General features: G+C 44.2%; 2 protein-coding genes across 5 annotated transcripts; both read left to right on the top strand.

Annotated features, from left to right (window-relative positions):
* Positions 1-28,606: 28,606 nt before the first annotated feature.
* Srsf1 (serine and arginine rich splicing factor 1) lies at positions 28,607-34,889 on the top strand. 3 transcript variants are annotated; one of them, XR_005285013.1, is made up of 6 exons: positions 28,607-28,952; positions 29,393-29,577; positions 29,961-30,133; positions 30,334-31,013; positions 31,883-32,238; positions 33,992-34,889. XR_005285013.1 is itself a non-coding variant. In XM_038325880.1 (4 exons), exons 1-4 carry the CDS (start codon positions 28,759-28,761, stop codon positions 30,526-30,528), a joined length of 747 nt encoding a protein of 248 aa, XP_038181808.1. In that variant the 5' UTR covers positions 28,607-28,758; the 3' UTR covers positions 30,529-31,690. The 3 variants fall into 3 exon arrangements, 1 of the variants encoding a protein (XP_038181808.1); XR_005285012.2 differs by lacking the exon at positions 33,992-34,889 and having other exon boundaries at positions 31,883-32,397; XM_038325880.1 differs by lacking the exons at positions 31,883-32,238; positions 33,992-34,889 and having other exon boundaries at positions 30,334-31,690.
* Positions 34,890-49,709: 14,820 nt separating this feature from the next.
* On the top strand, positions 49,710-65,841 carry Vezf1 (vascular endothelial zinc finger 1). 2 transcript variants are annotated; one of them, XM_038327295.2, is made up of 6 exons: positions 49,710-49,870; positions 54,144-54,838; positions 55,538-55,601; positions 57,168-57,351; positions 59,395-59,553; positions 62,526-65,841. In XM_038327295.2, exons 1-6 carry the CDS (start codon positions 49,838-49,840, stop codon positions 62,951-62,953), a joined length of 1,563 nt encoding a protein of 520 aa, XP_038183223.1. In that variant the 5' UTR covers positions 49,710-49,837; the 3' UTR covers positions 62,954-65,841. The 2 variants fall into 2 exon arrangements, with proteins under 2 accessions (XP_038183223.1, XP_038183222.1); XM_038327294.2 differs by having other exon boundaries at positions 57,150-57,351.
* The last annotated feature ends 4,967 nt before the right edge of the window (positions 65,842-70,808 follow it).

Here is a 70,808-nt window from a genome sequence, read left to right as displayed (position 1 = left end):
GCAGTGCACAGCCGCTCGGTTCTCCTGCCAACTTGGCAGCTCGTTGCTGCTGTTACTATCAACACCTCTGAGGGAAAAGGGAGAGAAGTCGGCTCTGATCGCCTAGTGCACTGAGCAGCAAATTCATGTTCAGCCAGAGCACTCTAATGTCTCCCGAGCTCCGAAGACTCTCCGGTGGGACAAGAAAGGTGGGGTAAGAAAGTTGGGGTCTTCAGAAACAGATAGGGCTGAAGATCAGCCCTGGGTCGGATCCAAACAGTCCCCTTGCAGGACCACTGGACCCGGGCAAGGACACAAGACCCCTTCCCTCGCCTGCCCCCATCCGGGAGTGCCAGGGTGGGGTGCAGAAAGAGCTGCTGTAGGCTGCAGCTGGGGCCTCGGACGCAAAGGCGGTAAATGGTCTTGCTTTCACCTCAGCTCTTGCCACAATTCAAGGAACGTGGATGGCTTCAGTTCAAGAGATGGTGGATCAGGGTCTTGGGGTCTGAGTAGGAAAATGTTTTTCCGGTTGTTGTTTGTCATTTTGCTTTTGTTTTCCGACTGTGGTTTAGCAGTGTGTGGGCCAGGTCTTTTTCTTGCCTCATCCTTGGACTCCGGCTCCTCTAGCAGTTTAGACTGGGAGCCCGAGGGAAACATCCCAGGGTCAACTTTTCCCTTTACCCAACCCCCTCAGTGCCACTCAGGCCCAGCCCATAGATTTTCATAATGCTCCTGGTGCCCGTCTTCTGCTAGGACTCCGAGGGCACATCTGGCAAGAACAAAGAACATCTTAAAGGACACAAAGCAAAGCCCGCCCATAGGTCAGTAAACCACGTCTTGATAGGACCAAGGCTGGTCTCTGAGCAGCCTTTCCCGGGAGGAAGGCCTTTCCCGCCTTCTTCCTGCTAGCTAAGGTAATGCCTGTACTTCCTTGCCCAGAGCCTTTGGTGTCAGCCAGTGATTGGCCCAGGGGAAGCTCCTGCACCATATACCAGCAGGCTGCCCAATCCACCCCAGAATGTGATCCCGGTTCCTGGGCCAGTATCACCAGCCTGTTTGCTCGTCTATGACACACAGAGAATTTCAGGCACTTCAGTGGGCTACAGGCTACAGGGATGAAGACAGAAAGATGATGAAGACATGAAAACCCACTGGGTTGTGCTCTCTCTCTTCATTCTCTCCTCAGCCCTCTCCAGAAGCCCAGATGTGCAACTGATACGAAGATTATTTCCAGCCCCAGGAATCTGAAAATCCTCACCTTCCCACTAAGAACTACCCAGATCCCCAGAAAACTGTTAGACTATCCCAGGGCCCGGCTGCGGAATAGAGAACTCACTCAGCAGTCTGGGATGGAAATAAACCCTGGGAGGCGGCACCATTCCGGGCTGCACCTGTGAGCAGCCCCTCAGATGATGCCTTGTCAGCGTTTCCATGACAAATTCGTATTTCCGGATGCTTCTCTTCCAGCTTGAAGAGCATGCCTCTCAGCAAGGCTTGATGCTGAAAATGCATTCAGATTTTTTCCCCCAAAAAAGACTGCACACTCCATAAAATTTACATTCTCCTTATATGTGTTTGCTCTTTATTCTGAGAGTTTTGTAGCTTAACATTTGTTATGGGCTGCATGGAAACAGCTGAAATACACACGGGAAGTTGTAGGGATGCAGAGCTACTGGTGAATACACATAGCCACCACACCGTGTGGTAAGACTCTCCCTGCAAGACAGCTTCTGTACCCATTTGCTTGTCTCAAAGCCTGAAGTTCCAGTAGTGTTTTCTACTTTTGAAGGAGTCCCCAGCCCCAAGTGTCCACTGAAACAATGCACATACCTCCTACAGGCTGACTCAGGAAGGCCACCAGATGAGCAGAACGACTTTGAGGCATCTGGAAGGTCACTGGAAGGGCAGAAAGAGGCGTAAAATGGAAGATAGAAACTTTTGGACAGGTTCCCTATTTTATAGATTGGTAGGCTTACCTATAGGAGTATACTCAGACATACTTGTATGTGTGCTTACACACACAGAGACATACACAGGCTCACAGACAGAGACATGCACTTGCACAGAGAGGGGGGAGAGAAAGAGGCACACACAGGCACACAGAAAGAGACAGGCCACTGGAGCAAGCACACGGAGACACGCTCTTGCACACAGAGACAGAGATGTGCATGCATTTACACCACACACACACACACACACACACACACACACGGTCCTCTGCCCTCCACCTGCGCTGTCATGTTTACCATTCTTACAACTAAAAAGTTTCAGTAGATAAAAGTAACTTTAAAAGGAACTTCAATCATTTTATCTTTTTAAATTGTTTAGGTTAGGCTTCTCATGTAGCCCAGGCTGGCTTCAAACTGTGTGCAGCAGAGGATGACTTTGTGTTCTGTGTCTTCTACAACCACTTTCAGGTGCTAGCATTACACGAGTGGTCTACCACATCCAGCTTCGGGTTTTTTTGGGATTTTTTGTTTTTTGTTTTTGTCTTTTCTTTTATTTGGTTTTGGATTTTTTTTTTATGGTTTTGTGGGGGGCAGGGTTTCTCTGCGTGTACCCCTGACTGTCCTGAAACTCAATTTGTAGACCAGGCTAACCTTAAACTCACAGAGATCCACCTGCCTCTGCCTCCCAAGTGCTAAGATTAAAGGTATGTGCCCCCACTGCCTGGGCTCTGGCTTAGTTTTATATTTCTGTTTTTGCTTTTTTTAGATTGGTTAATTTGTTTAGTTTTATCTTTTGAAGTGACGGGGTCACGTGGCAGTGTATCCTTAAAGCCCCTTTCTCTCATCCTCTCAGAGCCATGGCTGTCCACACACCCAAAATGCTGTTCCAGCGCTTTAATGCCTCCACAAGGTCAAAACAGAAAACTCAGCCACGTCCCCAAGAAGACCAAGTCAGCAATCAGCAATCTCCAGCGATTCTGGGAGAGTCTTTCTCTATCCCAAATCTATATGCATTCCCGTTCCATTCCTGACCAGACTTGAGCACATGATCTTCTTGGGTTTGACACTTCGCTGGAAAGGAAGGAAACTTTGCCTTTAAGCCCGGTGTAAATACTGCTTCCTAAAAGACGCAAGTCAGTTCAATTGATTATTTCCATTATGGGCAAGATGCTGTGCTAAATAAACCCACTAGGTGATGTTTAATTTACCCTTGAGTATGAAGACACTGATTATCTAGGGAAGGAAGAAAAATTGCTGAGAACTGGGGAACGATGTGCCAGGAGTGGGCTGAGACCACAGATCTGTCAGTAAAGCGCTTCCGTGTAAGCATGAGGATCTGCGCTTGATCCTCGGCACCCACATACACAAAGCCTGGTGTGGTGGCCAGATGCTAGCAGTGCCAGAGCTGGAGACTTGGAGATGGTGAGTCCCCCTCCAAATCTGTCTTGACAACAAGCGAGGCAACTCCTGAGGTCAGTGTGGTCTTTGTGTTGTTTTGTGTTTCAAGGCAGGGTTTCCCTGTGAAGCTTTGGAGCCTGTCCTGGAACTCACTCTGTAGACCAGGCTGGCCTCGAACTCACAGAGATCTGCCTGCCCCTGCCTCCCAGGTGCTGGGATTAAAGGATTGCACCACCATCGCCCAACTGAGGTCAATGTCTTAATGTTACCCTCTGGCCTCTACATGCATTCAATACATCTAGCATGAGTACATCCCCGCTCCCCACTACCACCACAAGCACCCAAGCATATTCACACACAAGCCCAAAGGAAGAAAGACTTTGCTCATTCTGGGCCCTGGAAAGGCTCTGGCTTAGAGAAAACAAGCAGGAGGTGGAAGCGGATAAGGTCACATGGAGAATGGAGAGCAGCGGGAGAGGGCAGAGGATATGAGAATTCAATCTGAGGCACACTCTAACTCTCTGGGCGATGAAAGGGGGAGAAGAATCTTTAATCCCAGCACTCGAAGGTCAGCCTGTCGACAAAGTGAATTCCAGGACAGCCTAGGCTACACAGAGAAACCCTGCCTTGAAAAACAAAACAAACAACAACAACAAAAAAAAAAAACACAAAAAATAAAATAAATAAAAGAAAAGGAAGAAAGTGCATCTAGACCAGTCGTGAGGCAGGAGGATGACTCCAGAGTACTGGGAGCAACTAAAGAAAGTGGAGAAGACAAAAAGGTACAGAGTAATCAAGGACAAAATGCTACTGATAGGTCCAGCAAGAATGGAAAATTAGCTATCAAATCTGTCAACATGGAAGTCATTAGTGACCTTGGAAAACACGGTTTTGATGTCACAGTTGGGACAAAAGCCCTGCTTGGAGTGTAGAGAGAATAGGAAGTGAGGACGTAGAAATAGCATAGATACGTCTTTTCCTTTTTGGAGACATATCATTTAAAAATAGTTTTATGTGCGTGAGTGCTTTGCCTGTGTGTATGTCTGTATACTACAAACATGCCTAGTCTGCACAGAAGCTAGGAAAGGGCATCAGCTCCTCTGTAGAAGTAGAGTTATAGCTGATGACGTGCAGCCTTTTGTGTGCTGGGAATCAGGTCGTTTGGAAGAAACAGCCAATGACCTTAATAGGTGAGCCATCTCCCCAGCTACTATTTAAAGTTTTGTGGCGTGTGTGTGTGTGTGTGTGTGTGTGTGTGCACGCATGTGCACACGTGGGTGCAGGTGCTCATGGATCACAGGGACACCAGATCTTCTGAGAGCCACTGGATGTGAGTGCTGGGAATCAAACCCAGGCACTCTGCAAGAGATCCTACTGCGTTCTGAGTCATCTCTCCAGCACCACCAACCCAAGAATAAATTTGTTGTTTGTTTGTTTGTTTGAAATGGGGTCTCAATGTGTAGCCCCGACTGGCCTGGAACTCACAGAGATCCACCTGCCTCTGTCTCCCAAGTGCTGAGATTAAAGGTGAGCTTCACCATGCTCAGTGTGGATATTTTTAAACTCGGGTTGGTTGAGCGTGGTTAGCAGACAAACGGTGACGTGAATGAGGGGGAATGGAAGGTTTTTTTTTAAGATGAGCTTTTATATCTCATTAGTATGCTGATGAGAACAATCCCCCGAGAGAGAACATTTGATGATGCAGATGAGAGGATAATTGCCGGAGTGATGCCTTTAATAAGCAAGAGGGGAAGAGAATCCTGTACGAGGGGAGGGGCTGGCCACAGACAGACGTGCTAACGGTCCATTCATAGCACTTGGAGGGAAGACATCCTGTGTGGGTCTGCCCAAGGGAAGAAGGTATTTTGGGGGTTAGTAAGGACTATTTTCTGATCTTTTTTTTTTTTTGTTCTAAGTGGGAAGAAAATTATGTCATAAGCTGAAAGTAAGATGTGGGCAGAACTACACAGGGGCCTGGAAAGAGAGGATATGTCACGTAATCAACCATAAGGATGAAGAGCACTGGTCCAGCATGGTGATGTACCAGCTCTTTGGGGGGCAGAGGCAAGTGGTTCTTTGTGAATTCAAGACCAGCCTAGTAAGTTCCAGGACAGCCAGGGTTGTGTAGAGAACCTCAAAAAAACAAAAAATGAGAGAGAAACTGAGCCACCACACCTAGTTTATATGCAGGGCTGGTGTTAAAACCCAGGGCTCCATGCATACCCAAAAAGCACTCTAACCAATGAGCTACACCCAGTCCCTCAAGTACTGCTAGATGATAAAGATATAGTCTGAGAGATGTGTTATTAAGCAATTTAATCTGATGGGATTTCCCTATGATTATATGCTAGGAATGTCATTTTATTCTGTGCATGACTATAAAGTTGAATGAAATCATGGAGGCAGGACTCTGCTCTGATAGGAGTCATGTCCTCTGTGTGTGTATGCGATGTGTGTGTGTGGCTGTATGTGCCTTTATACACGAATGTGGAAGTCAGAGGATGATTTCCATGCCTTCCTCTATCACTCCTTTATCTTAGAGTTTTGTGTTTGGCTGCTTGGTTTGGGTATTTTTGTTTTGTTTTGGATTTTGTTGTTCTTGTTGATACTGTTGTTTGTTTGAAATAGGTGACTGTCCTGGAACTCACTCTGTAACCAGGTTGGCCTTGAACTCAGAGATCTACCTGCCTTTGCCTCCTGAGTGCTGGGATTAAATGAGTGCACCACCACTGCCTAGATGTTTGAGGGTTGGTTGTTTTTTTTGTTGTTGTTTTTTGTTTGTTTGTTTGTTTGTTTTGTTTTGTTTTTAGTGAGGGTGTCTCAGTGAATTGCTTAGTTTTGGCTAGGCTGGCTGCGGCTGGTAGAGCCAGAGGACTCTATTGCTACCTAAACCTCGACACAAGGTTACAGGATGTATATCCACACCCAGCTTTTATGTGGGTCCTAAGGATTTTGAACTCGGGTCCTCTTGCATTCACACTAAGTGTTCTTACTGAGCCACCTTCACAGTTCCAAGGAGTCATATCTCTCTCTCTCTCTCTCTCTCCTCTCTCTCTCTCTCTCTCTCTCTCTCTCTCTCTCTCTCTCTCTCTCTCTCTCTCCTCTCCCTCTCTTCTTCTATGTAGTCTCTAACTCGTGGAGATCTGCTGCCTCTGTCTCACAAGTGCCCCATTCCCTGTGAATCCTGCCCTTTAAGATGAGAGAGCTAAAGGCACCCTCTGTCCTCCTCCTCAGGAGGAAACACATGGGGAGAGAGTCCTTAGCAGAAATCAAAACTGACCAGAACTTTGATATCAACATCTGGCCTCAGAACTGCGAGAGAATGTGGGGGGGATAAACTTGTTGTTTTAGCCATCCAGCATGTGGTATTTAGCTGTGACAGCCCAGACAGACTAATACAAGTTTCAGAGAACACACAGACCTATTCTAAGGTCACACAAGGGCCCAGACTGTTATGGTTTTGGTCCCTGTCCCTTTAAGAGACAAGCCACGCCACTCCCTCCCCCTTCCGCTGAGGCAGGCTGATCTTCAGCTTCCGGCCTGAGCTTGCTCGCTTTTCCATCTTCCTCTCTCCCCACTTCTCTGCTTCCCCCTGTCTCTCTGTCTGTCTCTGTCTCTGTCTCTCTCTCTCTTCCTCCTTCCGCCTTCATAACCCCCTGAATAAATCTTCAACCTCACTCACTCTGTAAGTCATGTCTACCCATGTCTCTGTCTTCTGCCCGCCCGCCATGTGTCTCCCTGCCCTGGGACCAGCCACTGCTCGGGGGACCGGCAGCCATCTAGATCTGCCTGGGACTGGCTGCTCCCAGAGCCCACTGCCTGCCACCAACATGGGCCGCCACCACTGCTCAGGCCACCGCTCTAAGACCGGCAGCCTTCTCTGCCTGGACTGGCTGCTCGCAGGGCCCTGCTGTCTGCCGCCACATGGCTGCTAACACCATTTGGGACTTTATAGCATTTGCTGCTTTGCCTACAGCTGCCGCCTGGGACTCTGTAGCATTCTTTAAGAACAACACAGACTATATATGAATGTTGGTTTTCCTTTGCCTTTGTTTTTTTTAATACGTGGTCTGAACTCTTAGACCAGGCTGGTCTTGAACTTTCAATCACCCGCTTCAGCGTCCAGTGCTAGGACACAGTACGTGACATTATAGCCAGCTTACATCAGAGTCTATTGTGATGGCACAAAGAGAAGCCAAGGACTGGGAGGGTGGTCTTCTGCATCTGAGGGAACACACGAATGCTGGGAATGGTGTGCACTCTCTGTCTCAGTGATTAAGGTGGCTTCTTAGGATCAACAACAACAACAAAACAGGAAATACTCTGAGTTTTAAGAGTATTGTCAGCAACTGGGGACAAAACATGCGGCTGGCCAGATGGATTCAGTGGGTGAAGGTGCTGGCCACCATGTTTGAGGATCTGAGTGTAAGCACCAGTACCCAACAGGATGGGAGCAGAGAACCAGTTCTGCCAGCTGCCCCTCTGCCTTCCACACAAGCATGCTCCAAGGCACTGAATCACTCCCACGTGCAAACTAAATACAAAATGTAATTTTTAAAGTGTATTTGTTATTATACCACAGCTTGTCTAGTAAGTGACCAATAATTGGGAGAGTGTTACAGGGGGGAAGTCACTGACATACAGAATGGTTAAAGGACCGGCCAATAGGCACACAGCCAATAAGATCCAAGTAGACAGTCTAAGTCAGAAGTGCCATAATGAAACAAAGCAGGTTATTAAACAGGACCCCAACCCAAGACATTTCTTCTTCTCTTGTTGTTTGAGACAGAGTCTCACTACGTAGCCCCTGATTGTCCTGGAACTTCACTATGTAGACCAGGCTGGCCTCCAACAGAGATCCACCTGCCTCTTTTTCCCGAGTATTCCCCTTTACCCTTATTTTATATGCAGGGTGTTTTGTCAGCATGTGATATCTGTGAACCAAGTTCGTGCCTAGTGTCCCTCAAAGAGGGCCAGAGGTTTTGGATCCCCTGGTCTGGAGTCACAAGTGGTTGTGAGCTCCCATCTGGGTGACAGGAATGAAACCCGGGTTCTCTATAATAAAGTAGCCAGTGATTTTAGCTGCTGAATGAGCCATCTATCCAGCCCATAAGGCCTTTTTATTGACTCATTTATTTTATCAACAGAACTTCACTATGTAGTCCTTGCTGTTCTGGAACTCAATATACAGAGATCCACTGGCGGCATCCCCAATGCTGGGATCAAAGGCATGTATGCTTGCCTCAACCCAAGGCACTTTAGATGAAGCCCCAATGACATCTGCTCCCCTTCTTCCTCTGCCTTGAGCTCCTTCAGCTGAGATGGTTTCCACGACTTAAAACAAAAAAAAAATGCTCTGACCCAAATTTATTTCAAAAGCACCAAGCAAAGAGCTAGGTCCAGGACAGGCTCTAAAAAAGCTGCAGAGAAAACCCTTGTCTCGAAAAACCAAAAAAAAAAAAAAAAAAAAAAAAGCCAAAGCAGCCTGTGAGTGTGCAAACCAAGAATTACTGGGGAAAAAATATCCTAAGGGCTAATAGTAACATTCTTCTTTGGAAAATAGCTGAGTCTAAAAATATACGGTGTTGTGGAGCATAAATTGAGAATTGAGGGCAGAACAAAAAAGAGTTGAATTGCTTTGCTAAAGACTGAGAGAAATTTGGTTTTTGGTTGTTATTTGCATTGACTTCCTGAGAGCTTTTAGTTTGTCTCCACTTTGACTTTATTAGGAAATGGCATCCTGGTACAGTACCCAAACTTGGCTCATATCTCTGACTTCCTGAAGGCCAACTCCCCAAAACTTAATTGGTCTCATACACGGGGTATTTCTGTTTTTGAGACAGGATCTCACTATATGACTCTGTATAAACTCTCTAGAGTTTTCTGTAAACCATGCTGGTTTGGAGTTCACAACAGATCTGCCTGCCTCTGCCTGCCTTGAATTACCCTTCTCACATAGCTGGGGATGGTGATACATTCCTGTAATCTTTGCCACCCTGAAAGCTAAAAGCAAGGAGATCATGAGCCAGCCTAGGGCACCCAGGAAGACCCTGCCTCAATGAAGGAGATTGCCTTCTGCCAGCAGTGGTGGCCCATGCCTTTAATCCCAGTACTCAAGGCCAGCCTGGTCTACAGAGTGAGTTTCCAGGACAGCTAGGGCTGAGAAACCCCTGTCTCAAACAAACAAAAAACAAAGGAGGAAACTGTTTTCCCGGGATTATTCTCATCTCTGTCTTATGATGTCATCTCCTCTCTCAATTTGCCACCCTTCCTCTTCTGTACCTATTCAGCCCAGAACCAAAATAATTTGTCTAGCTTTAAAACCAAAACTACACGCCTTCTGGAGAGGGCAGATTGGGACTGGATGTCCTTTTACAAGGTTCCAGGCTCTCCTTCATCCTCTCTGCTGTATGTGTCACCGTTGTGATGCTTCTGGGTTGGCACTGAGCCACAGAGGCTTTGGAGAATCCTCAACAAATAGAACCCAACCATCCCTCTTCCCTCCATGCCGGTTCCTTGGATGATGATGTCTTGAATTTCCACCTAAAGTCTTTTGTGGTGTGGTGTGGTGTGTGTGTGTGTGTGTTTTCCATGACAGGGTTTCTCTGTTAGCTTTGGGGAAACCTGTCCTGGAAACTAGTTCTTTTTTTGGGGGGGGGGTTGTTTTTTTCTCTCATTTTTTTTTGGAACTAGTTCTTGTAGACCAGGGCTGGCCTCAAACTCACAGAGATCTGCCTACCTCTGCCTCCCGAGTGCTGGGAATTAAAGACGTGTGCCACCTTCACTGCTCAGTTTTATCTAAAGTCTTAATGTGCCCTTGGGCAACAGCAGGTGGCTGCGGCTTGAATCCGAAGTATCTTCTGCAATTTCACAGGAGTGAACCTGTGGTCACTTGATGGTGGCACTGACTTGGAATTTGTTAGAGCCTTTGATACATGGGGACTGATAGAAGTGAGTCATTAGGGGTAAGGCCTTGAAGGGATGTCCTCCCCCCGTTCCTGCCTGAGCTCTCTGCTTTCCTGATCAGCCAAGAGTTGAGAGACTCTCAGATCTGTCTCCCTCCCTTGAGTTGCTTCTGTCAGCATTTTGTCTGAGGAACAAGAGAAAATGGCTAACACTGTGGATAAAGATGCTCAGCAGGGACACAAGAGCGCTTCCCTGCTAATACCGGCAAGACTTTAGGTGTCGGGAAGGGCAACAGGGAAAAGGGGCCAAGAAGAAACCTTAATCACACTTTGAAGTTGGACCAAGAACCAGCCTGCCCACGGGTTCGGCCAGAAACAGGTCGAGAAAGATGATCCGGGATCTCAGGCTGTCTTTCCTTTGCATCCTTTCCAGTTCCCTGAGTCCTCAAAAATAAACACTTGAGAAGTGTTCCAGGGCTATAATGACTTCATGCATATATTTATTGACTCAGGTTTATTGTCCCCCAAGATTTGGAAAGGGTTCCACTCCCTGGCATATCCTGCAGAGACCAGCACCACTGGAGTGAGCACTTCTGTGCTAGAATAAATGTCACAAATGCCCAAGGAAGGGCTCAGAAGAACAGCCAAGGACACAGGATGCTGAAAACTCTCCTGACACATGGCTCCTTTAGGCCAGGCCATTTTATTCTCTTCTACAGACTGCCGGGGAGATGATTACCTCACACAAGGCAAGAACAAAGTCTGGCTTCCCCATTCTGCCTGTGCCATTGAACTGGGCACAGTGGGAGCTAGGTAAGTCCTGCACTGACTGCATTGAGTGCACCAGGGGTAGGAGAGGGAGAAAGGGGAGGAGAAGAAGGGAGAGGGAGGAGGAAAAGAGGGGAGGGGAGCAATGCCTGCTTAAGCCTCTAGGCTACTGGAAGGTTCTAATGAAAAGCCTGCCAGACCTTTAAGGAGCACTCCACTGCCAGCAAGGGCTCTGATTGCTCATTGTGTTTGGTTATAATTAGCAGGCATATTCTGCGATGGCAGAGCGACAGTGAACAGGAGCAGGGCTGGGGAAAGGCTGCCACCCTCGCAGCAAAGCAGTCCCCATCCCTGGGCTGCAAAACCTGGTTTCTCCACTTCTGCCTTGCCTGCCCTGCATCCCCAGGCAGGATCCCAGTTGACCAAACTTGACCATGATTCTGGGACAACTCCAAACCCCCTTTCATATGGCGAATGGGAGCTTGTTCTGCTGACTTAAGGGCATGGTGCTTGAAAATGGGCACCCTGGGTTCCTAGGCAAGTTTTGTCTGTAGCATAGCAGCAAGGTGAACTAGCACGGCTAGTGAACTTCAGCTTCCTCATCTGTAAAGCAGGGACAATAAAACCAGTATGGCTTTTCTAATGCGTGTGGTGAGACTGAGATAATACATTAAAGACACAGGCAGAGTGGTGCAGGACTGACTGTGCAGACGGCTGTGCAGCGGGACGGGAGGTGGCTGTCTGTGCAGACGGCTGTGCAGAGGGACAGGAGGTGGCTGTCTATGCAGACCTCTGTGCAGAGGGACAGGAGGTGGCTGTCTATGCAGACCTCTGTGCAGAGGGACGGGAGGTGGCTGTCTGTGCAGACCTCTGTGTAGAGTGACAGGATTTGCCTTGACTCTGCACACACAGACCCCTTCCCTTCTCCTTTCTGTACTGCTTCACTGGCCCAGGCCAGACCCCTTTCCCAAGAGTACTTGGTAGCCTGTGCCTCTTTTTTTCCTCACTGGTGGCATCCGCTCACAGGGGAGGAGGTTTGCCTTAGCTCTTCCACAGACATTTAATTTTTTTTTTTTCTTTTGGTTTTTCGAGACAGGGTTATCCCTGTAGTTTACATAGAGCCTGTCCTGAACTAGTTCTTGTGACCAGGCTGGCCTCGAACTCAGAGATCCGCCTGCCTCTGCCTCAGACATTTAATTTTTTAACATTTACTATTTAGGGATGGGGTCAAACATGCCACCATACATGTATGGAGGTCAGAGGGCAGTTTACGGGAGTTGGTTCTCTCCTTTCACTATGTGGGTCCTAGGGATTGAACTCAGGTCGTCAGTCTTGGGTGGCAAGCAACTTTATTTACCGAGTCATCTAAGCCGGCCACATGCCGTAGCTCTACTCTCAGTTTCTATGTGGCTGTGTGTCCTATCCCAGAAGAATCGTCTCAAACATTTTAAATTGTGCCCTTTGAAATGAAGCTTATGGTACACAGTGATAGAGAACCCACACACGCACAAGCAGATAGAAAATAAGGCTTCATGAAATACTTATCCAAACCAGGCCAGGCATGGTGGTGACATATACCTTTAATTCCAGAAGGAAGTCAGGCAGATCTCTGAGTTAGAGATCAGCTTGGTCTACATAGTGAGTTCCAGGACAACCACCACTCTGTAGAAAAATCCTTTCTCTCAAAAAAAGAAGAAAAAAAAAAAAGAAAAAGAAAAAAGAGGAAAGTAATTACTTATGCAAATTGGGTGCAATACATTCTGGTCTGATCTGTTTTCTATCAAATGTACCCATGTATATGTAGTATATAATAGTTTATATGTGATATATTATTGATGTATTTTTATTACTCTACTCGAGTTTTACTGCGTATAAAATAGCCTTGAAGTTTTGCCAAAGTTCAGGACATACATTTGAATTTATGAAAGCAGCAGATTGAGACCAAGGTAACAAACACCGCAGATAAGGAGGCCAGTTATCTCTTATACTGTAGATGTCAAAGCTGAGCAGCGGCACACACCTTTAACCCCAGGGAATGAAAACCATAAATAAAAGGAAGGACCATGACTGATCCCAGGTTTTGCCACAAGATGAATGAGAAAAATAAATAAATAAAAAGACAAGGAGCATGATTGATTCCAGGTATAAGAACCAGATGAATGAAAAAAAAAAAAAAGAAATAAAAAGGAAGGAACATGACTGGTTGAGGTGTGGTGGAGAAGGTTTATTATAACTATGTGGGAGAGGCAGGGATGTCTGGGAGAGTCCAGAGTGGGCATGTCCCTGAGACATGAGGAGTGGGGGGTGGGAGAAAGAGGAGAGAACCAGTTTGCACACAGCCAGGAGGCCCAAAAGAGAGTAGACAGAAAGGCCAGGTAACCAAAATGATTGGGTTATATAGGGAAGGGGATCTAGAGTAAGGGCAGCCCCACCCCTGGGCTGGAGAATTCAAGGGTGGGTGACGGGGTATGCCAACCAGGAGGACAAGTAACAGGTAAGGACTGAGGGTTGCTGGGAGAACCAGGAGACCAGTGTCTGCTTGACTATGTTAAATAGGCACCTCGGCTATTTGTACCAGGTTTGAAACCTAACACCCAGCACTGGGGAGGCAGAGAAGCAAGTGTATCTCTAGAGACCAGCCCAGTCTACAGAGCAAGTTCCAGGACAGTCAGGACTATACAGAGAAACCCTGCCTCAAAAAACACAACACAACAACCAAAAAAACCGTTCTGTACCGCAGGCACTTTTACTGTTGTTGTGAGACAGAATTCTGAAGAGCCGGAAGCTCTCTAAAGTCACTGGGGGTTGAAGCGTTGGAGGCCTGGAGGTAGAGGTCTGAGCCAGTCCATGACAAGGTTCAGCCTTTGTACATTTTTGGGATCTCCAGAATCAAAGTTGTTCCCAGGAAATCACCCATCCTTTCTCTCTCACCTGCAAGCTAAAACATCTTAGGTGGAGTTCCGACAATTCTTCCAAATGCCATCAATGCTGCTGAGGTGCCAGGGAAGGTCCAGATTATGTAGGTCTCGCGCAGCCAGGAACATGCTCTAAGCTACAACTGTACTTATGGTTTTTTCCATAACAAAATCAGGGCATGTGGCCTCATAAGTACTTTAGAGGACAAGAGGCTAAAATGGTTTAAAACTGAAAACTGTCCTGGAAGTCCCCAATTTGTGATCACATGGTTACCTTGAGAAAGTAGGGAGTTCTCTATGCCAAGAAAGTCAGAAGGAAGGGAACCCTCTCCCCCCATGCATCCAGATTTCTTCCCACTAATTTGGCAGAAGTCTTGAGTTTCTCCAACTCCCTGAAATACTAGAATCTCTACTACCCTTGAAGGTGTTTTATTACTTAATACTTTTTGTGAGCTGAAGTCTTTTAGATAGACTGGAGCTCTGAGGAAGATAGTGGAAGCAAAGAGAAGTGGGGACCCTCCCTCCAAAGTATTTCCAGTGTTTCTCACATCTGCTTGGGCCGGCAGATCATTCTTCCCTGGCCTGGCTCCACTCAGCCTCCAATACACACACACACACACCACACACCACACACACACACCACACACACAACCACACGACACACTACACAACACACCACCACTACATCTACCCAGTACACTTAGCCAATGCTATCATCGCAGTTTGGCTTGTAGCCAAGCTGGCTACTGTTGTAGAAGAATGCAAGACAGACTGAGCTACGGCTGAAAATTTCACAACTGACTCTTTTCTTCCTGTGATCAGTTCCATGAAAGAGAGTGATGTAATAATCACCTGTGGGACCCCCAAACTCCAGGGCTTGACACACATCAAATTCCTGAAGCTTGAAGAGAAAAATAGTTCTCTGAAAGGATCTTTGAACATCCCTCCTCCAGTCTTCTGTATCCACACAAGTCTTCCCAGCTTCTCCTCCTTTCAGGATGGATTAGTTTTCTATGACGATAACAGAATACCAAGGACTATATACTTTATGAGGAAGAGGGTCTCGTGAGATGCAAGGCCATGGTGATAGCTAGCTTCAGCATGGCTCTAGTGAGAGGCCTCATGGTGGATGACCAAATGGCTTAACAGCAGGAGTGCCTGCAGGAAAGAGGGATTGCACCTCAGAAAAGAAAGCCATGGGGCCTGAGGGACCAGAAGAAGGACTTTTGCTAGGTTCTGCCTCTTAAAGGTCCCACTGCCTCCTAATGTTCCTGCACCAGGACCAAGCTCTGAATGTATGAATCTCAGGAGGGAGAAACCACATCCAAGCCATAGCCCTAGCTACATACACGTGCCTCATCTCCATCCCCCAGCTGCATACCTGGCCAATGAGAATGGACATTGCCGGACCTGAACCTTCTGCGGTGTCACAGAGTAGGAAGGATGTAGGTTCCAACATAGACTCCCTCGGGGAGAAATCTAGAGGAAGGACTCTGGAAACACAGCTTCTTTCCCATAGATCCCAAGATGATGAAGCAGGGCAGAGGCAGGGATCTCACAAGGCTTCTTTCAATCCCATTGCTCTCTACCAGGCCCAGCCCAGTTCGTGGGATCACCATGGCAGCCCCTAGCCTCAAAGCCAATAAATAAAGTTCCTTTAATCATTTCATGATTACCTTGCTCCAAGCTCCAGCCCCACTCATGCTTGGCCTTGTACCTTCTGGAAGCAATGCCTTTAATTAAAATCCCCTGACTACTGTTGCTTTCTGCCATCTGCCTCCTTTGCACACTTGCTTCCTATGTCTAGGCTTCTGGGAATCTAATTGTCACTAAATTACAGGGTAATACTAATACGAGGGTGAGAGCCCAGTTAATGGCGCTCTTTTCCACTAAGCAACAATTGTAGTAATCACCAAGCTAAAGGCCCCTGTGCATTAACTCGAGGTTGCTGGGGTTTCCTAGCCCACGCTTTCCCCTCATCCGCCCCGCCCCCGGCCCGTCTGAGCAACTGAACACAGTGCATGGGGCAGTCAGAGGAAGAGGGTGAGAGAAAACATGGGAGAAAGCAAAAAATCTCACGGATGGGAATCTGAGTCACGGCAAAACCAGAGAGCAAAAGGAATCGGGTTCAGTGTTTTCAAAAAAATTTTTAAAAATATATATTGAGGGCTGGAGAGATGGCTCAAGAGGTTAAGAGCATTGCCTGCTCTTTCCAAATGGTCCTGAGTTCAATTCCAAGCAAACCACATGGTGGCTCACACCATCTGTAATAGGGTCTGGTGCACTCCTCTGGCCTGCAGGCTTACACACAGACAGAATATTGTATACATAACTAAATAAATATTTAAAATATAATATATATATATTATATATATATATATATATATATATAATATATAATATATTGGAAAAAGAACTTAAATCATCACAAAGAACTAAAGGAATTCTGGCTCCATTCTGGAGTAATATTGGTGGGTAGCCCGCCCCCTCACATTTTCAGCCTCGACCTGGGGGAGGAGGACGGCCTGTGAGAGTTAAACACGCCCCTCTGCAAGAGCAAACCCACACCCACTGGTGCTCCAAACAGACACACTCCAACACCACCACAGTCCATCCGAGAGCAGAAGTCTTTTTTTTTTTTGGCCCTGATTGTCCCTGGAACTTGCTTTGTAGACCAGGTGGGGGCCTTGCGATTTAATGATCCGCCTGCTTCTGCATCCCAAGTGCTGGGATTAAAGGCGTACGCCACCACCACCCTGCGAGAGTATGAGTTCTTGACTTCAGGGTAGTCACAGTCTGGAAAGACAGACCTAAACAGAATCCAGCAGTTAGTGCCTGTGCCGTCTCTCAGGAAGTCTCTACAAGAGCTCATCTAGAAGCGAAGATCATTCTCTTCCCACACATGGGACTAAATGTTATTTAGGGGGGACTAAATGTTATTCCCAAGGTTCTGCATGGCTGTTTCCAAACCGTTCGTCTCTCAACTCTTCCTTTGGGAAGTCCCCTGCAGTGCCTCAATTTACGCTTAGGAGAAGATAGCCTTGCTACCCTCCCCCTTCTCCCACCATCCCTGGGCTATCCTGAGGACCAGAAAATGGATGCCCCCATCCCTCCCACCACTCCAGGGGTGCTCCAATGTTTCAGATCCTGATGAAACGAAGGCTTTGCTCTTTCTAATTAGCTTCCTTTCCATATACAGCCTGGCCAGGGGAACAGATCCAATGGTAGACGGTAGGGAGCTTCAGTTCAAGATATGCCATCAGTCACATGTAATTAGATGTTAAAATTGACATTTTAGCTGAGTAACAAATAGATACTAAACTCCAAAGTACAGTGTTTAGAGTAGCAGATTTTACAAAGTGGATATATTAAGGTACAAAAATTGGAGGGGCAGTTATTAGATGCGAATTAAAAAAAAAAGTACTAATTGACAGAGTCACATGTATTTCACCCTGCTTCCATTGGAGAATGACCTGGAACTTTCTATTTTGTTTTTTTCTGAGATAGGGTCTTACTATGTACCCTGGCTGGCCTAGAACTCCATATGTAGACCAGGTTGGCCTCAAACAGAGATTTGCCTACTTCTCTGCTTCGGATGGGAGTTCTAACATTCCTGCCTGCCCTGAGTTTTTGATCCTCCTGCCCCTACCTCCTTAGTCCTAGGATTATAAGCATGTACAACCAGGATTTGTGTGCTGGGGAAACTTAGGCCTTGGACCATGCTAGGGCAAATGCTCTGCCAACTCAGTCACATCCTTAGGCCGTCGATGAGACTTTCTTTGGAGAGAGTTTTTGCTCTGTGTCTTACCCCACTCGCACTAAGTAAGTGTCAGCCCTGAAGAACTTGAAACAGTGAGGGGTAGACCAGACTTTGGGGCAAAGGTGTGGCACTCTGGGCGACAGAGGAGGTTGACCTGGTGTGGTGGTCTGACAATGAACCATAGAGCAAACCAACTTAAAGAAAGGACAAGATGTATTTATTTAAACGGTCACAGGGTTGAGTCCATGCCTGGCCATGTTCATGCCGTGGGCCTGAGACAGGGCTGAATATCATGGTGGGTGAACACATGTGGTGGAGTGCCCCGCTCACCTTATGGGCAAAAGACAAAGAGAAAAGGATGGGAACAAGACTCAATTTTCCCAGCAAGCACCCAGTGACCTACTTCTTCCAAGCCACCACCTCCCAGTAATGACATCACATTTTGAACACACCGAAGATTCAATACCCTAAATAGGTCATAGTCCTCATGATCCAACCACTTCCCCCGAAGCCCATCAGTGGGTAACCAAGCCCCCCGGTACCGAAGCCTATGGGGGACATTTCCCACTCAAACCATACAGGTTAGGGGTGGAGCTCAGTTGGTAAAGTGCTTGCCTGCTGTGCACAAACCCTTGGTTTCGATCCTCACCGCCACATAAACCAGGCATGATGGTGCACCCCTGTGATCCCAGCACTGGGGGCGGTGGAAGCAGCAGAACCAAGAGTTCAAGATCATCCTCAACTACATACTGAGCTTAAGGCCCAGCCTGGACTACATGAGACTGTCTATTCAAAACCCTTACACCTGCCGTGACTGCAGAAGTCTTATCCAAGAGAGAAGCCTGGAGGGACAACAAGACCTAGGTCAACAGAAGCTAAAAGAGATGGCCGGATTCTTAGGGCTGAAGGAGTAAGAAATGAACCCAATTCAATGTTCGCCTAAACTGAGAGGTGTCCCGGCAATGACAGAACATAAAGCACCCAACAGAAGTGTCAGCAATGAATACCTGCCAAGGGAAGGAAAACAGCAATGCCAGATCCCCATGCCAGGAACAAGCAAGTGGAAATTTACCCTGCTTCTTCCACTGCAACCACTGCAGAGATCGAGAACCACAGCTCAAAAAGTACAAAAGGAGACGACATCGAGATAGACCTGTAGGTAAAAGCACTTACTGCCAACCAGTTGGCCCAACCCAGATAGCACAGAGTGGTTCAAAGTATTTACTGATCTCGCAGAGGATCTGAGTTCAGTTTCCCAGGACCTATGTGGTGATTCACAACCACCTTTAATGCCAATTGTTCAGGGTATTTGGTGCCCTCTTTTGGCCTCTTGCACACATGTGGCACAAAGAAGCTCACCACGTACACATTCCTATAAAATAAGTAAATTATATTTAAGATTTATTTGTATGAGCCAGGTGGTGGTGGCAACCACCTTTAATCCCAGCACTCGAGAGGCAGAGGCAGGTGGGTCTCTGTGAGTTTGAGCTAGTTTCAGGACAGACTCCAAAGCTACAGAGAAACCCTGTCTCAAAAAAACAAAAAAATAATTTATATGCATATGAGTAATTTCCCTTTCACCAAATGTAAGCCTGGTGCCAACAGAAGTTAGAAGAAGGCGTCAGACGGGCGGTGGTGGGCGCACGCCTTTAATCCCAGCACTCGGGAGGCAGAGGCAGGCAGATCTCTGTGAGTTCGAGACCAGCCTGGTCTAACAAGAGCTAGCTCCAGGACAGGCTCTAAAAGCTGCAGAGGACACCCTGTCTCGAAAAACCAAAAAAAAAAAAAAAAAAAAAAGAAGGCGTCAGGACACGGAAACTGGAATTACTGATGTTGTGAGCAGTCGTGGGGATGCTCAGAAATGAACCAGGTCCTCTAGAAGAGCACCCAGTGCTTTTTATTTGTTTGCTTAGTTGGTTTTTTTTGCGGGTTTTTGTTTTTAGTGGGTTTTTGTTTGTTTTTTGAGACAGAGTTTCTCTGTGTGTAACAGTCCTGGCTGTCTAGAACTCACTTTGTAGACCAGGTTGGCCTCGAACTCACAGAGATCCACCTGTCTCTGCCTCCGAGTGTTGGGATTAAAGGCCTGTGCCACCAACACCCAGCTTTGTTTGTTTTTTGAGACAGTTTTTTTTTTTTTTTTTGTGGTCCTGGCTGTACTGGAACTCACACTGTAGACCAGGCTGACCTTAATTCACCTGCCTCAGCCTTCTGCGTGCTGGGATTGCCACCACTGCTCTGGAGCAGCCAGTGACTTTTTTGTTTTGTTTTGTTTTTTGAGACAGGGTTTCTCTGTAGCTTCAGAGCCTGTCCAGAACTAGCTCTTGTAGACCAGGCCGGCCTCAAACTCACAGAGATCCACCTGCCTCTGCCTCCTGAGTGCTGGATTAAAGGCGTGTGTCACCACTGCCCGGTGCAGCCAGTGATCTTAATTAACACTGAGCCCAGCCTCATAATTTTTTTAAGAGTTCAGTCTCAACAGGCAGTGGTGGTGTATGTTTTTTCATTCCACTCAGGAGGTAGAGGCAGACAATGAGTTCAAGGCCAGTCCAGTCTACAAGAGTAAGTTTCAGGTCAGCCAGGCCAGGGCTACACAGAGAAACCATGTCCTGAAATACAAAAAAAAAGAAAAAGGAAGGAAGGAAGGAAGGAAGGAAGGAAGGAAGGAAGGAAGGAAGGAAGGAAGGAAGGGAGAGAGAGAAAGAAAGAAAGAAAAGAAAGAAAAAGAAAAAAAGAATTCAGTCTCAGGGGCTGAAATGCTGGCTCACTGGTTAAGAGCACTGGCTGCTCTTTTAGAGGACCAGGGGTCGATTCCCAGCAACCATGCCAGGTGCCTTACAACTGCCAGGAACTCCAACTTCAGGGAAGTCCATCTCCTTTGTGGGTACCTGCAATCTTGTGCACATGCCTACATGCAGATGTACGCATAATTAAAAGAACAAAAGTAAATCATTTGTTTTAGCGCCATCTCTTCTAGGTATGCAGCCAGAGCTGGAGACGGGGGTGGGGTGGGGGGGTGGGGGAGGTGTGGGGGGAAGCCTCACTTTTATGTCCTTCTTGGGAATCCTCATGATCACACACTTTAGCCACTGAGTGGAGATTGTGCTCAGACCAGAACTGCAGAAGTGCATTTGGAAAATGAGGAAAATGACAATATCTGACAATTAGTGACTATTTCAAAACGGCTGGTGACTCAGCTGGTAGAATGCTTGCCCAGTGGCACAGAGCCCTAGGACTGAGCCCTGCAATGAATATAACATAAACCTGGCAGCAAATGCCTCTAACCCCAGCTCTCAGCCAAGAGGAACAGAAGTCAAGGTCATCCTCAGTTACACGTTTAGAGTCTAGCCTGGGCTACATAAAATTCTGTCAAAAAAAAGTATGGGACTGGAGAGAAGCCTCAGTGGCTTAAGAACATTGGCTGATTTTCTAGAGGACAAAGGTTTGATTCCCAGGATCCACATGGCAGCTAACAACCATCTGTAACTCCAGTTCCAGAAAGAATCCAAGAGATGCTCTCTTCTGACTTCCAAGGTATCAGGCCACATGTGGTACACATACCCTACAACAGGTAAACACTCATAAACATAAAAAAATCTAAAAAACAATATTAGGAGTTTGAATGTTTCTAACCCCCTCCAAAAAATTTTTATGTTCCTGGTGTGGTAACCCTGTGTTATACATGTTTAGTTACTCCACGAAGATAAAGATTAACAAGCCTGTAAGATAAGAACAATTATAGTATCAATTATAACTAGAAGTATTTTTTAAAAGTAAAGTAATGGGGGCGCCTGAATTTTCATTCCGTTGCAAACGTGCCAGCCACAGTGACAAAGGCCTGACCTGGGTAATCTTCCCTCAGGCCTGACTCTTGTCACAGCTTGCAGCTGGCGGAAATGTCAGCAGGCTGTTGGTGGCAGGGTGTGCTGAGGCTGGCAGACCTGCAGCTTGCCTTGTATAGAGAGTTGGAGAATTGTGCAGCTGAGCCTTTTTATAAAAGTAGCCATGAGCACAGTTCCTGTTCCATGTGTCCAGATGGGAGGAATTCAACCTCGGGCCTGGGTGGGACAGGGTACAGAGCAGTCGGGGCCACTGGTTTCTTGGTTCACAATGTACAGTCAACAAGCCTCTTTGTACTTAGGACAGCCTGGGTTAAGTGGATTCCTCTTCAGTTGAAGCATGCAGGTGGGCAAGGGAGGATGGAGATCACTCAAGGTAGTTTAGAGGTCAGGCTTTGGGAAGGCTGCCCAGTGTTGTTCATCGGATGTGTCCCAGCAAATCTGAATTCAGGCTGAGCATCAGGCTGAGACCTTACCATCCCATTCCTTCCTTTCTGCTCCTATCCACACACACACATAACTGCAGCACTGGGAAACAAAATACTAAAAAGTCAAGAGTGGAACTCGGTACTTGTGTCACCACTGCCTCCTCTCTCAGAGCATCCTTCCTCTATGCAGCCTGCATACCCCTGCCAGACAGCTAGCCCTCAGTCTCTCCCTCAAGTGTTTCTCTTTCTTTCTTTCTTTCTTTCTTTCTTTCTTTCTTTCTTTCTTCTTTATCTTTCTTTCTTTCTTTCTTCGTTCATTCTTCTCTTCTTTCCTTTCTTCTCTCTCTCGTTCTTTCCTTTCTCGATCTCTCTCTCTCTTCTCGCTCTCTCTCTCTCGCTCTCTCTCTTTCTTTCTTTCTTTCTTTCTTTCTTTCTTCTTCTTTCTGCTTTTCTGAGACAGGGTTTCTCTGTGTAACTGCCCTAGCCATCCTGTAAACTAGCTCTGTAGACCAGGCTGGCCTCGAACTCACAAAGATCCTCCTGTCTCTGTCTCCCGAGTGCTGGGATTAAAGGCATGCACCACCACTGCCCGACTCCTTTTCTTTTCTTTTTTTCTTTAATTTTTTTTCATGTGCAATGGTGTTTTGCCTGTATGAATGTCTATATGAGGGTGTTGGATACCCTAGAACTGGAGCTACAGACAGTTGTGAGCTGCCATTTGGGTGCTGGGAATTGAACCCAGGTCCAGCCAGTGCTTTTTTAAACCAATGAACTATCTCTCCAATCCCCAAACAGTAAACCTTTTTTTATGTTTTTATTTTTATTTTTTGGTTTTTTGTCGAGCAAAGGTTTCTCTGTGGCTTTGGAGCCTGTCCTGGAACTAGCTCTTGTAGACCAGCCTGGCCTTGAACTAACAGAGATCCCGCCTGCCTCTGCTGCCCAAGAGCTGGGATCAAAGATGTGCACCAACACTGCCTGGCTTTTCTACAATACCTTTAAGAAATAAGGAGGCCAAATAAAATGGAAGGCAGATTAAAAAAAGAAAAAGAAATAAGGGCCGAGTAGTGGTGGTGGTGTTGCATGCCTGTAGAGGTGGATGGAACTGAAATTCAAAGCCAGCATACTCTACGAGTGAGTTCCAGGACAACAGCCATGGCTACACAGAGAAGACCCTGTACTCAAAAAAAAAAAAATCAACTAAAGCTAAGGATATATATTTTTACAAGCCATGAAGAAACCTAATGCTTGGTAAGCTAATTGAAAAATAAGTTTTTTAAGTACCAGGGGGTTGCTACTCCTGGTATGGCTATGGGTTATGTCAGTCCCTGAGGCCCCCAAATAACACAGGCCATTTGCCACTGCTGTTGGCTGCCTACCAGCACTAGATGAGATGGTAAGTGCCTATTGCTGAGGACACAGTAGACTCTGCTCACAGCAGAGAAATTAAGCTGGAACTAAAATGGGAGCTTCCTCCCTACTGGCTAGTCCTCATAGTGCAGGAAGGTGCTATTCAGGCTGCTGGGGAAGAACTGTGTAGTAAGGAGGTCACCTGTTGATTCCTAGCTGCCCGGTTAGCTTAGACATCTTAATTTTAACCCATCTCCATTAATCTGTTCATCACTATGAGGTCGTGGTCTACCAGAAAAGTTTCAGCACATCTGTCACTGGCTCCAGGGCTTCTCTCTGACCTGCCCTTCCTTCCTCCCAGCATTCAGCTTAGTTTTTTCCCGCCTAGCTAAGTCCTGCTATAGGTCCAAAGCAGTTTCTTTATTCATTAATGGTAATTGCAGCATACAGAGGGGAATCCCACATCAGAACTGTCACCAAGATCATGGGTGGTGAAGGCTACAATACAAGGAAGAGGTGCCCTCCATGGCAGCTCTAGATCGAGGCCTCCACTGGTGGTAGGGGGATAACTTACACCGGGTACTACAAACCTGGTCTAATGCCTGTCACGGGGTGACGATAAGCCTGTGGGGGGGAGGGGGGACACACTGGTGCTTTGCTAAATGTACATGATGCCCTGTTAAATTGCCTTCTAGGTTTATGCCTACAGATTAATACTGCCAGCTTCAGTCAGAGAAGCTGCTTTTGGCAGTGGTCACTAGGAACCACAGAGGCTCTGAACTGCTCACAGGGCTAAGAATAAGTGTCGAAGATCCCGAGATAGCTCAGCAGTGAAGAGCACTGGCTGCTCTTCCAGAGGTCTTGAGTTCAATTCCCAGCAACCATATGGTGGCCTACAACCATCTATAGTGGAATCTGATGCCCTCTGCTGGCATAAAGGTGTACATGCAGACAAAGCATTCATAAACATAAAATAAATAAATCTTTAAAAAAAGAAGAGGGTCAAATGCCCAACCATAAATGAGACATCTATATCACCCCCACCAAGGCTCAGAGAACATCAAAGAATAGGGGATGGATGATAAGAATGGAGAAGCTGGAGGAAGTGTGGAATGTTGCGGACCACCAAGGTTCTGTATTACACCACATGTATACAGGTGTCTGGTCCACATTTGTACAGTGCCCTGAGATACCATAGGGAGTGGTCCAATTCCCTGGAGCTGGAGTTATAGGCAGTTGTGAACTACCTAGTGTGGGGGGTGGGAACCAAACCTGGGTCCCCTGCAAGAGCAGCAAGTGTTCTTAAAAACTAGACCATCTCTCCAGCCCCAAATCTTGCATTCTAGAACTTCACAGCCACTGTGAAGAGCTGTACAAGATTACTACGATCAACATCCTTTCATGGAAGGGGCTCACACAGCCTACTCCCAGACAATGTCTAGGAAGTTAATAAATGCTGGGGAGAGACTGATAAGGTCCCTATGCTCCTGTAAGCTATACTAAAGAAACTCAGTGAGTCACCAAAAATAAGTAAACACAATTTTAAAATAAAAAGAGGGCTGAAGAGATGGCTCAGTGGTTAAAGAGCATATACTGCTCTTCCAGAGGACCAAAGTTGTTCCTAGCACCCATACTAGGTGGCTCATAGCCACCTATAATTACAGCTCCAGGAAGCCCAACATATCTGTCTTCCTAGGCTTGTGCTCATGTTCACAAACACACATATACATATAATTAAGAAATAATAAAAATTAAATCTCTAAAATAGACATGTAGTAGAAGGAAGACTGGCTGGGAAGAGGGAAGGGATACATAAGAATGGAAATGGACAGGAGGTTAATGGAGGAGTGAATGTGGCCAAAACACACGACTCACAAGCACGACGACGTCTAACAGAGACCCTAACTAATTAATACATGCTAACTAAAACCTGTTTCAAAAAGAGTGCAAGTGATACTTTCCCATCATGCCCAAGGCTGTGAACTCAACCATCAGCACTGCAAAACTAAATATTTATTTAAAATGAGAGGGGTGGAGAGATGGTTAAGAGCACTGGCTGCTCTTCCAAAGATCCTGGTTCTTTTGGAACCCACATGAATGCAGCTCACACTCAGTTGTTAATTCAAGTTCCAGGGGACCCAGTGACCTCTTCTGGCATCCAGGGGCACTGTACACACACGGTATATAAATACAGGCAGCCAAAACTCCCATACACATAAAAGAATAAAGTGTAGCTAAGTGTGTGGTGCACACCTTTAATCCCAACACCTGGGAGGCAGAGGCCAGCCTGGTGTACAGAGTGAGACCCTGTATGAAAAAACTAAACAAAAGCAGGGATTGGAGAGATGGTCCAGTGGATGAGTAGAAGACCCAAGTTCAGGTCCTAGTTGCCTTGGGTAGCTCACAAGCTCCTATAAGTCCAGATCCAGGGGACCCAATGTCCTCTTCTGGTCTCCATAGGCACTTGTACTGGTGCTTGCACAAATACATGCACAGATTAAAAAAATCTTTAAAACAAATAAACAACAACGGAAAAAAAAAGCCAGGTCATGGTGGCTCACACCTTTAATCCCAGCACTAAGAAAGCAAGAGGCAGGCAGATCTCTGCGTTTAAGGCCAGCCTGGTCTACAGAAAGAGTTCCAGGACAGACAGGATTGTTACAGAGAGAAACCCTGTCTAGAAAAACCAAACCAAACCAAAAACAGAGAACCTCAGTCCCATCCCCCCCCCCCCAGCCCTGGTTGTCCTAGAACTCACAACATAGACCAGTCTGGCCTCAAACTCCCAGTCAGCCTCAGCTTCATGAGTGCTGGGATTAAAGGCGTGCCTCAGCACACTTTTGAATCAGTCTCCCATAGATCAGCCTAGTCTTTAACTGGAAATACAGTAGAAGATGACTTTGAACTCCATATCTTCCTGCCCCAGCCTCTGCAGTGCTGAGATTATAAATATGGGCCAGCCACACATAGTTTAAGGACAACAAAAATTTTATTTTTGAAACTGGTCATGCAGGTAGGAGGGCTAACACGGAAAGTTAAAGGGCAGCCTAAGCTACAGGAGACCCTGACTCAAAACCAAACAATCCCCACTTTCTCCAACATCTCAACAAGTATCTCTGATCATTTCAAATTCCGTTGGTATTTCACTAAGACCTTTACTAATTTCTTGTTTTTTTGCAGCAGGGTCTCATATGTAACCCAGACTCCCCATGAGCTCATTATCTTCCTCATTAACAACCTGAGGCCTGGGGTTACAGATGTGGGCTACCATGCCTTGTTATAAAATTCATTTCACTGGACACACCTTTAATCCTAGAACTGGGAGGCAGAGATTCTGTGAGTTTGAGGCCAACCTGGTCTACAGAGTGAGTTCCAGGACTGGCTTTTTTGAGAAACTGTCTCTCAAAACCAAAAATCAAACAAACAAAAAAACAAAAACAAAACCTACTTCCACTAGCTTTTATGACTATCAACAACAAAAAACCCTGTCCTTTCTTGAACTGTTTATTTGCATTTTAGTCATTTAAAATTTTGTATATACTGTGTTCCTTTCTTTACTGTGACTTCTAGTCACATTTGTAGTTCTCTCCCAGGAATTCCATAGGTTCTCACTTTAGTCATTTTGCCTAGCAACCTTAGGCATCACTTCGCCTCTGCCTCTCCCTACTCTCATTGGCCTTGGATTTCTTCAGCCTGTCTTATATTTAATAGTTTCATTTCAGGACTGCTGTAAATAATAATGTATAAAAAAAAAAGGGGGCAGCAGGACGGCTCATCCAGTGAAAGTGCTCTTCAAAAGCCCTCCAGTTTGATCTCTGGGTTCACATGGTAGGGGTGGAGGGTGAACTGACTCATTTTCTGACTTTCATAGGTGTGCCACGGCGTCTGATACAGAATATGCACAAAACAAAAATTTAGTTAAAACTAAAAATAACAGTGCAGAAAATCACCCTTAAAACCAGAGGGGATCTGATTTAGCTTATCTACTTTTGAGTCAAGGTCTACGTAGCTCTTGCTGCCTTGAACTTGGAGATTCTGTTTCCCACATGCTGGAATTTAAAGGCACACCATCACCTCTGGTTGTTTTATGTATATTTTGACTATGAAAGGCTGATTTTAGAATGGAGATGGTGGTGCAAATATTTAATCCCCCAGCACTCAGGAGGCAGAGGCAAGTGGATCTCTTGAGTTCCAGGTCAGTCTGAGAGTAAGTTCTAGGACAGCCAGGGCTACAAAGAGAAATCCTGCGTCGTAAAACAACAACACACACACAAACACACACACACAGAGCAACAACAACAAAAGGCTTTGGCTTTATTTTTTCCAATTTTTTAATTTAAAGGGTTTCCCTGCATGGCCCCAGCTGACCTAGAACTGTGTATCATAGGCTAACATGGATCCTCCTGTCTCAGTTTCCGGGGTGATGAAATTGAAGTCACAAGTTACCAAGTTCTGCTTGGTTTTGCTTTTATTCCAATTCGAATTCATTAACAACATTGAAAACCTGTATGATTTCACACAAAAGACCTTAAATTCCATTCCCGTGATTACAAAACAAAAAAAAATCGTGATATCCAATATAAATATCCCGTTTTCAGACAAAATGCAAAAAAGTTCTTAACTCCCTAGTCTAGCACAGAAGCCGGATCTCGGACCTGAGATGTAACCGTTTTCTCTAGTAGTTATGGTCCTTACATCTATTTTACTACTTTTCCTTTCTCATCCTTTGAAAGGAGGAAGAGAAACACGGAAGGCAGGGTTCAATCGGAAAGCTGGTAAGGATCCGCCTAGACACTTTTCTAACGGTCTTAAGACGCTGCCCACCGCAGGTCCGCAGAAACACCAAACAGCTCCGCCCGAGCTCTGAAACCAATCACCTGCCACTCCGCCAACCAAGCCGAAGCTCCGAGGATGCCCAGGTTTCCGGAGCAACAGCTCGGCATCGTCTGGCTCCGCCCCCGGCGCCTTTCCCGCCAAAGGCCGTTAGCACCGCGGAGCATGGCGGGACTCGGCTGCAGGCTAAATTTCACCAAATCCTTTCAAAGCGCCGAGCTGCTTGCAAAGGCGGTTTACTCCTGAGGAGCCCGGTTATCCTCGACTCAGCCGGGATTAACAGCCCCTTCCTCCGCAGTATGTAAATTTTACCAAACGTCTGGGCCGCCTCGCGAACCAATCGTTCCGCCAGCCGGGGACGCGAGGGACTTTTTTCCCCTCTGTGCGGAGGGTGACGTCGCGCGTGCGCGAGCGTACTTCTCAGCACCCGTTACGCCCGTGCGCGTGCGTACTGCGACGGACGCGCAGCTTCCTCCGGCTTCTCTTCCTCCCCCTCCCCCCCCATATCAGTGCGCCGAGCTGATAAAGGCGCCATTTTGGACGGGCCGCGGGAGACGTGGTGCCGCTCAGGGCTCGCTCTGCCGTACGCTAGGCTTGGTGGGAAGGCCTCTCCTCGAGTCCGCGCTTTTTCGTCGCCGCCATGTCAGGAGGTGGTGTGATTCGTGGCCCGGCGGGGAACAACGACTGCCGCATCTACGTGGGTAACCTACCTCCAGACATCCGAACCAAGGACATTGAGGACGTGTTTTACAAATACGGCGCCATCCGCGACATCGACCTGAAGAACCGCCGCGGGGGACCGCCCTTCGCCTTCGTTGAGTTCGAGGACCCGCGGTGAGGCAGCGTGGGGCTTGCGGCCTTGAGGACATAGGCTGGAGTAGTTGGGGAAGGCTTTTGAGGCCTTCACGCTATGGGGGTGGGGGAAGAGGAGGGGCTCCGAGGCCGGGAGCGAGGCGCTATCGCCCCTGCAGGAGTCGAGCAAGGAGCCGAGTCGGCGTGCTGTCTCCGGTGGCCGGCCGCCTCGGACGTCCCCAGAGCCCATGCGCAGTCCCGGAGCGGGAAACTGAGGCGCTGAGGGCTGGCGTGGTGGTCGGGAGTCTGCCCGGCGTGGTTCTGGGTGGGGGAGGGGCCGGCCCTATTATGCAGCGCATGTGGGCTCCGGCGCCGCCTGGGGTGCGCATGTGCGCCGGTCCCCGCGGCTTCCCCGAGCGCCTGGAGCTTGGCCGCGCCGGTCCCTCTCCTCCTCATCCCCTTCGCCTTCTGTGCTCACGCAGAGACGCGGAAGATGCGGTGTACGGGCGCGACGGCTACGATTACGACGGCTACCGTCTGCGGGTAGAGTTCCCTCGAAGCGGCCGCGGGACCGGCCGAGGCGGCGGCGGGGGTGGAGGCGGCGGAGCTCCGAGAGGCCGCTATGGCCCGCCATCCAGGCGCTCTGAGAATAGAGTGGTTGTCTCTGGTGAGTGGACTCCTTGGGGGTTAAAAATCCTCCCCGCGAGACGGGTTTTACCACTACAAGTTTTGGTGTTTGGGTTTTTGTTTTGTTTTCCTTCTTTTCCTTTTACCCGGGCTCTGAAACGGCTTTTCGGTCTTGGGGGTGAATTTAGTAAATAAAGATTACTGTGGTGGTGATTTACCCAAATTAGGTTGCAGTACTAGCCTATGAAGATCCTTTACAAATAAGTTTGGACTCTGGATCTCAGACTCTTACCAGCTCTTTACGTGGAAACACTTAAGTACACTCATTAAGTATTTTAACATAATCTTTGCTGTGATGGACATTAATACAGTTAGCGTGGAGAAGGGTAATTCTCATTAAGTGGGGGGAAATCACTTTTGCAGGACTGCCTCCGAGTGGAAGCTGGCAGGACTTAAAGGATCACATGCGTGAAGCAGGTGATGTATGTTATGCTGATGTTTACCGAGATGGCACTGGTGTCGTGGAGTTTGTACGGAAAGAAGATATGACGTATGCAGTTCGAAAACTGGATAACACTAAGTTTAGATCTCATGAGGTAGGTTATACACTTATTCTTTTCTTTGACCAGAATTGGATACAGTGTTCTTAACAGTGGAATTTGAAGGTAAGGATACAGGCAAGGGCGTCCAAATAAATTACCAGAGACCTGGTCTGTCTGTCTTTGTATTCATTCAGCATGTCTGAAGACAGGTGAAAGCTTAGATCTTTCAATGGAAAGTTCTGTCTATCCAATAGGGAGAAACTGCCTACATCCGGGTTAAAGTTGATGGGCCCAGAAGTCCAAGTTATGGAAGATCTCGATCTCGAAGCCGTAGTCGTAGCAGAAGCCGTAGCAGAAGCAACAGCAGGAGTCGCAGTTACTCCCCAAGGAGAAGCAGAGGATCACCACGCTATTCTCCCCGTCATAGCAGATCTCGCTCTCGTACATAGTTGATTGGTGACACTTTTTGTAGAAACATGTTGTATACAGTTTTCCTTTACTCAGTACAATCTTTTCATTTTTTTAATTCAAACTGTTTTGTTCAGAATGGGCTAAAGTGTTGAATTGCATTCTTATGTAATATCCCCTTGCTCCTAACATCTACATTCCCCTCATGTCTTGGTAAATTGTATTTTAAGTGATGTCATAGACAGGATTGTTTAAATTTAGTTAATTTCCATGCTCTTCAGACTGTGATATTGTGTAAATGTCTATTCTGCTCTGGTTTGTGTGAAATGGGATGTTGGGGGTGTTTGTGGTTATCTTACTTGGGGAAGTTCTTATGTTTATCTTGCTTTTCATGTGTCTTTCTGTAGACATATCTGAAGAGATGGATTAAGAATGCTTTGGATTAAGGATTGTGGAGCACATTTCAATCATTTTAGGATTGTCAAAAGGAGGATTGAGGAGGATCAGATCAATAATGGAGGCAATGGTATGACTCCAAGTGCTATTGTCACAGATGAAATTGGCAGTATTGACCTTATACTAAAAGACAAGGGTTAAATTTTTTATCAGCATCTTAAGCGGTTATTTCTAGCTACAATTGCTTTGCTTTTTAAACCTTGGCAATTGTGGCAAAATTGCCCATTTTGTAACAATTATTTGCTCCCTTCCCCCCCTTTTTGTTTTAATAGGGACTAATGTGGGAAGAATGGCTAATTTGTCAGTGCTTAGTACAACTGTTAATGTGTGGCCTGCTGTTGGTGTACATGTGGGTACAGGGTGTCTATTTCCAAACAGAGTATAATATCAATACTGCTAAATCTGCATGTCCTCTGTGTGACTGATAGAGCGTTATTATTTCATTTTTTTAAAGACAAAATGACAGCAGAATATAGAATTCCAACGTATTAGTGTAGATAATCTAGTTGGGAGTACTTTTAAGTCTCGCCTACCCTTTTACTATTCATAATTGACTCATGTTTAAAACACTTTAATTTACAAGCTAAATTGCAAACGGGAGCAATAGATTTAGTTTAGTCTTAGGTGGGTAGCAATACCAGTAAACTTCAATTACATAACTTTGCAACCACAAAACGTGATACCTGTACAGTAACAAGTGTTGGCATTATCAGTTGAAGTGTAAATATAAAGTGCTTCTTCCAGTTAGTCTCTTGTAATGATTAAGTTTCTAAAAATTTATCTAAACACCATACAGAAACTTGTTTTGGGGAATTTGATAGTTATTGATGTACATCTGTTAAACTGATGACAGACATAACTCATCATTCCCCAGAAACCTTTTTTGATTACAGTATCTAACATTTTGCCTCCTCTTTTTTGGTTTTGCTGGTTATAAAGGTTTGGATTGGAGAGGGCTCACTGGATCCCAATCCTTGGAGCTGGATCATTGGATTCAAATCATAATGTGGATAGGATAGGGAGGATGAATTACCAGGATTCATGGAGCGGGATCAGATTACCAGGAACATAGGAGTGGATTCCTTCCTGCCCCAACCAAACCGCATTCGTGTGGATTTTTTTTTCATTCAACTTAATTGGCTATTCCAAAGAGTTTTTTTCCTATTTTTGACGATTGGAGCCCTTAAGATGCACGATGGAATTGTGTTTTGCATTTTTTGGTAAAAGGAGCAAAGCGAGGACCTGGAGATAAACGCTGGAGCAATCTCCTTGGAAGGATTCAGCACGAGTAGATGGTAAACATTTAAAGGGGAAAGGGGGGGTTTGTTTAAAATAGTAAATCAGTAAGTCACTTCTAAATTTAAAGAAAACAAAATTGGAGTTGGAAGAATAAGTAGGTTTCCAATTGGCTATTGCCATTTTTCTTTGAAAAATAAACATTTTTTAAAAAACGATGCATGGTTGTCCTTTTTCCTCTTCATGTAAAATTTTGCTGGGTAACTAGTGTATCAGCTATTTCTTTAAATTGATAAAATTCTGACTTGTTTATGTGTTGTTAGTAATTAAAGATATTAATCTAATAAACTAATAACTGTCTCTTACTGTTGTGGAAGTCTTAAGGGGATAATAAACTGAGTGTGAGGCAGTCATGTATGTAGTACACTTACGTAGGGGTTAATAGTCTGGAAATTAAGCTTTCATATTTTGCTAAAGTATGATTAAGAACTTATAGGTACTGTTTATTTTGGTAATCCTTTAGACAAAATAGGTTTTTGTACAAAATTGGTTGATGGCTAGTTAGTTTTGATGTTGAAGGTAGCTATTGAAATCTTTGGTGACACTCAAATTCATTATTAACATCAGCAGGAGTAATAGTAATAGAAAGCAGCACAGATCTTTTTGAGTTGTGGGCAGTATGCTGACATTAACTGCTTATAGGGTGAATCAATATGTCTTTTAAAGCTTTTCAGCCATAAAGGGTATTCTGTCCCCAAACTTAATTTTCTGTATTAAGTTAGCAATTATATCTTAGTCTAGTGTTATATCTCTGTTAGCCCCTGTAAAGCTGAATCTTCATCTTGCTTGGAGTGGAGTATGGTACTTTTATTTAAAATCCCAAGCTTGTGATTTCCTTATAGTTAGAATGAACAAATCACTCTTCAGTCTCCTAATGGAAAAAGCTAGATTTTTAACTTTTTCTTTGGGTTGCTGGCTGAATTTAAGGTTAGTCAGGTATGAGATAAAATTTAGGGGAGACTGGAATTTTAATATGAAAGACATAGGCTTCAAGAAATTTGCATAAGGTCACACAACTTACACATTTTTAAAGACTGTCCTGAAAGAGAAGGTGATAGATAAACTAAGTTCAAAACCAGGATTTCACTTTAGGTGAAAGCACTTAGTGTAGACTCATTAATGTTAAGTAGCTGTAGTTAAGAAAATTCAAAACGTAACTAAGAGCAGAAATTTGTTTTTGAGCATAATACTAAAGAATTAGCATAAAAAACGTGATTGAAAATTTAAATGGATATAATGCTTTTAAGTACATTGTATGATCAGGAAAGTTCTTAAATGGTGGATTCTGTTTTTTTCTCTGGCTTTGCTTTGGTCCAGACATCCCTAGAATTTAGTATGTAGCTCAGGCTGGGCTCACACTCCAAAGCAATCTAGTCTTATCAAACTCCTGAATTATGAATGTGAACCACTATGCCCAGTTTACTAAAATAATTTTGAAAGGCAAATATGAGCTCAATATAAGCAAATTGGCTATTTTGAGTGCTTTGGAAACAGGACCAAGAAATGGCCTCTATTAAATGGTTATCTGTTTTAAGTAGTTCAGCCCTAGATTGAAATGAATAAAAAGTTATTCTTTGCCTTTATAAGACTATGTATGTCTTGGGTTTGAACACTAGAGAGCAGTGTTTGTGAAAAATACAGTAAGTTTTAAGTCTTAAGAAATAGACTTATACCCATACTGACAATTTATGCCATTTTGGAAATAAAAATACTACCTTGATTTCCACCCCTTCCCCTTCTCTGTTCCCTTAGGATATTGTAGGGACCCTATGATTAGTTTTTCTAACCAAGAAAGCACTTAAATCTCTTTAAGCAAGTACTTTGCATAACATCTGGTTGAATAACCCAGCTTGCTGTTCAGCTCATCCTACTGGAGACAAAGGTAAGACATTTTGATAATACCTAGTTTGGGGGTCTAAATTTTAAGAACTGAAGTTTGGAATGAATAATTTTCTCTTGGAATGGTACCCCCTCCCAGCTTTTTAGTAATTTTGAATGTTTATAAATCCGCCCATCTTAATTCTGGAGTTGAATGTGATAAATTTTAAGATCAGCTTTTTTTAGTTTTGTCTATGAACATGGTTTTGTAGGGTTGGTGCTGTTTTCAGCTTCCTGTGGTCGAGGTCAATTCTTGGTGTTTGCCTTTTTGCTTTGTATATGAAACTTGTAGTTAAATTACAAATGAAATAAAATATATGTATTTAGTATTAAAAGGAGAGGAAAGTATTAGACTGAGTTCTATTGTAACAACCAGTTTTGGCTTATTTCTATAATGATTTGAAGCTAGGTTGACAATCCACAATTCTGAAATCTTAAAAACCATGAGTACCAGGGATTGTTTTTGTTGAGCCAGTTGAATGTAAAATCTGGCCAGAAGGATACCTTCATTGTATAATTAGTGTCACTAATGAGTTTGCCAGCAGAAATACTAGTGCATTCTTCATTACAAAGGTGCATAGACATGTTGAAGGTGTTTATATAAGGTATATGGATAAAAGCCTCATGTAAAGTATGAAAACCGTGAATCTCAAATACATCACTCCTGGGTGGGCAAGGAGTTGAATGTAGAATTGTACTAGTATTGTAGAGGATTAACGCTGCTGTATGTAATTTTGGGAGTGAATAAAAGGCTGTTACTTTGAAACCCTTATTGAGATTTAAGTTCTCCATCCTTTTAGACTGAACCAGGTATAGAGGAAAAGGTGTCACCACATCTTACTATATAGTTAACACTAGCAGACTGTTTTACTCCATGGAAGGGAATATTCAGCCACCCAGTATGTATGTAGGACAGTGCTCCTGAGGGTAGGTATTTAGGTTTCAGAGGTTTTTCTTTCTCTCTCTTTTTTTTTTTTTTTTTTGGTCTAAGTTTTTTATATTTCTGTGTTTGAGTGTTTTGCCTGTATGTAACTGCTCTGTGTGTGTGAGTGGTGTCTTTGGATACCAGAAGAAAACACTGGACTCTCCTAGAGCTGGAGACTGGACAGTTGGGAGCTGCTGGGTGCTGGGAACCAGAACCTGGGTCCTCTGGAAAAGCAGTGAGTGCTCTTTAACAGATAAGCCATTTCCCCAACTCCTCTTTTCAGTTTTAGGAACCTTGCCCTTTCTAGTTCTGTAAGAAAGATTAAAGTTGGAATGAAGTTGACATGAAAAGTTTTACTGTGATTGTTAAATAAATCTTGCAGAATAATTTTTGCTTTAGAGAAAAGAAGTTAACAGCATATTTAAACCACTCAGTTCATGATTGAAAACTTCAGAATTTTTTTTTTAATTTTGAAAGCTTTGCTTGGTAATTCAGAATTTTGTTGTGCTTTATCAAAGGGAGAGTATTTTCTTATTGCTTCACAGTACACAGAAAATAGGACAGAATAGTACAAGTTAATTCTAGAAACCTCCAGAGGCAGAAAAGTATCACTTTTTAGTGTGCTGAGGATTTGAACCCAGGGTCTCTTTACTACTGAGCTGCAACTTCAGACTTACATTTTGATTGTGTCAGTGTCTTAGAGGAAATATAAGTCATGCATGGTTCCCATTTAGGTAAGCAAAGCAGAGAAGCCAACTGCTTTATCTTTAAAAAAAAAAAGAAAAAAGACCCAGTGGTGTGGTGCACTTTGGGAGCCAGAGGCAGGTGGATACATTGAGTTTGAAGCCTACAGCCTGCAGAGTGAGTTCCAGGACAGCCAAAGCTACATAAAACCCTGTCTCAAAAAAAAAAAAAAAAAAAAAAAAAAAAAAAGGCAGTAGTTAAACATCTCTTGATTTCTGTACCATAAAATGTAGTGACTGTAAGCTATTGGTGAATAACATCACCATGAAGGGATCTGTGAGAGACATAGGATCCCTTCATGGTGATGTTACCAGAGACATGACTTTAGTGTCCCCGTGGCTTGTTACAGTGCTTTTTTATTAGTAATAGGGAAAATCAGTTGGCCACAAGAGGGAGCTCTGCCACAAAACAGGGAAATAAGCTTTACTGCAATTACAGTATCTACAAAGTTAGATGGTTTGGATAAATTTTCTAACTGTAATGAGCAATGTTCTTTGACAGCTGCTGGGGTCTGCAGGTTTCAAATAGTGGTTATCTTTAAGAGGAATAACAAGAGGAAATGGGCATACTTCCAGAGCTTTTTCTCTTGCAGGTTTAGCAGTGTTTTGGTATTTCTAATAAAATTTTAATGATAACTTGTACCCAACCTTGTCAGGTTAGTTATATTGTAGGCAGAGAATGCTTTAATCAAAAAGTCAATGCAGGTCTCTTGACATAGTTATTTACTGACATTTTAGGTGTTGGAGGTTACTGAGAATGAAAGTCTGTTACCATAAGCTTTTTGTCTTAATTTTACCACTCCTCCAAACCCCCTCCCTAATACCCCATAGCCCACAGAGGAAAGGACACAAATTTGTTTCCTTTTTGAAGTAAAACTTGTCTGTGGGAACTTAAAAAAACCTACCACTTGGAAAAGGAGACATTGTGATTTATTTTTTATGTACATTGGTGCTTTGCCTTCATGTATGTCTGTAAGGGAGCCATCTCTTCAGTCTCAGTAAATAAGACATTGTAAGTGGACAAATTATATTTGCAGTTGAGACAACACTGGTCAAATGTACATAATAAAAGTTGTGCTGGAAACTATACATGGAACTACAAGTTTGAACTCTAGAGCATTTGGATAAACTGGCAAGATTGCTGTTTGAAGGCCAGCTTGGTCTATAGTGTGAGACCTAGTTCAGAGCTTGGTTTCCTTGAATCAGTTTAACATGTGAAAGGCACTCTGAAGCCCCACTGGGACCCCAGAATTCCCTTTTTTTTTTTTTTTTTTTTTAAAGGAAGCCTATGCCTGTCTCAGGTGTGTACTGCCCTTTTCCTATTCACCTCTACTCTATAAAAATTTCTATATGAAATAGAACTATTTCTTGATGAACTCTAGCTTTGCATTACACAGATGATTCTTTTAGTAAAAGAAGGGCTAAATTTGGGTTGCTGAAATGCCAGGGCATGGCAAGATTGTTTCTTGAAGTATTAGAGGAACTTAAGTTTGGGGTCACTTTCAGGTCGCAGCAAGTAGGAGTCAGTTACTTCAACTGTCAAAAGGAAACCTAAAAGTGACTGTAGTCCTTCTTAAATATATTTATCTAACAGTGACAGTAACATGTCCTAGACATTTTAGTTACAGAATATGTAGTGTGATAATCATGTTTTAAGACTAGAAACATAAAAAAATGTTGGTAAGTTTTTTAAACATACTGTAACAACTAAAAGCAAAATATTGCTTCCCCCTGAAGTCAGAAGAGTAGTAAATTTCAGCAAGGTACTAGTCAAGTTCTGTCTTTATTTCAGTGCTACCATGTCTATTGACTTAACCAGACTCGTTCTGGAGTTTTATTTCTTATTTTTAAAAAAGATTTATTTCATGCATAAGTTATAACTGCATGTACACCTTAAAGCCAGAAGGTGGCATCAGATCCCATTAGAGGTGGTTGCTGGGAATGGAACTCATGACCTCTGAAAGATCAGCCAGTGCTCTTAACTGCTGAGCCATCTCTCCAGCCCCTGGGGTTTTATTTCTTTGTGACAAGGTCTCACTGTGATGGACCTCAACTTCCAATTTGAAATCTTCCCAAGTGCCACCTCTCGTTACTGAAATAATGGAAATTTGTTGCTTAAATTTGTCTCACATCACCACTTGTGTATACCCAGGTCTGTTACTGATGGATTTTATCTGATTTCAGTGAGAAGCCTTCATCCTGGCTATCCTGTTTGTCAATTGTACTTAGCTTTCCAATTTTTATCACTGTTACGTCATGTCCCCCTTTGACATGTGAATGTTAACTGACCGTCTTTGGTTTTGCTATTGTATGAATCTCTCTCTCTCTCTCTCTCTCTCTCTCTCTCTCTCTCTCTCTCTCTCTCTCTCTCTCTCTCTCTCTCTCTCTCTCTCTCTCTCTCTCTCTCTGTGTGTGTGTGTGTGTGTGTGTGTATACATTTCCCCATTAGCAGTCTTGCTGCCTCAAATCTTAATGGTTCTCAAGGTTCAGCACAAGTTATATTTAGTCTTAATCTTTAAAAATCAGCATGCTTGCTGGGTGGTGGTGGCACATGCCCTTAAGTCCAGGGAGGCAGAGTTCAAGGCCAGCCTCGTCTACAGAGTGAGTGCCAGGACAGGCTCTAAAGCTACACAGTGAAACCCTGTCTCAAAACAAAACAGCAAAATCAGCATTCCTAAAAACTTTCTAGAAATTTCTAGAAAATTTAAAAACGTGTGTGGGTGTTTTGCTTGCATGTTTGTCTCTGAACCACATGTGTGCAGTGTCTGGAGGCCGGAAGTCACATAGTTGTGAGCCTTCGTGCTGGAAATCAAGCCCAGATCCTCTGGATGAGAACAGTACTCTAAACTGATCCATATCTAGCATGTGCTAAACACTTAATTGTACTTTTCTCCAAGATTCATTTAATCCCCTTAATTTATTTCATTGTTTTATATGTTAACTTTCCTGTCCAGTGGGATTTTAGTAATTATATTTCCCAAGAACCAATTGCAATTATGCTGCAGGTTTAAATGGACAAGAAATGATACAGAGAAAAGTGGTATTATTCCTCAAGCTGTTGGTTATCTGAGGAGATTATAAAAAGTCTGTTCTTGCTGGGTGGTGGTGGCGGCATATGCCTTTAGTTCCAGCATTCAGGGAGGTAGATGTAGGTGGATCTCTGAGTTTGAGACCAGCCTGGTCTACAGAATGAGTTCCAGGGCAGCCAGAGCTACACAGGAGAGACACTGTCTCAAAACAAAGTTCTTAACATTGGGTCACCTCTCAAATGCCTTAATGATGAGCCAGGATTGGTGGTGCACACTATAATCCTAGTTTTCCAATACTCCAAAACCTGAGACACGAACATCTTGAATTTAAGGTCATCATAAGCTAGCAATAATAAGACTTTCACAAAACAAACCCACCAGTAGGTGGCATCAGTCTGGTGATATGTGTAATCTCTAGGTGATACCCAGAACACTGGGAATCTAAGGTAAAACACAGTGACAGCTTGAGCTTGTCTCTTTGTGTAGACCTGGCTATATGTAGGCCAAATTGGCCTTGAACTCAGATCTGCCTGTCTCTATTTCCCCAGTCTTGGGATCAAAAGCACATGCCACCATTGTTCAGTGATGCTTGTTTTAAGATTACAATGGCATTGTCCCTAAGTAGTTCTTATTAAGACTCACTTTTTCATCTTTCCCTGAGTTTGAGTCTTACAGAGAAAGTCTGAGTATGGCTTGAATTTAGTGGCCCTTCCTCATAATCATTGTAGATTCCTCAGTATTTTTGGTGGACAGTGAATAGGTAACATTACACGAATTCATAATTAAGCATGTAAGCATGGTTTTGGGGTTGGAAAACTTCAGGATCCTGACTGTAGTCTTCAGGCTGAAAGAACAAGAACAAACTTAAGCAGTTTCCTCAAAGTCAGACAACTCAAGAATACAGATACTGGACTCATCCAAATCTTCACAGCAAGCCCATTCCTTTAACATAAAAATTCTTTTCATTGATTGGAGAGATGGTTCAGTGGTTTAAGAGCACTTGATGGGGGCTAGAGAGATGGCTCAGTGGTTAAGAGCATTGCCTGCTCTTCCAAAGGTCCTGGGTTCAATTCCCGACAACCACATGGTGGCTCACAACCATCTGTAATACGGTCTGGTGCCTTCTGGCCTGCAGGCATACACACAGACAGAAAATTGTATACATAATAAATAGATAAATAAGTATTTTTAAAAAAGAGCACTTGATGCCCTTCCAGGGGACCTGTATCTACCTGTAACTCCACTTCCAGGAGATCTGAGGCCCTCTTGTGGCATACACATAAAAGTAAGTCTTTAAACAACTCAAATAAAACCACAACCAAGTAAGCATCAGGCATGGTGGCAGAGGTGAATGGATCTCTGAGCTCCAGGAAGATTAGGAGCTACTTAGTGAACCTCAAAAATAACTCAATTGGCTAATAGCTGAAGAATTTTTGTTCAAACTAATGGGATTCTGTTTATGCTTTGTGCATGTTTAAATATCACATGTGTCCACTAAATTTAGCATATTCTTTAGATTGTTAAAGTTCTAATGTATATTTGCCTGCTGCCTACTATATAGTTCTTGGAGGACTGTTTTGGGGGGTTTCTTTATTTTATACAAATGTTTTGCCTCTATGTATGTATGTGTGCCATGCTTGTTGGATTCCCTAGAACTGGAGTTACAGATAGTTTTGAGCAATACCTGTTTTCCTGCAAGATGCCCAGTTATACTAGCATGCACAACAGTAAATGTGAATATATTTGCACAGTCTGAGGCAAATGAGTTGCTTAGTCTAGATCTGTGGTGCATGTGTCCTCTGGTCTGAATTGGCTTATTCCCAGAGTAGCCTCAGGTTCATGCTCTTGTTCTCTCTTTTTTCCCTTGGAAAAATGGATGGATATATGATGTTTATTGTGGTTTATTGTGATTGGTTTTTGTTTTGTTTTTAGATGCAGTATCACATAGTGCAACCTGTCCTTAAACTTGGGATGTTCCTACCTCCATTTCCCAAATCCTAGGAGTATTAAGACGTGTCATCAAACCTGGATTTGGTGACTCTTAAAGTAATGACTAACTTTTAAATAGTGCTGACACACTTTTTTTTTTCATTCAGTGCTAACTTCATTCTGGCATTTGAAGAAACAGCCTCAGAGATGTTAAAAAATGTTAGGGCCAAAACATATGAATCCAGGTCTTCTGCTTACCCGAATCTCCCTCTCTTCTTTCTCCTCCCACCCTCCCTTCTCTTGTCTCCCTTCCAATTGGGAGTTTGTTTCTTTAGAAGACTAAATACCATCTGTAGTATCTACCTAGTGCCACCAGGGGGTACTATCTGATCTGTATTCCCAACCCTGGCCTTGGTCCAGAGCCCAGCTCCAAGACAGTTGCTTGACTTCCTGGCTCTCCAGTGTGTGCAGTACACAGACAGCTCAAAAAAGCCTTTGCCCTTTTTTGGCCCTATGGAAGGACAACAGGTCACACAGAGGTCAGGCTTAGCCAGCCACTCACTAACTAGGCAGCAGCCCTATAAAGACAGTAGGATGGTTCAATGATGAATATCAAAAGATTCCTACTTTGTGTTTTTGTTTTGAGATACATCCAGCCTGACCTCAAATTTGCTATGTAGCTAAAGATAACCATTGATCTTCCTGCCTCTACCCTTCAAGTACTAGGACTACAGGGTCTAGAGACGACCATACCTGGTTTATGAGGTACTGGGAGTGGAACCCAGGCCTCTGCATGTTAAGCAAGCAAACATTCTACCAGCTGAGCTACATTCCCACCTTCTGCATTGCCTGAGTATACACTAAAGTATTAGTAAAATAGATACACAAAAGCAAACCCAAAGTAAATGAGGGGAGGGGTTTTGGTTTTTTTTTTTTTTTTTTTTTTTTTTGGAGACAAGTGATTTTCAATATAGCCCTGACTTGTCTTAGAACTCACTCTGTAGGTTGGCCTTGAATTCAAGAGGTCTTTCTGCCTCTGTCTCCAAGTGCTAGGATTAAAGATGTGTGCCACCACCTGACTGACCTGAATTGTTAATCATTCTGGGTAGGCCAGGTTTTTTTGTTTTAAGATTTATTATGTATGTAGTGCTCTGGCATGTATGCCTAAATGCCAGAAGAGGGCACCAGATCTCATTATAGATGGGTGAGCCATCATGTGGTTGCTGGGGATTGAACTCAGGACCTCTGGAAGAACAGCCAGTGCTCTTTAACCTCTGAACCATCTCTTTAGCCCCCAATAGTTGAGTTTTTAAAGTTTGAGTGGTGAGCTTGCCTATTTCCAGTTTGCAGTCAAATGTTTGCATTACACTTAGCTTGAGTACAGTCTACAACTGATTTAAATTCATTAAACTGGGAAGGTTGTCCTTGAGATGCCCTGACTAGCTTTTCAAAATGTTCAATGCATTTTTCTATTTTGAATTCTCATCATGGCCTGATTGGGGACTGTGTCTAAGCTATTTCTCTTTAAGTGAAGCTGCTAGGACAGACTATATGAATACATTGCTGATTTGAAGTGCTGGATTTGTGATGTCATTTTCCCTTTCTCCTTGAGTTTCCTTAAATGTGTTTCCATCCTCAAAACTACTTCAGTACATTGCTAGGTTGGCTTTGTTTTTAATTTTTATTTTATGTGTATGGATGTTTTGCCTGCCTATATGTCTGCACTATGTGAGTTGCCTGGTGCCCGGAGAGAGCATCATACTCCCAGGAACTGGATTTATAGATGTTTGTGAGTCCTCTGAAAGCAGCCAGTGTTCTTAACTGCTGAGCCATCCCTCCAGCCCATTTTTAATATTTATTACATTTTCTGTGTATGTGTGTGTACTGTAGCATAAGTGTGGAAAGTCAGAGGACAACTTGGTGGGAGTCTGTTCTCTATCCTATTGTGAGCCTTGGGGATCGAACTCAGGTTGTCACAGTTGGCAGCAATAGCTAGCACCTTTGCTGCCCCCCACCCCAGCCACTTCACCCCTATTTTTTATTTTGTATTGTTCTGGGGTTCAAGCAAAGTTCCTTACCTATGCTAAACAAGTCTATCTCTTCCAGCAATGAACCTCCCATCTTACCATTGGTCAAGTTAGTTTGAATTTTCATAATTCTCCAATGAGAAGATTACTCAATGGTACTAACTCAACCTTCTGCCATATAACTTTTGTTTGTTTTTTGAGAGCAGATCCATTATATAGTCCTGGCTGTCCTGGAACTCACTATGTAGACCAGATTGGACTTAAATTCAGAGATCTGCCTTTTTCTGCCTCTGCCTCCCAGCTTTCATATAGTTTTCTTAAGTGGTCAGAGTAACTGTCTCATCAAAATAGAATAATGTATTGAACATATGTGGGGGCTTCCTCAGCTGTTAGCATTAGTTTTTTTAAGGGTACCTATGTAGATGGCCTTAGACAAATTGCTCTAAGAGTAAGTTACCAGTTCTAACATAAGTATCAGTAAGGGGTGTTTTTCATCTCAGATTATATGTCGCTTAATAAATTGGTCTTTTTTTGTTTGGTTGGTTTTTTTTTGTTGTTTGTTTGTTTTTCGAGACAGGGTTTCTCTAACTTCGAGCTTGTCCTGGAACTAGCTCTTGTAGACCAGACTGGTCTTGAACTCACAGAAATCCACCTGTCTCTGCCTCCCGAGTGCTGAGACTATAGGCATGCGCCACCACCACCCAGCATAAATTGATCTAAAATATTTTTCATATGTGGAACATTGTGACATTCCTATCTAAAGTACCAAAACCAGAAATAATGTGTATTACAAACCTACCAGTAGACTTTATACTTAATGCACACGAAGCATTTGCACTGCCTTGGTTTACTACCATCTGTTCCCTGAGCTTTCAGTTATGAATGAATGATGAAAGTGAAAGGAGAGGTGGGAAGAAAGAGGAAGTTTAGAGGAGTAGGAAACAGCTGGAAGATAAGGGGTGAATGTTACATAGAGTAGTAAAACAACAGCCGAGCAGGATCAGGTCTGGAAAGTAGTAGACAGCTAGTTAACTTCTGTCAGTTGAGTCAGTCTTGTATAGCTGAGACTACAGGTACATCAAAGAAATAGCTAGCCTTCCCCCTCTGTACCACTGTACTAGTTCACTGAGTCGAATGCTATTCTGCCTTCCTAAAATTTCTTCAGACTGAGCAGAGCCTGCTGCCAATGTACATGAAAACTAAGAACTGAGTGGACAGTGCAGGTATATTTACAATTTTAAAGAGTAAATGCTAAGTACAGCTTGTGTGCCTGTGTAGAGAGAACTGATTCACCTGCCCTTTCATGTCATTGATGTCTGGACTGGATAACCAAATGTAGTAGCTTATGGTTATCTTCAGAGCCTCAAGGTCAAGAAACATCCTTAAGAGTCAATTCCCACTTCTGGAAGCTGAGCCAAATCTTAGGTTACCTGGTCTTCTGTTGCCCCCAGTTGGCTTATGTTCTAGACCAAAACAGCTTTTCTAGACCCTAATCTGGCTATTCTTGTGATGTTTGCTTTTCACTTCTTAACCCGGAGAACTTGCTGCATAAGTCCTCAACACTGGTTTCCTGATGTCCCTGTTCTTTTCACTACCAGAAATTGAGGGGCAACCCACCTCTGCAGACTGAAAATCAAACTAGTCCAATAGAAGAGAAGCTGAAAAAGTTTCTGTTTTTTTTTTTTTTTTGAGGCAGGGTTTGTCTGTAGCTTTGGAGCCTGTCTCTGAACTCACTCTGTAGACCAGACTGGCCTCGAACTTAGAGAGATCCACCTGCCTCTGCCTCCCAGTTGCTGAGATTAAAGGCGTGTGCCACCACTGCCCAATTGACTTTGTTCACTTTTTATAGGAACTTTCGGAGAGGAACTATAATTAGTTGAAGTTTTACATACGACTTAGATTGATGGCACCATGCTGATGAATTCTGCTTAATTTTTAATATATTTGGTGTAGAGGCAATAGTCACTGAGAAGGATTTGTCTCTAAATCAGCAACTTTATAAAGGCTTTGATGATAGAACTGAGGCTAAGCTTTGTGAGTTAGTCAGGCCCACTACATTTGTAGATCTGTTAAGCTATCCACTGCTCTAGGGACCTGGGGCATCTAAGGGTAGTGAGGAACAGGTGTTCAAAGAGAAATGTTGGTGGTGCCTGTGTGTTTTCCAGATGTATCAAATTTCTTAGTATATTTTTGACCTGTGCTAGTTTCGTTTCTTCTGTGGCCTATGCTATTTACTTACGCTTTATTCAGTATTCCTTTTTGCTTACTGAGGCTTAAATGTAGGACTTACCACATGCTAGGCAAAGTGCTTTACCATGGTATTATATCTCCAGCCCTTATTAATAAGATCTTCTGTCACAAATGGAAGTTAACATTTTGACATAAATGCTTTATGGATGAAACTGATAGATATATTACTGATTTTTGACAGAGTCAAAAAAAGTTAAGGTGATAAATTGTTTTTATGACCTTAGATTCTTTTTGAAGTGTTAGGTCATGACCTTTTGTAAAAATAAGAGTGTTTTTTTTTAATCCCAGCACTCGGGAGGCAGAGGTAGGCGGATCTCTGTGAGTTCGAGACCAGCCTGGTCTACAAGAGCTAGTTCCAGGACAGGCTCCAAAGCCACAGAGAAACCCTGTCTCGAAAAACAAAAAAAAAAAAAAAAAAAAAAAAAAAGAGTGTTTTAATCAAGTTCTCTTGATTAAAGAGTACCAGCTGGACTCTACTAGAAATAATGAGTAGATTTGTTCCCTGTGACTTTTCCAGCTGTCAAGAAACTTAGAGGTATTCAGGAATAAAGGAATCTTTATTGTTTCCCTCTTCTTGTTGCCAGTTAAAACACAACTAGCAATGACATGCTAAAGTGGTTATCCAGTAGAAGGAGAGGAGAGTACTTCTGCCCTTCCAGGCAAGCCTTCGCTTTTTTCTGGTAGAGGTATGCCTTCTTCCCTGGTTGTACTGATGGTGATGTTGAGAAGTAACAATTCTTTATAGCCAGTACTTTTTCCTATTACTATAGCCCTTTATTCTGCCCCTCAGAATTTTTGCTTGCTAAGTAGCTTTGACTGACCTATACTCACTCTGTAGCCCAGATTAGTCTCAACACTCTACAGTCCTCTTTCCTCAGCCTCCCAAGTACAGAAATTGTCCTGTGCCACCATTCTAGTCAATTCTGGTTATCATTGTGTGTGTGTATGTGTGTACATGCACGCACATTTAGGATGTTAGCTTGCCGATTTTAAGTATTTTTAGGTGTTTTTATTTTTGTTGTGTTTTTCGGGACAGTTTCTCTGTGTAACAACCTTGACTGTCCTGGAACTTGCTCTGTAGACCAGGCTGACCTCGAACTCACAGAGATCCACCTGCCTCTGCCGCACGAGTGCTGGGATTAAAGGTGTATACCACCACCGCTCAGCTATTTATTTGTTTGTTTGTTTGTTTTTGTGTGTTTTTTTGAGACAAGGTCTCTAGCTCTGACTGTTCTGGAACTTGCTATATAGACCAGACTGGACTTAACTCACAGAGTTCTGCCTGCCTCTACCTCCTGTTCTGGGATCAAAGTCATGCACCACCACTCCAAGCCTGAGATTTCTTTTAACTGTTTCTTTTTTCTTTTAAGCAATCTTACTTGGGGACAGATGGTTTAGAGCAGAAGAATTGCTTTCTACTTGTCGGGTTCTGAGTCTGGAAAAACAGAGCTTAATAGACATCTTTGTCATTTGTCATTAGTCTTTTGGCGATCTACTTTAGGGTTCTTGGGATGAGATGATGAGAGAAAACCTGCCTCTTTTAGAGAGAGTGAGAAGACTGATTAATTGGCTCAGGGTCTGCATGCTAAGTTTTCAGACCCAAATTTTACCACTGAACCAGTAAAAATACCTAATACCTGTTATATTTTAGCAGTATTCTAAGAATTTTACATAGCTAGGCAGTGGTGTCACACGCCTTTAGTCCCAGCACTTGGGAGGCAGAGGCAGGTGGATCTCAGTGAGTTTGAGTTCAAGGCCAGCCTGGTGTACAGAGTGAGTTTCAGGACAGCCAGAACTGTTACACAGAAGTAAGCATCCTGAAAAACAAACAAAAAAGGAATTTTATACAACATTTTCGTTTAGTTTGCCCTTGTGGGATAGGTATTCTGTCCTCACTGTTTACATCTGGGTGGGTGACGGGTTATATAGCCCAAGGTGAATGGAGAATCTGAACAGAGTAAATTTGGAACCTGACTTGTTTGGAGTGGATGTGTGTGTGTGCATATATAATTTTTTGCTTAGAAACCATTTATCAATTCAGTGATTAAAATTATTGAAAGTTGATTTTAATAATTGAGGTAAATATGCTGAATGCAGACATTTGTAATCTTGACTGACTGAACATCAATGTAAATTCTGTAGAAACAGGCCTCTGAAGAGGCACTCATTTTGTTTATGGTTAAAGATAATTCTCCTAAAGGTAGAAATGCCCTTTTTAAGGATGGAGTCCTTGATCTTAGTTGGTTTGATTATATTCCTATAAAACAGTTGAATCTGGTTGTTTTTGAGTACATGTTCCAAACTTCGAGGTGGTTTTCCTTAGGTAAAATATCTAATATTTCAATTTTCATTAAATTGGAGAGATGGCTCAATGATTAAGAGTGTATACTGCTCTTGCAGAGGACCTGGGTTCAGTTCCAGCATCACATAGCAGCTCACAACTGCTTGTAACTCTGCTCCAGGGAATTCAACCCCCTCTCCTGACCTTGGGAATCTGCTTTCCACATGCACACCCTATGATTACAAATAAAACTTGAACATTTTAAAAAGATGGTTAATTTCCTTTTTAGGCAAGATTTTGAAGAACAATCAGGAATTCTGGTTCTATTGTATGGATAGAGATGAATTAGCCATTTCCCCCTAAAATCTAGCTCTTCTGTTTGAGAACTTAACTGTTTTCACTTGACCACTACTTCCTGTTCATGGGGAAACCCCAATTGAAAGGCACTAAGAAACTGCTGGGGAAGGGGTTTCTAGATCACACAGTATTGGCATTATAATGGTTTTGTAATCCGGAAACTTCATTTGCTCACAGTTTGAAAGAGCAGCTAAAGAGAAGCAGCTATACACAAGAAGCAGGAAAGCAAATTTACAGAGACCTTGAATGAATCTTCTAAGGCAGGGAAGAAGCAGAGACTAGTATATACTGAATGAAAATGCAAGGACATACTATGTCCAGGGTCAGACCTAGAACATATTTTATCTTTCTCCTTGGGTTTGCATCTTAGTTCTTAGTTTACATGTATATGTAAACTTATCTGAAACATCAAGAGAGACTGATAGATGCAGGGAACATATAGTAGCTTAGCTGAGGGTTGTTTCAGAAACTCATTCTCTGTCCCCTCCTGTCTTAGGCTGACCAGTTCTCTGGTGGTTACTGCTACTGATCCATCCAGACTGCTGGACTCTCGTTCATACCCAAGGCCTCCAGGCAGTATCTAATGGGGAACCAGACCATCATTTCCCAGCCCCTTTATTCTGGTGACTGATGGAAGAGTGGGGGAGAGCAATATATTTGCTTGTTTAATGGGTGGAAAAAAATAGATCAAGTTACTGTACCTCTAAAGTTTCTGATCTCAGAGTTCTGCAACTATGCTACTTGGATCGGATATGTTGGGGGAAACTGAAGATTATGCTACTTGGATCGGATATGTTGGGGGAAGCTGAAGATGTGTCTTTCATTAGAAGTGTCTGGAGGGGATAAGAGTCAGTTTGAAATATGTTGATGTCCTGAAATAATGTACCCATCTGAGGAATTTTTAAAAGCCAGTTTATAAAAATACCATAGAGGAGCCTGCCCCCTCATTTCCCCACCACGGATTTCTTGGACTCGAGACATATGTTTAATAATAGCTTGTCTCTGATATTCACAGTAGCTACCTCTATGTGAGGAAAGGATAGAAAACATTCAAGACTTCATACGGGCTTATGATCTACAGATTCCAACCATTATCAGTGGCTGACTCCTACACAGAAGACTGGAACTGCAAACAGGCTGGGGTCACCTTAGTGACATCTGACGCTGTCCAACCAGAAGTCTGACATCTTTCGGGAGGAGGAAGGGGTGAAAATGTACTAAAAGACTAAAATAATTTTCTCTATACTTGTTCTCATTTGTTGTTATTGTTTTTAACCCTGGCGGGAGAGGGTCTTTTTTTTTTTTTTTTTTAATATAATTTCCTGAAAGGGAAGGATGGGGAAGCACAGTCCTTCACCCAAGAATAACCCAGTAATGACATCTGAACGCGTGGGAAGTGTTTCCCTCCACACTAGGAGGATCTAAGACTGGATCCTAGTGGAATTCCCTGCTCAAATTGGAAGGCCACGCAAAGGGCGATGGCGTTATACAAGAGTGCTGAGAGGGCTTAGTTGGCCAGGAATGAAAATCCCAGAGGGTAGGGACACTGAAATCCTACGTCCCCTTAGTTCATAGGTGGAAGCTGTGATGGGCTTGGCCGACTGAAGAGCCAGGTGACCGACCGGGGCTCTGAGTGCTGCTGAGGGTATGATGAGGACGCCACGCCGCTGGGCACCGAATCAGAGTCACGCAAGGCAGCCCAGCTGTGCCCAGCGGGCCAGTGCCAGACCCTGGCGTCCTCCATCTTCTCTCCTGAGCTCCCCCTGTTCCAGCTGCCTGAGCCACGGACCGCAGCATCACACACCCCCGCGGGGGGGGACGCCGCGCCCCATCCCCGCCCCCGGCCCCACCCCAGCCCCCGCGCGGGCGCCCTGACCCCACCGCCCGCGGGCACTGGCTGAGCTCCTCGGCGGCGCGCCGGCAGCGGGGACGCCCGGAGGGGGTCGGAGCGGCTGGGGGCGGCGGCGGCCGGGCCGGGGCTCCCCCCCCCCGCCCGCGCTCGCCGCCGCGGTGGTGCGTCCCGGAGGTTACCGGAAGTGGCCGCGCTCGGCGCTGCCATGTTGAGGAGCCGCCGCTGCCGCTGCCGCCGCCGCCGCCGCCGCTTTGTTGTCGCCTCCTCCGGCTGAGGAGGCTCCCCGAGCGGGGGGAGTGGGGAGGAGGGGGGTCGGCCGCCGCAGCCATGGAGGCCAACTGGACCGCGTTCCTGTTCCAGGTACTGGGGGCCCCGGGGGGGCCGGGGGGCCAGGGGGGCCGGGCCGGGCTCGGGCGGGCGCTCCTCCCCTCCCGGCTCCGCTCTCCGGCCCGGCCTTAATCCCCCTTTGTTTTTCCGCCCGCCCGCTCCCGCGGAGCCCGGCCGCTGAGGTGAAAGGAGGCGGCCTGACGGGGTGCGGGGGAGAAGCAGGCCTCGGGGTGAACCCGGGCCCCCCCAAGCACACACGCATACACACACCCTTCCCTCCCGCCCCGAAGGGGAAGGGAGGAGGCCGGTCGCTGTCACCACCCCGCGGCCCAGAGAAAGGAGGGCGCCGGGCCGCTGGGTAGCGCGGGCCGCTCGGCCACTGCGCGCCGGACCCGGCCGCGCGGCGCAACGAGGGGGTTCCCCGGTCCTGCTCCGAGTCCCCATCCATCTTTCGCTCGCGCTTTCGCGTCACCGCTCTTTTTGTGTGTGTGCTTATGTGTTGACTTTCTGACCCTCCTCCCACATCCCGCGAATAGCGGGTATCTCTGGCTTGGCCGCCACTCCCCCTTCTCGCCGCCCCCTCGGGTATACCCGACCGGGGGTGTTGCGAGCGTGGTTCCCCTCCGCAAACTTTTTTCCATTCCTAGTCCGAGTCCTAGCTGAGTCCTGGCAGCTGGTCCCCTCGCCTCTGTCCAGCTCTCCTGCCGTCCCATTGAGCTTGGGGAATCCCCGGGCTGGCGGGGCCGGGCGGGGGCGGGGAGCGGCGGGGGCCGGGACTCCTGCAGGCCCGACCTTCTGGGAGCGCGGCTCGCTCGTTCGCTCGCTCGCTCGCGTCCCGCTCGCTCGAACGTTCGCTCGGACCCAGTGGGCGACGGGAAGCGGAGTGCGAGCGCAAAGTCCGCTTACAAAGCCCCCAGATGAGTCACTCGTGGCGTGTGGATCTTCGCTTTGTTTTTTTTTTTTTTTTTTTTTTTGCTAGAAACTTCAAAGGTACTATAGCGGATACTGTAGCCATACCTTTCCCCTACCACTTTAATGCAGGACCCCAGTTTAGAACTTTCTTTCCCTGCTTCGTTTCTGTTTGCAAATACATTGATGAGCAGTAGAGATGAGCTCACGTAGAAACTTCAGACCCGAAGGTTAGGAAGCTCGTCGTTTTTAAAGTGTGTCCTTCGCGCCTGCCTTTTGAGTTATTTTCCTACGAATACTTCGTGAAATTCCAAACGCGTAGCTTGGGCGCTTTGAGCCCTTTGGAAAAGCAGAATCTTCAGAAGATTATCCTCTCAGCGTCTGGTCCCATTCCGGTGGAGTTATATAGGGAACTGGAGAACGCAAAATGACCTATTGTGTAACCTGGCTTGTCTTATTAAGACATATTTTCAAGTATGGGCATTTTGATTTTAAGTAATTAGTGAAATAAATGGACTTACTAAAATCGGGAATTCTTAAGATTTTGGAACGCATGAACTTCCCACACTATCATTCTGATCTAGTGTTGGTTGCTTTGATGAGCTTGTTAATAAAGTGATAACTTAAGAATGTATTGGCAAAGAAATACAAAACTAGCTGGCGGGGTTGGTGCAAAGCCGGCAAACGCCTTCTTTAGAAGAAGCTTCCAGATGGTCATTTTACAATAAAGGACTGAGCCATAGAAGTGGTTTAAACACTATTACACCGAGTATCCGTGAACTTAACGGAGAGCGAGCAAATCGAGTTCTTTATGTAAAGGAGAAGCCCACAGTTCATCTTTGGGAAGCTAGTTGAAAGATTCCATACTTTAAAAAGCCATTTTAACTATTTTTTTCCTGGATAAAGCTAATGCCAACCTATTAATTGTTTTCCACCCGACGAGGAAATGTGAAAGCTCATATTTGATCCTGGGCGCGCAGTGTGTGCTGTGAAAGTTGTTGGGAAAGCTGTAATTTAGAGTTGAGGACAATGAGGAAAGAGACCTTCAGTCTCTCCTGTGGAAAGATACAAACAGACATTCAGTGCCAGTTTTCAGTTTCTCACTGGAGAAATAGAGAATTCAACTCTGTTTCTTGGAGCATCCTGTTGAATTTGTATCTTTAAACAAAATTTAATAACCTGCTTGCTTTCCAGAGAACATGGTGGAAAGTGAAAGTGAAGCTCTTAAAATATTTGATGGATGATTCTTCTAACAGGACATTCAAGATATGACTCACCCGTGCTAATTTGTTTCAGTACAAGATCTCTTACCCTCTGGCAATGGAGATTTCATGGTTCTACATCCTACCACCCTGGGTGATGAAATAACATTTCAGTTTTGTTTTTTGCCAGCCCCAGAAAAAAGGAAAGCTTGGGCAGGGCTGGAGCTGTGCACTTGAGTTAGAAGATAACTTTGATGTGATGATGCTAGTCAAATAAAAGCCTACTGAGAACTTATATTTCAGAAGTAAATCACTTCGTTGAAGGCAGACCGTGGTTTTTATTTAACTCCTTTCCTCAGAAAACAAGTTGAGGAAAATTACCTTCTTAGCCAGCTTTATGGAGACGTGCTGGGCTCCTAGGATTCTTCCCGTAGTTCTACAGCATTCTACTCAAGGACCGGGGACCTGGTGTGACCCTCGTGAGTGTGAGCATCAGCAGTGCCGTAGAGAGAATTTGTATAGCACAAACATCTGGATTGGTAAAATGACAGTCATTTCTTTTAGTGCTCCATCCTTCTGATGGTTGTTTAGAATTGAAAAATGGCTCAAAATGTTATAAGTTTGAACTTGGTCCAGAAGATTTGCATTCCATGGCGTGTGATATGTTAGCCTTTGAAATTGTATATCTTGAGCGAGTTTCAGCTCTTACCTGTTTGTATTCAGTATGGAAACTTGGGTATCCTACTTAGCTCAAAAAAGAGTAAGGTTAGAAACCAAATTCTATAAGTACACCTGGGTAGGTAGGCTCCAAGTTAAAAGCTGCACACGTTAGTTGAAAAGTGGTCTGTAATTCGGTATGGGCATTGAATCTGGAAGAAGACACATTAGTAACTGCAATTTCTAAGTGTTATTGCAAAGCCTGAAGGACATTTTAAGTTAAGATTGTTAAATTCAGACTGCTACCTTTGGATACCACACCTCCTAATCTTTGGGAAGAGTGGTTCCAGGCCCAGCTGCTGACCTGCAGTTAAGTGGAAAGTGAGAAATGGGTGCTCTTGACGGCAGAGGAGAAGCTCTGCTAGCTTCCTTGGGTGTTGTTTCGTTGTCTATGTCTTTAATAACTTAGGTAACCACGTGACTACAGAGTATGAAGGGTAAGAAAACTGTCACATGTCTATGATGATGGGATGGGCTCTTCCTAGGATGTTATATGATTAAAATATTTGGAACTCTTAGCTTGATCCTTTTAGAATTACAAAACTCAAGCATAGGGGCTTGGGCTCTCTGTCAAAAATTTAAAAAATAAAGTTGGTAAAGAGCAACATATTAGGAAGAGCTATTTCAAGAACTTTTTCCATCGTTTTCTAAAATTTCCAAACCGTGGTCCAGCTAAGGTTCTAAAGTAGAGAAGCATGTATCTAGTACTGTATCGCAGCCTGCTTCTGGAGGAGGGTGCACTTGAGTGTGGTTGCAGTTTGCTTTCTCTTTTGCTAGTGTTGGTAAAGGACGAAACTCTAGTAGAGGCGTCCTGGTCTGAGAAGCAGATGCCAGGTGTTTGCCACCTTCACAGGTGCCTTCCCAGTGACGAATGGCAGCTTTCATGTCAGCCACATCTTTCAGTAGAATTAAGTGATGAGCTTTATAGGTGAACTTAACAGCTAGCGTGTGTATTCACAGAGCTACATTCCTTTCATTGCTTAGCAGGCCCTTTCTCAGTCACTAGTTTTCTTCTGATAGAGAACGAGAGACTTGGTGCTTTTTATGCCCTTAGTAACAGACAAGTAGATGATCTTCTTGATCATATATATACAGGGTTTGTATATTGCCACAATCTAAGGTACTGTTAAATACTTAAATCTGGCATGTACTCTTTTTTTGACAAGTTATTTAAGATTGGTTTCAGTATTGGCAGTCAAATGCGCACTGATTTCATCGACTAATGTCTCTCATGAGCCAGGATAGTGTGTACTTTAGTCAGCTGTTTGAAAGTATGATTGCTGTCAGCAGTGTAGATGCAAACATTTTGACCAGCAGTGATTTTCAGTGTTTTGTGCCCAGAGCTCTTGAGAGCAGGTGGTCGCTGCAGCTCTGTGGCTCCAGGACTGTGGCTTCTGCGCTCTCTTGTCTGGAGCATGTTGAATGGTTACGGTCACTCTGAGAGGCTCAGTTTCTCAAGTGTAAATGTTTGGTTTTAGGCCCATGAAGCCTCCCATCACCAACAGCAGGCAGCACAGAACAGCTTGCTGCCCCTCCTGAGTTCTGCTGTGGAACCCCCTGATCAGAAACCGTTGCTTCCAATACCAATAACTCAGAAACCTCAGGCTGCACCAGAAACATTAAAGGATGCCATTGGGATTAAAAAAGAAAAACCCAAAACTTCATTTGTGTGCACTTACTGCAGTAAAGCATTCAGGGACAGCTATCACCTGAGGCGCCATCAGTCCTGCCACACAGGGATCAAGCTGGTGTCTCGGGCAAAGAAAACTCCCACCACAGTGGTTCCCCTTATCTCCACCATCGCTGGAGACAGCAGCCGAACTTCGTTGGTTTCAACTATTGCAGGCATCTTATCAACAGTCACTACATCTTCCTCGGGCACCAACCCCAGTAGCAGTGCCAGCACCACAGCAATGCCTGTGCCCCAGTCTGTCAAGAAACCCAGTAAGCCCGTCAAGAAGAACCATGCCTGCGAGATGTGTGGGAAGGCCTTCCGGGATGTGTACCACCTCAATCGGCACAAGCTTTCCCATTCGGACGAAAAGCCCTTTGAGTGTCCTATTTGTAATCAGCGCTTCAAGAGGAAGGACCGGATGACTTACCATGTGAGGTCTCATGAAGGAGGCATCACCAAACCCTATACTTGCAGTGTTTGTGGGAAAGGCTTCTCAAGGTACTGCATTTTGCATTGCTTTTTCATTATGGCATCAGTCAGAGCCAGTTTGTGTCTGTGATCTAGGTTAATGTGAAAAGTTATATGAGCAGGTCTGCATTCTAAGGGGCAGTTGGTGAAGAAGCCTGTCTTTCGGTCTAGCTCTGGTTTGGTGTGACTGACTAGCGGAGCATAGCGGTTAACCTGTCAGGTCACCTAAGGGGGGCTTCGGTAGACCCAGGCCTTTATTTGGCATAAGGTTCTTAACACTTCCAAAGTTTTCCAGTTTTTAGTTCAGTTGGAGAACCCGATATGAGGATCACTGCAAATCACAGAGACTTTGCATACTCTTAATGCAACTTTTAAGAGGCTTTTCTCCCACTCCCTAGCCCCATTTTTATATGTGTACTTTTTCACTTAAAAAAAAATGAAAAAAGCTCTTAGAGTTAGCACAGTGGTAGTTATTCCTGGTATTGAGTGTTTGTGTTGTAAGGAATCAGAACTTTAGTATGATCTGATGTTGACTAGAAGAAGAGCAGGTAAAGGACTAAGATTTGGGTTTGTGATGTGAGAGGTGAGGAGATTTGCGCTGAGGGTGGAGGAGTTGGTGATCCTTGCTTTCTGCAGGATGCTCCACTGTAGTTTGCCAGGCACAGTGTCACATAAGCGGCGTTTTCTCCGCGTGTTCCATTACGTCTTCCGTTTGAAACTCTTTTACAGGCCTGACCACCTAAGCTGTCATGTAAAACACGTGCATTCAACAGAAAGACCCTTCAAATGCCAAGTAAGAGTTAAAATGACTTACCTTAGCGTAGCACCTGGTGCACATTGTCCAGAAAGCCAGAGCCACTCAAATCTGTGGTTCTTGAACAGTCAAGTCACAGATTGACGTGAATGTGGTTCACTGGAATTCTAGTTTTATAATATTAAGATAGTATATATACACATATATATGTATATATATTATATATTAAGATCGTTTTTAAATTTAAATATTATTTTTGTGTAACTGTGTTTCCCTTTCCTTGGACAATGACATTTTTTGGTGTAAGAGGGTAAAATTTTTTGTAATTAAAAAAGTACTTACTTTATGTGTATGTGTGTATACTTGAATATATATATATATATATATGTTTACAATATGCATGCAGGAGCCTAAGTAGGTCAGAAGAAGGCATCAAATTTCCCGGAACTGGAGTCACAGAAGGTTGTGACCCACTACGTGGGTGCTGGAAACTGAACTTGGCCTCTACAAGAGCAGTCAGTGCTCTTTACTTCCAGGTCATCTCTCCAGCCCCTTTTGTTATTTTTTATGCTGTGTATATGAGTGTCTGCCTGCATGTATGTATGTGCACCATGTACATGCTTGGTGCCCAAGCAAGGCAAAAGAGGTTGTTGGATCTTCTGGAACTGGAGTTACAGGTACTTATGAGCCACCATGTGAGTACTGGGAACTAAGCCTGGTTCCTCTGCAAGAGCAGCCACTGTTCTCCAGCCTGGAGAAGGGAAAATTTTACAGTGCATTTTCTGTTATCATTGGAATAAGTGTTATTATTTACTAGATGGTTGTTTGCTTTTACCAAATTGGAGGATGTATTCAGATCAGTGATTTTTATTAGGTGTAAATTGTGATAATGAAAAAGTTAAGAATTTTGCCCACTCAAATGACTGTTTTAGGCATTTCTAATCCTAATTTGTTGTTGGAAGTTCTTTAGTGCTCCTTTCGGTTGTTTATTAATGACTGATTTTATTAAGTAAATGACTTGAATTCTAAGAACAATCTAATTGAAGGAAGGACGATAGTGTCATTCACTGAATACTACTCTGTGAATCAAGCTCTTCGTCTGCCAGGAATTCTGTGATAGGTGTTGTCCCTGTTCCATAGAGACACCAGACAGATTAACTGTCTTGTTCAGCATTACACTGTTTAGTGATTTGTGAAACTCAGTTTAAATCCAGGCTTTTGTTTTTTTTTTTTTTTTTTTGTTTTTTGTTTTTTGTTTTTTGTCTTGTTTGGCTTTGCTCTTGCAGTGTTGGGAATTGAACCCATGAGGCAGTTACTCTATCACTGAGCCCTCTGCCCAGCCCTAAATCTAGGTTTAACTCAATGTGAACCTCATATCTTTTCACTACTCTGTGTTGATGTATTTTCTTCCTCCAAAATAGAAGCATCTAAAATCACCAGCTGTTTTAGTATGATCGGTGATTCTCAGTAACACATGCGATGAAAATTAGACTAGTTCAGCCAAGCTTGCTGATGTGGGTAGGGGTAATGTGCAGAATATACGCACTTTAAAATGAGTTGAACAGGATAGTCTATATTTAAAAAAAGTTTTCCTCCCTCATGCAGACGTGCACTGCTGCCTTTGCCACCAAAGACAGACTACGGACACACATGGTGCGCCACGAAGGCAAAGTATCATGTAACATCTGTGGGAAGCTCTTGAGTGCAGCATACATCACCAGCCACTTAAAGACACATGGGCAGAGCCAAAGTATCAACTGTAATACGTGTAAACAAGGCATCAGCAAAAGTACGTGATGTTTCAGACTGTTTCGCTTTTCATATTGATGAAATGTAGGCTTCTTTTTTTCAATATATCAAAGATATTTTGACTATGCTCATGGGACTGTATTAATGTTCATCTTGTTTCCTCCCATCACCAGAATAGGCAAGCAGGCATCAATGGAGAGAGCGTGTTGGTGTTGGAACTGTGTTTTAAACCATGTATGCAAACAGCATTGTTACACTCTCCATTCATTCGCTTCTAGTCCTATACTTGTCTACTGCTAATTATACCCACAGAGCAGAATTTCATCCCAGCTATTTTCATTGTTTTGTTTGAAGTTTGAATAAGAGCTCTGGTGCTTGGAATTGCAGCAGCTAGGTGTCGTGGTTCACACCTGTATTCCTGGAGCATGGGAGCTAGAAGCAGGAGTATCAGAAGTTCAAGATCAGAGTTGGCTATAAAGTACATTTGAGGCTAGCCTGTGACCCTGTCTCAAAGTAATATGATAATAATAAACTGGTTGAATATAGTTGTAATCCTAGCACTTGGGAGATGGGACCAGGAGAGTCAGGAGTTCAAGGCTCACATCACCAACAGAGACAGTTTGGCTATGTGAGACCTTTTCACTCACACACACACACACACACACACACACACACACACAGAGCAGGATTAAATTCAGAGTTGAAGATAAAATTTAATACTTAATACGTAACTTTTGTTTAAAAAATTTCCTTAACCACAGAAATGCTATTTTCATAATTCTGTATCTTATTACATATATATTTCATGCAACAGAAATGTCAGATTCTCTAAATAAATGATTATGAATGGCTTCAGTGAGTGGGAAAGTTTAATATGTGGGTTTTTTGTTTGTTTGTTTGTTTGTTTGTTTGTTTTTTCGAGACAGGGTTTCTCTGTAGATTTGGAGCCTGTCCTAGACTAGGCTGGCCTCGAACTTACAAGATCCACCTGCCTCTTCCTCCCAAGTGCTGGAATTAAAGGCATGCGCTACCACTGCCCAGCTTAATATGTTTTTTGTTTTGTTTTCTTATACTCTTGTAGCCTTGACTGACTTGGAACTCAGAGATCTGCCTTCCTCTGCCTCCCAAATACTAGTATTAAAGGTATGTGCCTCATACCTGACTAGCTTAATGTGTTTTAATCCCATCTACTTTTGCATTTTTGTGAGTATATCGGGTTCATTATCTAGCTTGCTATACTTTTTAAAAATTTACTTTAAAATATGTCTCTGTGGTTAAACAAATCTATTTGATAGTTTATTAAATATTGAACCCATGCTAACTAACATTATTCAACTTCCTTTTTCAAAGATAATTCCTTTTTAATATAGCAAAATTTTCTTTTTTATATTAGTTTTCTCTAGTTCTACGGATTATTTAAAATGATGTTTTATTTCTTTAGTGTGTGTGCACATGTATCACAGTGCAAGTGTGGAGGTCGGAGGAAAACTTTGGAGAACTGGTTCTCTCCTTCCACCACACAGGTTCTGGGGATTCAGCTCAGAACATCAGGCTTGGTGCCAGGTGCCTTTACTTGCTGAGCTATCTTGCTGCTCCTCATTTCCTGACTTTTAGCAAATTTATTTGTTTTATTCAGTATAGACACAGGCAGGAAAAAAGATTCACTACATAAGGAGCTATTAGTTAAATGACAGTAGCCATAAAGGCACAAGGAGTCAAAACATCTGTGTTTGGGTGGGATTATTTGCTTGCTTGTTTCTGAAATAAGTTCTCACTATGTAGTCTTGGCTTTTAGAACTCACAGTGTAGACCACCAGACTGGTTGATCCACGTGGAGATCCACCTGCCTCTGCCTCCTGAATACTGAGATTAAAGGTGTGCAGCAACACTTCCGGCTTGGATTTCTTTGCTTTTGTTTTTGATAGGGTCTTATGCTGAGAATGAAATCAGGTCTTCTTCCTGCATGTTAGCCAGGCACTGTGGCAGCTGACTTATTATATCTCTAGCTCCTAGGTTCGGGTTTGAAAACATGGTTGCACTCTTTCAAGGTAAACACAATGTTTGTGGTTTGTCTTTGGAATAGCATGCATGAGTGAAGAGACCAGCAATCAAAAGCAGCAGCAACAACAGCAACAACAGCAGCAGCAGCAGCAACAACAACAACAACATGTGACGAGCTGGCCAGGGAAGCAGGTAGAGACACTGAGATTGTGGGAAGAAGCTGTCAAAGCAAGAAAGAAAGGTAAGAAGGGGCTTCCGGTGCTCTGCGTGTGGCTCAAGGAGTGTTTGATTAGTACTCCAGGTGACGGAAGTGGAGCACAGCAGTGGAGGAGTGTAGCTTCACAGTGCTGCTTATGGACAGTGTTTGGTATAATCTAATTATTGGCAACAGGGCTTCCGTTTAGGGTTTTGTTACTGGGAAATGAAAGCCCACAGCGCTTCCTGCCTTGTTCTTTCTCTGGATTTACTTTTTGTTACATATGCAGTCAAGGTTGGTATGCTTATAGTTCCTTTTTATGTCAGCGTCCTTGTGTTAAGGGTTCCTTTTTGTTTTGTTTTAAGATAGGGTCTCTCTGTGTCCCTGTGTCCTGGAATTCTCTAAGTAGACCAGGATGACCTCAGACTCACAGAGATCCACCTGCCTCTGCCTCCAAGTACTGGGATTAAAGGTGTTCACCATCATCACTCAATGGGCTCTTTTCTTAATTTCTAAAATAGTACCACTTTGAGGTAGATGAGCTATCCTTGTGTGAGTTCATGTTCTCATTGCTGATTTCCTGTTTCTCAGGACTGGTCCTGTGTTGATTATTTGGTGCATGATTCAGACCTTACTGTCTTGCTATCTTTTCTCTTGGCTCTTGGTCTCACCTTTTATCTGCTTTATCTATCTTAACCTATCTGCTCCTCTGCTGTTGAGGACTTTGTTATAGAAGTTTAGATGATGATAATTATGTAGTAGTTGAAGGAATATTGTGAAGGATATTTTCACTAAAGAAGGAATAAAAGTATTTGAAGTCGTAGTAGAAGGATACTTGAGAACCAGGGCATAGCCCAGTGGTCAGCACTTGCCGTCTATGTCCAGTACCAAAGGTTTAATCCTCTAGAGTGAAATGAAGACTGTAGGGGAGGGAGGCAAGAAAGTAGCACAGGAGACAGAAACGCCTTCCTTTGCGCAGAGCACAGGACAGGACGTCAGCAGTGATACTGTCACCCAGGAGGTGACGGGCCTTCTCCCAGCCTCACTTTCTGCATTCGTGTTCCCTGTTGTACTTCAGTTTGCTTTGCATAATAAGATTGATTGTTTAACTCATCTTCTGACCTTCATTAAACAAAATGCTATTGTGTTCCCATTTGTAGCTGGAGTCTCTCTCTGTTAGTAAACATTACATTTTGGGAAAGAGGAGACGGCTATATTGAGAACCTCATGAAAATCTAAACTTGATTTTAAAGTGTCACTGTTTGTGTGTTTTAATTTTTTTGAGACAGGGTCTCACTATGTAGCCCTAACTGCCCGAGATGTCCCTATGTAAACCAGACTGGCCCCAAACCCAGAGATCCACACCCAGCCAGAAATGTTCTTTAAATATTAGACCTGGATAAATTTCAAATTCCCAAACCTGGATGAAAATCAGATTATCATTGAGGAAGCTTTTTAACTTTATAGATTTCCCAGGTTCTATCTCCATTTCACAATTGAATATCCCAGCAATCTATTAAAAAAATAAAAAGAACCTCCCTAGATGGTTTTCATCATCATTCTTGTTTGGCAGCTCCTGGTATGTAGTGCAGAGCACGCCAGGTAAGGTCAGACCATTCAAAGGATGGCTGACTGGCCTGAAGCGGTTCGACCCCTCTGTGGACCCTATGCAGGCTCCTCTGGCTGTAGACTTGAGTGGGTGTCACAGTTCTCTCTCCTTACTGCCAATTTATGGCGTCTTGATAGGTGGTGCTGAGTTTTCTTGAGTGGGTGAAGTAGGATGTCATCTGCCAGGGATCTTTTTTCTTTTTTTTTCTAATTAATATTATTTATGTGTATAAATGTTCTGCCTGATTGTATGTATGTGTGCCACATGCATGCCTGGTGCCTGCAGAAGCCAGAATAGGGCTTCAGGTCCCCTGGAAGTGGAGTTACAGATTGTTTTTGAGCCACTGTGTAGGTGCTGGTAATTAAACCCAGGCTGTCTATAAGAGCAACATGTGCTTTTAACTGCTGAGCCAGCTCTCCAGCCCCAGGGATCTGTTTGGGCACTGCTGAATAAAAAGGACTGGATTTCCCTAACATGCCACAGGATTTCCTTGCCCGAGTGTGTGGACTGTGTGCTGTTAGATGCTACTGGGCATGGAGTGGGTGATTCTGTCAGCATTAGAGAAGAGAGGGAGTAGGGGGAGAAGGAACGGAGAACACAACTACTGAGTAGTAGCTTTTCCTTAGCAGAAGAAGCTTTTTAAGCCAGGCATCATGGTGCATGCCTTTAGTCCCACCCAGCACTGTGGAGGTAGAGGCAGACAGAAGATCTCTGAGGCCAGCTTGGGCTACATAACCAGTTCCAGGACAGCCAAGGGTACATAGACCTCCATCTGGAAAAGAAAAGAAACATTATGAACTACAACATTAGTTAACTCCTCTGACTCAGACAGACACTGAAATAATGTTTATCATTCTTCACCCATTTTTAAAGCCTCAGCGGAATGTGGCTTCACATCAAAGAAGCCATTTAGCATTTGTGTGTGTGAGTACACACACCTCTTTGCTAGTTAGTGTGCCTTTTGAGAACTCACTGGTGGCACAGTGTAGACAAGTCTTTCCTGTCGGCCTGCTCGTGATTGACTGTCCCAGGAAAGGCTGTAGAACTCAGAAGGCATGAAGGCAGTGAGGACACTTAGCTTACTCAGTGCCTCTGCTCCCCAGAGCACCATGCAGAAGTCACTGGTCCTCTCAACATCTCCGAGGTAGGTAGTAAATCTGAACTGAAATCAGAAGTTCAGGACTGAACAAGTTGCCCAAGTCTTCGGAGGCATCAGAGAAGAGATTCATACAGTGGGATTCCTGCCCCAGGACTATGCTCAGAAGATCCTCTCTTCGTATTTGATCACTTGGTAGAAACTGTAATTTGGTTTATTAAATGTTCTTTTTAATTAAGAGAAGTTAATTCAGAAGCTGAATTTTGCTTATAGGTATGAGAGTCTAAAGTCCCTTTTGTCTTCTCATTTTAGAAGCTGCCAACCTGTGCCAAACCTCCACGGCTGCTACGACACCTGTGACTCTCACTACTCCATTCAATATAACCTCCTCTGTGTCGTCTGGGACTATGTCAAACCCAGTCACAGTGGCAGCTGCAATGAGCATGAGAAGTCCAGTAAATGTTTCAAGTGCAGTTAATATAACCAGCCCGATGAACATTGGGCATCCTGTAACTATAACCAGTCCATTATCCATGACCTCTCCATTAACACTCACTACCCCAGTCAACCTCCCCACCCCTGTAACTGCCCCGGTGAATATAGCACACCCTGTTACCATCACATCGCCGATGAACCTGCCCACACCTATGACATTAGCTGCTCCCCTCAATATAGCAATGAGGCCTGTAGAAAGCATGCCTTTCTTGCCCCAAGCTTTGCCTACATCACCACCTTGGTAAACAGTATTATAAAGTCAGAATATGGGTTAAAGTAAATATTTACCAGCAACTTAATTTTAGTTGATTAAAGCAAAAAGCAGACTATGAAATTGGGAGGTTTTATTAAGTTAGTTAATAAGAGTGTAGTAGCATTTTGCTCCAATTTGGCTGGGGTTATTCAAAGTAGGGTATATGTGCAACTTATCACTGGACCACATTAGTTTAATCAAAACCCCTTTTAGCTGACCCCATTGCTTAAACAGGATAGTAGCTGGCAAGGTGAAATGCCAGAATTAAAACCAATCATAAAACCCATTTCAAAAGGAAAAAAAAGCATTATTTGTTTTTAATTATTATTAAATCATTTTATTGTAAACACTAGCAGAGCTTTTCCCTCTGTACAAGGTGGGTGGTTTTAACCTGAAGTTCTAAACCCACAGACTGAGAGCTAGTGTAGAATTGTCTGTGTTTTTTGTTTGTATGAGTAAATAGATGCATTGTCATAATAAAATGCATTTCAGAGAATATGCATTTTACCTTTGGGAATATGTTAATTTCAGGCAGCATTCCCTATGGGAAAGGTGATACCAGCTCTGATATGCAAAGCATATGATAATTTATCATTCTAACTTCAACATATAATAGGGATTGTGACCTGATATTTGGAGATGTAAATATTGCTCAGCATATTAATCCTGATGGAATATAGCATTGTAGTTGACTTTTTAAAAAAAAAGCAACAAAAACTTTTAAAAAAAACAAAAACAAATTGTGCTTTGATGAGAAGGCTGCAGCTGACCTAGGAGAAGTCAGTTGCGCACACAGGCAGGCTCCAAACGCAGGCCAGTGGTTCCTGTTCAGGAGCAAGGAGGACTTTGGAATAGTTTAAATCTATTGCTTTAAATTGGAAGACATTGGAGGCACTGGGATGTGATAGGCCCCTCTCTCTCCCAATCAGCACCTGTTGATGTTACAACAGGCACAGATGTGTTAGACGCTCACTAGAGTTTATGTCTTATATTAAATTGTATACAGTTTTTATTCTAACCACTAACTAGGTAGGATGCCCCTTCAGAACAAGCAGAGTGTATCTTTTCTCCCTCCTCTGTCTAATCAAGTATTGTGCAGATTTGTTCAACTTTGTAAATATGGACATCACTTTTTTTTTCTTTTAAGAAAACACTTGTATCTGCTTTCTGGAGTTTTCAGGGAGGCAGCTGTCTGCATGCTCCGTGGAAACCCAGCAATGATTGTGCACGTTGAGACATGTGCTTTTGTTTCTTAGCCGGATGCTTTATCCCTGTACATACGGTAGAAACCAAAAGCTAGGGAAACAGATACTCTTTACGCCATCATGCCACACGTCGTGTTTTTAAAGCATTGGGTTAAAGAAGAGTTCATTCAAACCAAGATGCTGTAATTGTTGGTTTTTTTTTTTACATTGCAATATGTTTTGGGTCTTTTTCATTTTTAATTTTGCAGTTAAGAGAAATGGAAATGAGTTGTTAACCCTGCAGAATGCTTGCAGGACTCACACCAGATGACTTCCGTTTATACCCCACTGTGTCAGTACAAACATCAATATACCCTGCATCTGAGACAGACTTTCTACATCAGGGACAGGTATCTGTGTGTCATTATACAAAACAGTTCTAGGGGGATGAACTACATAGTAAAAAAAATTAAAATAAATAGTACCTAGTGTAAAATAATTTTATAAATGATCTTTTGTACTTTAGGACATTAAATTGTACAACTTTTGTATATATAAAGCTTAGGAACTTTCTGTTTAGCAGGAAGGCAACACATTCCTACACTTTTAATGTATATGTTTGTTATAATGTCCATGTAAACATGCCCTATGTTTGTGCCTTTTAATTAGTTTGTCTCAATAAACAAAATGTAGAGAAAAATATGTAGCTATGGCTTTGTTACAGCAGTTCTTACCCACAGTTGGAGGTTGTTTGTTTTTAATATGTAGATCATTATGTGTGAGCTACTAGAAGGGCTCATGTGGGGAAGGCCCAGGAATGGCACTGTTGAGACCTGGAAGAGGAGTGGTCACGTGTGGAGGAAGCCCTCGTTTCCTGGCATGTGCTCTGTCTGCTGGGCCCTGCCATCTCTGTTCTGGTGGCAGTCGTGATTCTTCATAGACAGCCCAGGCTTCCTCCACAGTGGTCCAAGGAGCAGTCCTCAAAGTGGGCAGGTATGGGTCCTTCCCCCAGGCTACAGCGTGGTCATAAGACCCTGAGAGTATTAGTTCTTACGGGGGAAGAAAAGATATATACTAGAAATGATTGTTTTATCAATTCATTGTAAACAGGAGTGAGACTTCATGTATGACTTCAGATAAAATGCTATTTTGTATGCATACTCTATTCACTTAAGAAGCTTGTCTGCAATAATAAAGTCACGTTGTGTCTTCTTTGGGGAGGGAGAGAGTTGATGGCAGGATGGGGTGAGGGTAGGCCATTGCAAAGGGGCGCAAACAGGTTGTGTGGTAAGATCCTCCTGTGTCCTGGAACTGAAACTGAGCGGTGATGCTGATGAACTGATTCAACCATGTGTTGAAGGCACCGACGGCCACCACTCTACAAAAAGGCAGAGTATGTTTTCCCTCCTGGTTGTAACCTGGTGGAGAGCTTCCCCTTTATCAGATTGGCAGCTAAACGGTTGTATTAGATAATCCTCAAATCTGACATCCAGCCTGTTATGCTTGCTCTAGCACTCGCTGCTTGGCCTGCGTTTACCTTTTACTGTGTATTCATTTCCTCCTAAGGTGTGCTCCTAAATGAAGGTTTCTATGTACGCAGATGATGATTTTACCTGTCAATACCAGCACTGTATTACTAACATGCAAAATACTGCAGATTTATTTTGACAAATTAAAGTTAACAAGTCACAACTGTTATGATGGATTGCTTAATACCGCAGAAGCTTCATCAGTTCACTGTGATGGTAGAAAAATGACTGAAGTACTACTTCCTCGGGTGTGCATGCCTGTCACTGGGCTGGAAAGGGAGGGTTGCCATAGAGAAGGGCGAGAAGAAAGGCACCGGACTACAGAAGGGTACTCAGCCCTCCACACAGTCCCACTAAGGACAGACAAAAAGCCAGGCAAGGCTAGATCGACATCAGTTGTCATGTAAAGCCTCCAGGGAGGTGGTTAAGGCAGATGTGACAAGCACCCAAATGACAATATCACTAAGCAGCAAATCAAGATTCTGACACTTTGTTTAATGGAAAAGTTTTGGGTGCCTCCAGATTTCCGTGATAATTGCTTTAGTCTCTTTATTGATTCTGAATACAACTAGAGGAATCATGTTACTTGTGATGTTTTTATCCTGGGAATAGGGAAGTTTTATTTCACCAAGTTGTTAGTTGATCCAGCCCCATGTATCTGTTTTTGTTCTTCAGGGACCTTGCAATTTGGTCCTGTGGAGAAACTTGAGTTCAAGATATAGAGGGGTAGAGGTTTTTCACTTTGATATCCTCAAGGACCACTGGACAGAAGGTCTGATCATTTCGGGGTCTGGCCCAGTATTCTGTCCCCTTCTTTTTCTAAGGTGTTTATAGCCTGAAAGAATCCCATTTGCACCCATGTGGAGATGTAAACCTCAGCACCTCTGGAATGGCTCTGGTAGGTGCTGACTGCTCAGGTCTGAATGCTGCCTGAGCTTGGGAAGTGGAACACCTACTGCTGTTCCACAGGACCCAAGTTTGATTCCCAGCACCTGCATCTGGAAGCTCACAACTGCCTAGAACTCCAGCTCAAGAGGATCCAACACCTCTGACTTTTGACCTGTACACATGTGCAAACACACAAACGCACATACACATAATTAAAAATAATTAAATTTTTTAAATAAAAAATTTAAAAAAATAATAAAAAACCTTTTTTGTTTGAGACAGGGTTTCTCTTTGTAGCTTTGTAGCCTGTGCTGGCACTTGCTTTGCTGGCCTCGAACTCACAGATATCTGCCTGCCACTGCCTCCCAAGTACTGGGATTAAAGGCGTGCACCACCACGGCCTGGTGGAATTTTTTTTAAAACTTTCAAAAAGAGAATGGGGCCCCTCAAAGTAGGTGGGTCTTTCCACCTCAATTGGCACAATCAGGATAGCACAGGGGACTATCAGAGGAGCACAGTCTGTCATGGCTGCTTGTCTACAAACCAACCAGCAGAAGAGAAGCAATAGGACCCGTCTGGCATTCTCCTTCCTCCCTTTATTCAGTTGAGGACCCCAGCTCACAGGATGGTGCCATGTTCACAGAGAGTCATCCTCTGAAAACTTCCGGCAACACATTTTAAAAATAAATAAACGGAAAGGAAAAGTATTCATGACATATGGTATGGTATGATCCTAGGCAAGGAGGTATGACGTTAGAATAGATGATACAAAAGCTGGTGCTGGCAAAGGGGTGAAAGGTTAACCCAGCAGATAACTTTCCAGGACAGATTTTAGTCTTCCCTGGGTTGCAAAATTTATTCCTCCACCCCTTCCCCACAGGCCGGTTCCCTGGCTTGCTCTCAAAGGATATGGGTAGAAGATACACAGACTGACTCAGCCAGCCATCCTTAGAGAAGCTAGCTGGAATCGAATTTTGCCTGTCTGCGCGGAATGAGTACAAACGGCCGCGCCAAGAGTAGAAGCGAGGCAGCCTTCTACACACAAGCTTCGGTAGACACAGTAGCCAGTAATCTGTGAATGAGCAAGAGGATAAACCCAACCAATCAGGGCCCAGGAGACCTCAGCCAATCCTAGCTCAGCGATGTTTCAGGCTGGGCGGGGTTGACCCTCCTCAGAGATGTTTGTTGGCCTGGTGCCCCTCCCCCACAGCCCTGGGATCCAGTTCTAGGGAGAGAGAGAGAGAGAGAGAGAGAGAGAGAAAGAGAGAGAGAGAGAGAGAGAGAGAGAGAGAGGTCTGGAAGCCGCTGAGAGACCCGCAAAGTAGATTAAGCCAAAGGTGCAGGCGGAGAACGCTAAACCTGGCCTGCTGCAGCCATGGCAACGCCGCATTTGCCTTGCATAGTGTGTCCAGGACATCCTAGGAGGGGGTGGACCGGCCTCAGGAGTAAGAGGGTTTAGAACCGTGGTTGCTCAACCTTCCTATGCTGCGACCCTTTAATACAGTTCCTTGTGTTGTGGTGACCTTCCAACCATAAAATTATTTTCGTTTCTACGTCATAACTGTAATTTCCCTACTGTTATGAATCATAATGTAAATCTTTTTGGAGATTGAAGTTTGCCAAAGGGGTCCCTACCCACAGGTTGAGAACCACTGGTTTAGAAGGCTATGCGGCTTCTCTCCCCCTCCCCCCCCCCCAAAAAAGACTGATGTTCGGGAGGGTGGGATTACTCAGGAATGCTGTAGTCCGGTCCTTCCAGGGGATGCAGTAAGGGGAAATGGAATACCTCCCCAAGGAAGATGCTCTATACCTAGACAGACACGGGCCTGTTTCCTGGCCTCTTGGTTCTCTCGGGATTCTAGCCTGAAGCCCTCCCACCACATCTCAAGCTGTCTCCAACTGGTAGCTTATACTACGTGTCTTCCACCCGCTTTTCTCATTCCTGAGATGAGATTGGATAACAGTCCCGCCCAAATCGTGATAAAAGGGAGAGGACTGGCAGTGTAGTTCAGTGCAGAGAGCACTTGCCCACTACGTGAACGACGTATCTGGTTTGATGCCCAGCACGGCCCAAACAAAAGCAAAGCTAGGTGAAGATGGGGATTTGAGGTTCTAGGTGATGGAGAGATGGCTCAGCAGTTAAGAACTCTGGAGGTTTCTCCAGAGAACATGGGTCCGATACCCAGAACTCGTGTGGCACTTAACCACTGTCTGTACCACCGGTTCCAGAAGGACAGTGGTAAGGAACAGCAAGGGCAGTAGGCAAACAAACATCCGTGCAAAACACCCATCCACATAAAATCTTTGAGTTCGAGGTCCCATGCTCTGTATCACGCCTTGTGCTAAGCATTTTATATTTGATTAGATAAAACTGGCCTAGGTCTGTAGTTAGTGTTCTACTTGTCACCTTACCAGGTGAACTAGAAGCCGAAAGAAGCCCTCCCCGGAAGTTGCTTTTTGCAGGTTGATTACAGCAAAGATATGAATAATCAATATCCCTTCTTTACGCCACACGTTGTATCTTATATAGCTGACATTTTACAAGGTACAAAGTCCAGACCCCCATGGGGCTGTTGTGATGTTCAGTGATTAAGAATGCTGGCTGCTCTTCCATAGGACCCAGGTTCAATTCCCAGCACCCACTTGGCAGCTCGCAACTGCCTCTAACTTTAGTTCCAGGAAATCCAATGCCTTCCTCTGATGTTAATGGAAATCCGGCATGCATGTCATACACAGGCATATATGCAGACTCAATACCAATACATGTAAATACTTTTTTAAAAAGATACTCCTGCCTTATCCTTTTTCTTTTATTTGAAAGTTCCTCATTTTGTGTTTGCTTGACATTTCCTCATGACATTTTTCACTGTTACCTGGAATGCTTCATGGCAATGTCCCCGGGGTATCACATCTGAAAGCACAAGCTGTCCCTCTGACCCACAGAGCTGACATTAATTCTAATAGAGTACTTCCTAGTTCTCTCTTCTCTGTCTCTCTGTTTCTGTCTCTCTTTCTCTCTTTCCCACAATTAATAAGCATTGTGAGGGGGTGGTTAGAGTTGAGGCCCCATGTTGGGGGCGATATCTGTCGGGGTCCTTCCTCGAAGGGGTTCTTATGTTTCAGGGTGGAGCATGTGGATTAGAAATATTAGATAGGAGGAACAGAGATATGAAAAAAAGGAACAGAGACACAGAGTAGACCCCGGAGGGCAATCCAGTGAATACTGAATTTGCCCACATTTCTTTTCCATAAGCTCATATACCCCAATCCAAAAGGAGGGAAAGGAGAGCAAAAGACTGCTTTACCATGACACAAAGAACAGAGTGATTACCTGCTTCAACGCCTGAAACATCAAGCTACTGTATTTATTCTGAGTTAAACACTCTGTTGTTTAGGCAGGACGTGCAACAACCACACCTTAGACCAAGCATCCTGTAGGCAGCCACTCCTGGGTCAAACCTCCTGTCATATCCTAGAAGGAGCAGGAATAGGCTTGAATTCTCTGATCTTTGGTCAAGGTGGAATGGATCCACTTCTATGGGCCATCTCAATACCCAAAACACCAAGTAACCACACTCTAGATCAAAGTATCTTGTCTGCGGCCACGACTTAAGTCAGACCTCTTGTCTGAAAGAGCAAGAGAAGGCTTAAATTCTCTGACCTTTCCTCAAGGTAGAGCAGACACACTTCTGTGGACACCTACAGGTTAGGACTGTTCAAGCTCCTCCCCTTCCTCAGGATTTCCCCCTGGATTCACACACATTGGTTTGATTCGGTCTTTACCATAATGAGCAAGACAACTCTGCACGAGAGAGCGAGGAAGAGCCCGACTGTGGTGGTGCGTCTGTCTGTGATCCCATCACTCGGGAGGGGGAAGCAATTAGAAGAAAACACTCATCCAGGATCCACATGTAATGAATCAGTGCTCCTCCTCCTCCTTCCAGGCTCAGCTCAGAGCCCTGGGAAGCAGCCTCAGGTGGGAGGTCAACTCCTCCATACTGACTGTCACTAGTAATGAGACACAGTCCTTCTAGCCAACAGAGGTGAACTGTGTCATGGAGCAAAAGGAGCAAGCCCTGCAAGGCTGGATGTGGGGGCTGCTGAGGACCCCAGGAACCCAGCTCTGCCATCTTTTCGGGGTTCTCCTGTCCCAAGAGACTTAGCTCTGACTCAGGAAGGAGAGGGTTTCTCTTTCCTTTTCTTGCTTCTCTCCTACCTTCTCCCATCTCCAGGGTCACACTATACA

Source organism: Arvicola amphibius, chromosome 4 (genome assembly GCF_903992535.2).
Source record: "Arvicola amphibius chromosome 4, mArvAmp1.2, whole genome shotgun sequence".
Lineage (NCBI taxonomy): Eukaryota > Metazoa > Chordata > Mammalia > Rodentia > Cricetidae > Arvicola > Arvicola amphibius.
Note: the sequence above shows the minus strand (reverse complement) of the source record. Positions and strands in the feature narration are given on the sequence as shown.

What these genes read in the sequence shown, in the direction of transcription:
- Vezf1 (XM_038327294.2), top strand. Translation starts at nt 49,838, where the DNA reads ATGGAGGCCAACTGGACCGCGTTCCTGTTCCAG. An exon ending in TGTGGGAAAGGCTTCTCAAG is followed by an intron (nt 54,839 to 55,537) that starts GTACTGCATTTT and finishes ACTCTTTTACAG; the next exon opens with GCCTGACCACCTAAGCTGTC. An exon ending in TAAACAAGGCATCAGCAAAA is followed by an intron (nt 57,352 to 59,394) that starts GTACGTGATGTT and finishes TCTTTGGAATAG; the next exon opens with CATGCATGAGTGAAGAGACC.
- Srsf1 (XM_038325880.1), top strand. Translation starts at nt 28,759, where the DNA reads ATGTCAGGAGGTGGTGTGATTCGTGGCCCGGCGGGGAACAACGACTGC. An exon ending in GTTGAGTTCGAGGACCCGCG is followed by an intron (nt 28,953 to 29,392) that starts GTGAGGCAGCGT and finishes GTGCTCACGCAG; the next exon opens with AGACGCGGAAGATGCGGTGT. An exon ending in CTAAGTTTAGATCTCATGAG is followed by an intron (nt 30,134 to 30,333) that starts GTAGGTTATACA and finishes TCTATCCAATAG; the next exon opens with GGAGAAACTGCCTACATCCG.